The sequence below is a fragment of the Mandrillus leucophaeus genome, unplaced genomic scaffold, assembly GCF_000951045.1.
Source record: "Mandrillus leucophaeus isolate KB7577 unplaced genomic scaffold, Mleu.le_1.0 Scaffold1540, whole genome shotgun sequence".
NCBI classification, from domain to species: Eukaryota; Metazoa; Chordata; class Mammalia; order Primates; family Cercopithecidae; genus Mandrillus; species Mandrillus leucophaeus.
The window spans coordinates 85096-150239 of record NW_012101522.1 but is presented as its reverse complement, the minus strand read 5'-3'; the positions used below and the strand labels follow the sequence as shown (position 1 = coordinate 150239).

Sequence of the window (65144 nt, the reverse complement as noted above, 5' to 3'; positions counted from 1 at the left end):
AAAGAAAGAAAGAAAGAAAGAAAGAAAGAAAGAAAGAAAGAAAGAAAGAAAGAGGAGAGAGAGGGAGGAGAGGGAGGGAAGGAGGGAGGGAAGGAAGGAAGGAATGAAGGAAAGAAGGAAGGAAGGAAAGAAAGAAAGAGAGAAAGAAAGAGAGAGAGAGAAAGAAAGAAAGAAAGAAAGAAAGAAAGAAAGAAAGAAAGAAAGAGGAGAGAGAAGGAAAGAGAGAGAGAGAGAAAGGGAGGGAAGAAACAAATTAGCAATGGAAGAAAATCACCAGTGGTTCTTTTGCTCCTCAACTGTCACCCTCCATCTACTCATGTCTAAGGATTTCTAGCTTCTTTATTTTGCTTTACCAAGAGCCAACCAAAATTTTTAAAAGTTCTGAGATCAAGATTCTATGCAAAAGCCAATTTCACATATGTAACATATGTATGAAGCAAACATATGTTAGCAAAGTACAGTGAGACTCTAGAAAAAACACATACTCTAAAATTATAAAACTAGGGATTTACAGTTGTTCTTTCCATTGCATATCCAGAATCAATGCACAGGAACACAAAATGTTGGTAAAGTATGTTAAAGGCTATCAAAATAGCTAGCAAAAAGACCTAGCCAATATTAAGTGCTCAATAAATGTTAGTTTCTGGGGTTCTTTTTAAATTGTTTGCTTCTTTGTTTTGTTTTTGTCAACGATCTGTAAATTTGTGAATAGTCTTGCACAATTTACCACAGATATAATCCTCCCTATTTATACATATCATCACCTTCTTGCCATTATGCACAGATTAAGTTACTCTCTTCAACAAGCTCCTCATGGCATTTTTTACCTCTGTGTTTCTCATGGTGTAAATTACAGGATTTAACATGGGAGTGAGGATTGCAAAGAATACAGTCACAACTTGTCCACAGAGTGGGTGACCACAGGACGCATGTAGGTGAATATGCAAGGCACAAAAAAGAGTACAACGACAGTAAAGTGGGAACCACAGGTGGAGAGGGCTTTGCGCCGTCCTTCAGAGCTATGGAATTTCAGGGAGCTCAGGATAACTATGTAGGAGATGAGGAGCATGGAAAAGATGAGCAAGCACATGACTCCACTGTTGGCTGCCACCATTATCCCAAGTCTGTAGGTGTCTCTGCAGGCAAGTTTCAACAATGGGAAGAGGTCACACATAAAGTGGTCAATGACATTGGGACCACAGAAGGGCAAGTTAGTCATGAAAAGAATCTGCACAGTGGCATGCAGGATGCCTCCAATCCAGGCTATCACCACCAGAAGGTGGCAGATCCCTTGTCGCATAATGGTTGTGTAGTGCAGGGGCTTGCAGATGGCCACATAGCGGTCATAGGCCATGACAATAAGGAGGATGATCTCTGAGCCTCCCAGCAAGTGCTCCACAAAGAGCTGAGTCAGGCAGCCAGCCAAGGAAATAGTTGTCCTCTGGTAGAGCAGGTCGGTGATCATTTTGGGGGTGGTGACAGAGGTGTAGGAGGCATCTATAAAGGATAAGTAAGTGAGAAAGAAGTACATGGGTGATGAAAGTGTGGGGCTGGAGGAGATGGTGATGACAATGAACAGGTTGGCGAGCACAGTAAATAGGAAAATAAATAAGAATACAATAAAGAGTATTTTCTGCAAGTGTGGATTCTGTGTGAGCCCCAAGAGAGTGAATTCAGTCACATTGTTGGGAGGCTTGAGGTCATCCATTCAGAGAGTAATACTTTCCAGGGGTCTGAATTACCTACAAGAGATAAAGAAAGATTATCTATTAATCATTAAAGGATTACAGTCTGAATTTCACAGTATAGAGATAGGGTAGTTAACTGTGGAGCATGTCTTTGGCTTCCCTCACCCCACTAATTATTTAAATTATTCATTTTCACTTCCTCCATAATGCTTTCAGTCTCTTCAGATCCCTAGTCTTATCACCTGCAAAACATCTATAAGGCAACAGTTCCCGTGTAGTTTGCTGAGAACATACTTGACTACACACATGAGATCTGGATTCTTCCTCTTGTTCCAACTCCATGTGACTTTGCTAAGTTGTTCCAGTGTCCCATGCTTCTGAGCCATCCTCTACATCTGTGAGTTTACAAACTGTAGCTGTGAGATTGATTTTGTAAGCTATAAAGTGCTGCACACAGGTAAGGATTGTTCTCTCTTCCCGTAAATTTACATTTGAACCCACAGCTCTAAGTGGGAGAAAGATGTGGTCAAGAAATATCCATCGTAAGTAGGCAGATTAGGGAAACGTAAGTTGTCAGAGACACACTCTCCCTAGCACCCACCATAACAAATATGCTATTCATGTTACTTTCCTCACTGCACCTACGCGGTGGTTGACAAAGTATCTTCAGTGTCTGGCAACCACCAGGCAATGAATACATGCTTGGTGAATTCCCCTACACCTTCCCTTCCTACATCTCCATGCGTAAGGATGCATGTGTTTCTCCAGCCCATAAACCTAGGAATTTAAGTACTCTTATCCTTCCACTCTGTTCATTCATGCTGTCTACCTCAAGAGAACATAAACTTTTGAAAGGAAGATGCATTCCAGTTTAATAGTTTCTATCATATAATATAGGGTGAGGATGGAAGTATCAATTGCCTGCAGGAAACACTATGTACTAGGTAATTTGACTTTCAAGATAATTACGATGTTCTTTTCTTTTCTTTTTTTTTTGACAGTCTCGCTCTGTTGCCCAGGCTGGAGTGCAGTGGTACAATCTCGGCTCACTGCAACTTTCGCCTCCCCAGTTCAAGCAATTCTCCTGCCTCAGACTCCCGAGTATCTGGGATTACAGGTGCACACCACAACTCCCAGCTAATTTTTTGTATTTTTAGTAGAGACGGGGTTTCATCATCTTGTCAAGACTGGTCTTAAACTCCCGACCTCAGGTGATCCACTCGCCTTGGCCTCCCAAAGTGTTGGGATTATAGGTGTGAGCCACCGTGCCCGGTCATGTTCTTTAATTACTATTTTTTATTCCTCAAAATTATGTTCCACATACAATTTAACACAGTTCCAACTCAGTAAATTTAAAACTTCAATAGACTGGTATGTATATATAAAGAAACTCTTGGAGAAGTTTTTCAGTCCATAATCTGTCAAAGCTAAAGAACCCGTTATTTTCAAAGTTATAAAATAGAAACTCAATGTAGAGAACAGAAATAGACTGCTAGATAAGATAAAGTACTATACAGATATATACACACACATACACAAACACAGACATATAAAATCTACTAGTTACTATAAGTAAGTATCTATGACTTACATATTCACTCATTCAGCAAATACTTATTGGACACTCTACATATTCTTGTACTTTTGCCGGTATAAAATCATAAATATGTTCCTGACAGAGCCCTTTTGTCAGCTCTCCCTTAACAGTTTATTACCACATAACAACAATTCACCTACTCACAAGATGAATAATCCCTTCTACTACTTTATTTCTGCTGTTTACATTCTCATGCCTTTTCCTCCCACTCTTCCCTAATATCCATCGTACATCACTCTTGGTTTGAGAAAACTGCATCATTAATACAATAGGAAAAATTATCCCAGTTTGGAGACATGCACTTCCCAAAAATATGAAAACAAGGCTGAGCATGGTGGCTCACGCCTGTAATTCCAACACTTTGAGAGGCTGAGGTGGGTGGCTTACGAGGTCAGGAGTTCAAGACCAGCCTGGCCAACATGGTGAAACCCCGTGTCTACCAAAAATACAAAAATTAGCTGGGATAGTGGCGGATGCCTGTAATCCCAGCTCCTTGGGAGACTGAGGCAGGAGAATCGCTTGAACCTGGGAGGCAGAGGTTGCAGTGAGTCGAGATCGCTCCATTGCACTCTAGCCTGGGCAAGAGTGTGAGACTCCATCTCAAAAAAAAAAAAGAAAAGAAAAGAAAAAAGAAAACATAAATATAACAAAATGTATTCTGTGAACTATATTTTTCTTTTGAAAAAATAAGTGGATAAAGGGGTTTATTTTTTAATTGTTCAGGACAAAACTCATGTACATATGTGAAAGCAAAGTGCAGCCGCTTCATCTTTTTCTCTTATTCTGAGGTTGACTCCCAAGGAGATCTGAAAGAGTATGGTGTGTGTAAAGTAAGAGAAGACATAATAAACCTGATCTAAAAATAAATATGAATAAATTAAAGTCACCTTGTCTTTTTCCTTGGACTTCACCATATTTTTTCTAAGAATAAATCCTGAAACAAAATATTTTAAAAAGAGAAAAATCATTCAGTACTAATATGTTCAACAAAATTATTAAAAGCTGCAAAAAAATTAGGAACTCAATGGAATGTCTCCCATTAGAGAAGTGGATGAGTAAGATATAGTGAGCCTCTCAGAATAATGTGTAGTTTTTAACAATGTTCTTAAAATTTGTGTAATATCAAATGAAAATTTTTACGTTGTAACATTAAGTGGGGAAAATGTGGACACAAATTTGAATACATAATATGATTCTAATTAATTTAAACATATATCAATAGAAAAAAAAAGACCTTAAAATATTTTTACTTCTAAAGTGGTGGGATTACAGTTGATTCTATCTTTCTTGATACTTTACATGCAGAAGAAGAGACTTAAACCTTAAATTGATGGGGAAGAAGGGTGATTTTTAAGGTCCATTTAATCCTGAGATTCTATATTTATACTATTTCTTAAAAAACAAATCTCACCTATTAACTTGTCTGGCATAGCTCCATGGCCAGAGCCCCAGGCAGCTGTTAGGTCATCAAGAAGTGAAGTTGTAAGATAAAAAATGCCAACTAGCTCAGCTCCAGTAGGTCTTTGTGGATTTATAAATGGCATCTTTGGATAGTACCTTCCTCTTGAGTCTCAGAAGTGCTACCACACATCCTCTTTGCAGGCAAATTCCGCAAAGTTTCTTAGCTGTGGTTAATTAGACCTCACGGGTGTTTCACTATTATTAGCAGACCTTGCCTACAGCCTAATTAGTTCATATTGCTTAACAGAACATGAGAGGAGAATGTTTGCAGCATTAATCTTTAATTGTAACTCCTTGCTTAGGTCTGCATGAATATTAATCACATTGTGTCAAAAAAAAAACAAAAGTTGACCACTTATAAGTTTGGACATTTGATAATGTATCAAATAAACTTAGTAGGGAGTCTGGATATTTAGTATTGTATAAATTAAACATTTGGATGGGTAACTGACTTAAATTTTTCATTACAATATTTCCTTATTAACCTATCTTTCATGGTTATCATAATTTTAATCTGTTTTCAGATGTAAATTAAGTGACAGTAATGACTGCTAATAGCGGCACTTCACATCAGTCATAGCTGACAGTACTTCAAAGTACTTGTTTCTCATGCTAATTCTGGAATCAGATTAACACGACAATGATGAAAATAATTACATTCTTAAATTATATTCAGAGCAGTAAAATTCATTTATTTCAGTCATTTAAATGTAATCTAACAATATACCTATGGCATGGGAAAGATACGGGCATCAGTATTCCTTCTTTACAACTTGGAAAACTAAATCAAGGAATTAGAACCTCATCTGCCAAGGCAAAATTAGAAGCCAAGCCTCCTAAATTCTGGGCCAGGATCCTTATTCTTAAATTATTGTCTTACAACCAATGTGTCATGAAATTTTTATGTTGTTGCCAATTGTGAAGCATGTTAGAATTATCTACTAGTAGAAATATTTACCTAGTGTAGCGCCATGATAATAATATTCATGAGGGTAGGTGGCAAAGAAAGTTTGAATGAGGGTTTGAAACTATCTAAAGAACTATAATAAATATGGATTTTGCTAAGGTGTCATCTGTGAAAATGTCTTGAACTGTCTCAAGTCTGGAGTGAAAGCACACAGCCAGATCAGAGAATTTGCATGTACTTACAAGGTCATCATGCCCAACCTAATAAAATGTTAAACTCTTTTCATCATGGCCCATTAACTGGCCAGCCAGTCTCTAAATAGCTAAGAATAGTGATAGATAAGAGTTCTCTGGAATCCCTACACCTGTCTAGTCAAGCACCCAGGACCCCGGAGTAGCATGGAGTGAAGAAAGGACAGTCTACAGAGTTAGGTCCCAGTCAAAGAGTGTTGAACATAAAGGTAACTTTTCAAAAGAGGAGTTCCTGGAGCTATAAGAAAAAGTCTGTTTCCAGAATACAGGTGCAAAAAGTGAGCGGGAAAAAAACTGAAGAGACAGCAACACAGATTTTTCCAACTAAAACGGTAAGCCGAAATAAGCAAAAAAATTAAATATGGATCAGATCACAATTGGTAAGAAACCAGTTGAGTGTAAATTTAACATTTGACAGATCCAAGTCAGGAGCTAATTAAACAAAAAGAAGGTGTCTGACAGTGTTCTTATGGGCAGTTTAATGCACTTCAATAGACTCAAGAACATATTCTCAAAGTAACAAAGCACTCAAGAGCAGAGCTCATATTTTCTTAGTCCAATCTAAAGTCCCTTTTATCCCAGGAGGACATCTTGTAAGTTGCTTATTAAAAATTGAAAAGTTCGGAGTTGTATTCAGCGGCTGGCCTATAGACACATAATCACTCAAAACCCTTCCAGCTTTCCCTCTTCTAGTTGTAGAAGAAAATACAGCAATATTTGTGATACTAAATATCTTAGTATGGACATAATCACAGAACTTGTAAACACCTTCTAAAAGTTCTAAGTAAACTACTTGTAGAAATAGGGAGAGCTATTTAAGGTCGTGGAATGAGTACAGTGGAACAGTAAGAAATAAACCCATATCTTCTGAAGCTGGTGTTTCCATCATGTTTCCACAATCATGATATACTTGCTAAATATTGTCACATCACGGAGTCTACAGATTTTTTAAATAAAACATATGGTAACCATGAGTTAGGAGGCTGGATTTTTCTGTCAAAAGAGGTAGCTATAAACGTATCTATGAGATATATATTTGTATTTTGGTAACAGGCTACATTTTTTTAAAGATCCAAAAGTTATTCATAACAAAATCTTGTAAGTAAGGTAAGTTGTTTAACTGAGAAATATTTTTGTTGGTCAACCATGAACAACTCCTGTTTTCTTTCCGTATATTTCATGAACCATCTCCTAAAGCAGTTTTCAAAAAGGATTTCATATTCAGGGAGCTAAGCTGAAAGCCAGCTTTTTAATAGCGAAATTGTTTTATGATTATATTTTACTATGTACTGCTGAAAAAAATTATTTATTGACACTAATAATTTTTAATCTAATACATTTTCACTTTTTATGATACATATCAAAAATAGTTTTATATACCATACCATACCATAATAAAATAGTAGTCCCAAGGAATTCTGCCTAATGAAAATATCACAGGATGCAGAGTAAGAATATTTGGGCTCAAAGACAATGTGCATGTTCTATAATTTAGTTATTTAATCTTGCTGATCCTCTATTTCTTCTGTAAAAATAAGAAAATTAGATTTCAATTTTACATGGCTATTGTGACCAAGTAAGGACACTAAAAATTTTGCATAGCTTTAAATGCAATTCAGTTTTTGTTGATTTTTATTTAGTTTCTAGAATTAGATAGTCAACCATGTCCTCTTTGCTCCATTAAGGTGACTACGGTGTGTGGCACCCGAACTATTAACTTCTGACCTAGGGCTAGCTTGTTGGCATCTTCTGTAAGGATTGTGGTAGCTGCCAATGCCCTGAGGCAGTGGGGCCAACCTAAGGCCACCAAGTCCAGTCTTTTGGATAAGTATGCTACCGGCTGATGCCGAGAGGCCAACAACTGAGTTAAGACTCCGACTGCCATTTTGTTTATCCACATACAAAAAGAAGGGCTTTTTTACATCTGGCAACCCTAGTGCCAGGGCCTAGATAAGAGCTTCCTTTATATGCTTGAAGGCATTTTCCTGTTCCTTTTCGCATAGGACGGGGTCTCTTTTCCTACCTTTGTTAACCTCATGTAAGGACCTTGCTATAGGGGAAAAGTTTGGAATCCAGATTCAGCAGAATCCCACTGCTCCTAGAAATTCCCTGACCTGCTTCCTTTAACTTGGGTAAGCAATGCACATACAGCCTCCTAGCGTGCACTTTCAAGCCTACGTTGGCCTTGGGATACCATGAATCCTAGATATCTAACTTCCCAAAAACAGACTTTTGCCTTGTCCTTGGACACTTTATACCCAGCTTCACACAGCAGGTGAAGAAGCCTCTCTGTTCCTCGGAGGCATTCCTCCCTCCTGAGGGCAGTGAATAACAAATCATCAAGGTATTGCAATAGCACACAATTGTCACGAGGTGGCACAAAAGCCTCAAGATCTATAGCCAAAGCATACTCAAAGATGGTAGGAGAATTCGTAAAGCCTTGAGGCAGCCTTGTCCAGATACATTGTGATTGTCTTCCCCACTGGAAGGCAAATATAGGCTGACTTTGGGGAGAAAGCCTCAAACAAAAGAAGGCATTCTTTAAGTCCAGACATGTGAACCAAGTGGCATCAGCAGGACTCTGTCCCAGCGTTGCGTATGGGTTGGGTACTATGGCATGGATAGTGACAGTGGCCTTGTTTACCGCCCGGAGGTCCTGCACTGGCCTGTATTCCCCATTTGGTTTGCACACAAGCAGCGGAGGAGTATTCCATGAGGACTTGCATTTTACTATAATCTCATGCATATAAAGCCGATTTAGGTGCTTTGTTATTCCATCAATTGCCTCTCTGGGTAGTGGGTATTGACGGACTCACACTAGGGCAGCATGAGGGTTAAGATCTGCTACCACCAGGTGTCTGTTTGCAGCAAGTTCAGGGCAGTCGTCCTCCGCCCATACACCCGGTACCTTGAAAAGCATCGCCCACATATTGCGTAGGTCTGGCTCCGGTGGCCATCTGGCACACGGTTCATAGAGCTGCCATTCCTCAACTCTTGGGATAGTCCGGGTCAATACCATCATTTTAGATTTTCCAAACTCCAGAGTCTTATTTTCTTTAGGTGTAAAGGAAATTTATGCCTGAAGTTTCTGGACTCAGTCTCTCCCCAACAAGGGCACTGAACAATTTGGCATATATAGAAACTCATGCTACACTTCTTGTCCCCCAATGACACATCTCCCAGATTTGCAAAAAGGTCCCTTTTCTTTGGCCCCAGGAGCCCCTATGATAGTAGCACAGTTCTTGTAGAGGGGGAATTGAGTGAGTTACCACAGAGAAATCAGCACCAATATTGACCAAAAAATCCATTAATCGGCCTCCTACTTCCATAGAGACCATAGGCTCCCCGGGCCTAAAAAGATGGAGCCCGGTCGGTCTCAGTCCTCAAAATTCTCAGCCCCTACTAAGACGATCAAATCAGGATCTACCTTTGAGGCGCCATGACTAGCAACCAAACGCCACACTCCAGTGTTAGACCATTGACCATTATTTTCATCCTTTTCCTTTTCGGGGCACTCATCTTTCCAGTAGCCCATTTGCCTGGACCTTGCACATTGGTTCCTGTCCAATCGGGACCAGCTTTCCTCTCCCGGTCTTGTCTGCCCTCTTCCTCAGCCTCTGCCTTGGCCACGCCTTCTAGCAAATCCAGGATTACTTTCTGCTAGTGCAGCAGCTATAAATTGAGCCATCTCTTTGTTCCTATTTCTGTTTTTTCTTTCTTCCTTTGGTTGGACTGCCTGAGCCACTAATGCTTTGTATTATCCCTCTAGGCAGGGCTGTAGCCACTTGGGGCAAGTTTTGCCACATTGAGCCAAGAGTCTATATAGGAAAACTCGTCGAGGTATCCTGGTTGTCCTCCAGCTCCAGTGACCACATTAAACACATGGCCAATTATTTCCCTGTCTATTGTGCCTTCGGAGGGCCAACCCATATTGAAAGCAGGCCAATGTATCTCACAGTATGTCCTTAATTTTTGAGTGTTCAGTTTCATCCCATAATCACCTCTAAATCCTTTTTAAAAATTCTTTATCATGCACTCCAGAGGAGTTGGTTTCGAGGCTTTCCCTCCCATTTCCTGCCTTGCAGTGCACTTTCACTCTCATTTTCACTCTTGGATCCACCAGACCGGGTCCTATTACGGGAGTTTCGGACACTTTTTAGCCAGGAACATGCCTTCCCCATCACAGCCTGCTGCAGCTGTGAAGCTGGTCCTAAGGTCAGCCGTATGCAGTCTCTAGGTCTGATTTCCGCCACACTCACCTCAGAGCACACAGCCCCTGCTAAGGGATCTGTGCCTCCCCATGTCACTGTCCACATTGGCCTCTCCTGAGATCATCTCTTTCACACACTTTCATACACCTCCCCTGCCCCAAGACTCCTCCTCAGATGAAACCAGCCTCTCTCATGTCCCAAGTAAGCCTAGTTAGGCTCCCACATTCACACACATACACACACCACTCCTATCCCAGGACATCTCATTGGACTAAATAAGCCTCTCTCGTGTCCCGGGCAGGTTCACACACACCCGCACACTCCCAGTTCCTGTCTCCAGATCGGGCGAACCACTTTCGCTTTGTTAGTGGGTATATGAGGTACATCCAAATTGGCAAGCCACTGCTGCCACCCCCAGCCGCTCTGGGTTGGATTAGTGGTTGTTCCCCGGGAGGTGATCAAGTTCTCCTTCATCCTTATGGAACGGGCTTCCCTGCCTTGGGCCCTTGCTCCTTACCCTGGTTCCTGAAGTGCTGGTATCATCCTGCAACCCCATCCCCAGTTCTGTTGTGCTGCTGGGCAGGCCACTGGGACACAGGGAGAGCTGGTATCCTTCCAGGTGAAGCTCCCCTGTGGTGCACCTTGGATGCCGAGTCTGCCCCAGTCCCGGGGCTCTAGTCCCGCAGGCAAAGGAGACGGTAAATCGGTGTCTCCTATCCCAGGCAAGCCCCTAGAAATGTTGCGGGATTTTTAAGGAATCAGAGAGACCAATGGGGTTCAGGAGGATATTTATTATTTAGGTGGACTGGCCCAGTTGGATTAACATCCAAAGGACTGAGTCCTGAACAAAGAGTTAAGTCACCTTTTAAGCATTTTGTGGGGCAGGGGGAGATCTGTGCAGGGGGAAGCATATTACAGAAGCGAGAAACAAAGGCAGTTATTCAATCGATTGAGCCACGCATTACATCATTTCTTACTTTTCAAGGAAAAACATGTTTTGTGACTTGAGTTTATCTATCTAGTGACCTTGCAGCTGCATATCTAGGGAAACAGGGTCTTCACAATCCCTGGGAAAGGAGGAGAGATAAGACTTACAAGCCACAGAAAAACAGGCAGTTAATTTTTAAAGGACTCCAGCTCTTTCTCTTTCTCAGGGGGAATTGGGTTTTCTTACATACAACTGAGTTTCTGCTTACACGCTCTTTAACTTCTTTTAATTCCTGTTGCAATAAGAAAGGAAATAAATCATTGTATCAAAGAGACATCTACATCCTCATTTTTTATTGCAGCACTATTCCCAATAGTCAAGACATGGAATCAACCTAATTGTCCAACAACAGATGGATGGATAAAGGAAATGTGGTCTATATACAACATGGAATACTATGCAGCCATAAAAAAAACAACGAACTTTTGTCATTCATTACAATATAGATGGAACTGGAGGAAATTAAGTGAAATAAGCCAGGAACAGAAAGTTAAACTCCACATGTTCTCACTCATATGTGGAAGCTAAAAGTTGCTGATCTCATAGGTGTCAAAAGTAGAACAGAGAATACTAGAGGCTGGGAAGGGTAGTGGGAAGGGAGGGATAGCAAGAGATTCACTAAAGGCTACAAAATTACAGATGGATAGGAGGAATAAATTCTAGTGTTCCATGACACTGTCGGGTGACTATAGTTAACAACAGTACATTATAGTTAACAACAGTATATATATTATATATTAATATATATTATATAGTACAACATATGTTATATTATGTAGTTCAAAATAGCTAGAAGGAAAATATTGACTGTTCCCAATACATAGAAATGATAATGTTTGAGATGATGGACATGTTAATTACCCTGATCTAATCACCATACATTATACGTATGGAAACGGTACTTTGTACTCCATGAATATGTACAATTATTATTTGACAGTTAAAAAACAATTTAAAAAAATTAGTTTCCTGAGTTTCAATCTGTTAGAATAATTCAAACCAAAGGTATTGTTCTGTTTGCTTAATTGATCTATATAATTGCTTGAATTAGCCCCATTGTTTTTCAAGTGAGATATGCCTTTTGGGAAATGAAGATGCTGAGAGATTATAACCAAATACATCCTTTGACTCTGTCCTCTAGAGTCTTAATATATACAGTAGTCCTCTCTTATCTGAGGTTTTTGTTTTGGTTTCTTTGATTTGGTTTAGTTTTTTAGTTTAGGTTTTGCTTTTTGATTTTTTGTTGTGTTGAGACAGTGTCTCACTCTGTCTCCTGAGCTGGAGTGCAGTGGCGTGATCTCAGCTCACTGCAGCCACTACCACCCAGGCTCAGGTGATCCTCCCATCTCAACTTCCCAAGTAGCTGAGACTACAGGCATGCACCACCATGCCTGGCTAATTTTTGTATTTTTTGTATAGATGAGATTTCGCCATGTTGCCCAGGCTGATCTTCTGGGCTCAAGCAATATGCCTGCCTTAGCCTCCCAAAGTGCCACAATTACAGGCATGAGCCACTGTGCCCAGCCTTATCTGAGGTTTTGCTTTCCACAGTTTATCTGTGGTCAACAATGGTCCAAAAATATTAAATGAAATATTCCAGAAATTAACATTTCATAAGTTTTAAATTGCAGGCCAATCTGAGTATTATGTTAAGATCATAAGCCACCCTACTCCCTCCTGCCCAGGAAGTGAATCATCCTTTTGTCCAGCATATCCATGCTGTAGATGCCCCCTGCAGATTAGTCCCTTAGTAGCCATCTGAGTTATTAGATTGACAGTTGCAGAATCACAGTGTTTGTGTTCAAGTAACTCTTATTTTACTTAATAATGGCCACAAATAGTGCAAGAGTAGTGATGCTGCCAATTTGGATATGCCAAAGGGAAGCCATAAAGTGCTTCCTTTAAATGAAAAGAAGTTCCCAACTCAATAATAAAAGGAAAAAAAAAACTCTGCTGAAGTTGCTAAGATCTACAGTTAAAAAAAAAAAAAAAAACTTATATTTGTGAAATTGTGATGAAGGAAAACGAAATTTATGCTAGCTTTACTGTCACACATCAAATTACAAAAGTAATGGCCATAGTGTGTGATAATGAGATGGGGATAGTTCCCTTGACCTCCTTCACAGGCAGGAACTGGAGTGGCTCGTTTCACTCAGTTCACCACTGGCCACTTGTGGGAGGGAACATGCGAGTGAGCAAGTGTGGGAACCAGAGGGAACAAACACTGGAACTGGCTGGTCACTCCTCTCTGGCGGGAGCAGGCTCTATGTAGGCCCCACAGCAGCATCCAAGTGTGTTACAATCAATACTCTTTCAGCTCTGCCACCCAGGGATGGCCAAGTGCCAACCAGCTCAGTGGAAGGTCAGGGTGGTAGCCTCTGCCGTCTCAGCACCCAGGTTCCTGTACAGTCCTCAAAGAATCAGGTCACAAGAACTGTTTGAAAGGTGATGCATGAGGAAGACTTTATTGAGTGGTGGGTGGCTTACAGCAGAAAGAGAGGCTGGGAAGGGGACGGGAAGGTGATCTTTCTCTGAAGCCATACTGTCTGAAGTTAGCCACGTCTATTCATAGTCTCTGATACTCAATAGCTTCTCTGCTCTCCATTCAGCCTCTTGTATCTTCCACACTCAGCTGCCTGTGTTGCCCTGCCAGCTGAAGTCTTTTATGTGCACAGGGTAGGGGTGGGGCAATCAAAAAAGGCAATGTTTGGGTAGAAAAACAGGGTCAGCTGTTTTCACTTAGGGCTGCAGTTCCAGGTTTAAAAGTGGGGTTTAGTCAGGAGCCCAGGCCTTCTGTATGTATAAGTGCTTAGTTAAGATGGAAAAGACATTAAGTTTGTAGGTAAAACTCATGAACATTATCATATTCTGATTTATGGCAATCGAGTTCATTACTATCCGTTTCAGGTATCCACTGGGGGTCTTGGAATGTATCCCCTGCTTATAACAGGGGACTACTATAAAGGAAAATCACAAAAATTGAAGATTTATGATACAAGGTTTTTCAACTTCCACTTCCACACAGATTAAGCCTGTCTCTCCATCTTATTCCTAAGATAAACAATTAAATGAAAATGTGGTAAGAATCACTATCTGCATCTATCAAATTTCTTGTCAGCACTAATTTTTCCAAGTAGACCAAGGATATGGTGCTGCTTTGTGCTTACTATTTGGGGAAAAAAGGTTCATTCCAAATACTTCTACTTGGTCCCTTATACCAAAGTAACTTTACTTCAGAGATCAGGTACCCTATATCGGTACTCTATATAGACATTTATGCATCCATCAAGAATTAAGTTTTGAAAATCTCCACCTAGATTTCAGAGGATGTCCAAGCAGAAGTTTGCTGCAGGGGTGGAACCCTCATGGAAACCTCTGCTAGGGCAGTGTGGAAGGGAAATGTGAGGTGGGAGCCCCCACACAGAGTCCCCACTGGGGCAGGGCCAAGTGGAGCTGTGAGAAGAGTGCCACCATCGTCCAGACCCTAGAATGGTAGATCCACCAACAGCTTGCACTATGCACCTGGAAAAGACACAGACACTCAATGCCAGCCGTGAAAGCAGCTTGGAGGGGGCTGTACCCTTCAAAGCCATAGGGGAAGATCTGCTCAAGGCTGTGGTAGCCCACCTCTTGCATCAGTGTGACCTGGATGTGAGACGTGGAGTCAAATGAGGATATTTTGGAACTTTAAGCTTTAATGACTGCCCTATTGGATTTTGGAGTTGCATGTAGCCCCTTTGTTTTGGCCAGTTTCCCCCATTGAAGGGTGTATTTATCCAATGCCTGTACTCCCATTGTATCTAGGAAGTAACCAACTATGCTTTTGATTTTACAGGCTAATAGATGGAAGGGACTTACATTGTTTTAGATGAGACTTTGGACTTGGACATTTGAGTTAATGTTGGAATGAGTTAAGGCTTTAGGGAATGTTGGGAAGGCATGATTGTGTTTTGAAATGTGAGGACATGAGATTTTGGAGGAGCCAGGGGAGGAATGATATGATTTGGCTGTGTTCTTACCCAAATCTCATCTTGAATTGTAATTCCCGTCATCCCCATGTGTTGTAGAAGAAGTTTGGTGGGAGGTAATTGAATCATGGAGACAGTTACACCCATGCTGCTGTTCTCATGACAGTGAGTGAGTTCCACAGGATCTGATTGTTTTATAAAGGGCTTTTCCCCTTTTGGCTCCTGCCACCATGTGAAGAAGGATATGCTTACTTTCCCTTCCACCATGATTGAAAGTTTCCTGAGGCCTCCCCAACCATGTTGAATGGTGAGTCAATTAAATCTCTTTCTTTTATAAATTACCCTGTCTCAGGTATATCTTTATTAGCAGTGTGAAAATGTATTAATACACCAGATATATACCCAAAGGAGAATAATTTGTTCTGCCAATTTAAAAGACACCTGGACTTGTATGTTTATCACAGCTGTATTCACGATAACAAACACTGGAGTCAACCCAGATGCCCATCAATGATGGAGTAGGTAAAGAAAATGTACATACTCACCATGGACTACTAAAGAGCCATAGAAAAGAATGATATCATGTTCTTTGAAGCAACATGAATGCAGGTGGAATCCATTATTCCAAGTGAATTAACGCAGAAACAGAAAATCAAATAATGCATGTCCTCACTTACAAGTGGGAGCTAAACGTTGGGTACACATGGACATAAAGATCAAAATAGTACACACTGGGGTCTCCAAAAGTGGGGAGGAAGAGTGGAGGCAAAGGTTCAAATTGGATACCATGTTCATTATTTGAGTGACAGGTTCAATAGAAGTACATACCTCAGTATTACACAATGTATCTATGTAACTAACTTGCACATGTACCGTCAAAACACGTTAAAAAAAGAAATACCAACCTCAGGGTTTTAAATTTATGGTTCAAGCCAAGGACAGGGTTTAGGGAGCTTACTTACGTATCTTAAAAGAATGTCTTACTTCTTGTATCACAGGACTGACATAGTTGGAAACACATGGGTTAGTGAATTAGAATATAAGTTAGATTCACAGCCTCACTACTTTGCTTATTTGAAACAGAGTGCACAGATTAGGAAAGAGAAAGATCCCTAGTATTGGAATGGGAGCACCGAGGGAGTTTGAATTTCCAAACTCTACTTGAGTTAGTTTTAACAACAGAAGCAGTTCTTCCTCCCTTTATGATAAACCTGGCCTTCCATTGCTTGAAAAAAACTGTTATGTTGGAGATGATTTTGTTCACTTAGTTGGTTGGACTGAAAACTCAATTCAACAGTAGTCTATGTTAAATGAAGTTGAGATTCCAAAAATGTTCACATAAAAAAAAAAAACTTTTTGGATATAGTATTGTGCACAGCTTGCTCATCTATTTTGTAACTATAGCCACTCTGAAGGCCCAAAGGGCACTTCCTTGACTCAGAAATTAAGAAATACATTAGTGAGCAGACTACTAGTATCACTGAAAACTAATTTGGTGCTAAGTTTTTATAGGTGAGCAATGAACATGTGTGACCTTCCATTGAAGGTCCCTGATTTTACTAGGAATGACAGGATCTTGGAGTGTTTATAGGCAAGGATGTAGAATTTAACCACTGAAGATAAGGCATGCATGCCATCATGATAGTCATAGAATGTAATCAGAATTGTTAAACTCAAAGGGACCATTGGTGTTAAAACCTGGTCATGGAATCCCTTATGTTCCAACATATCTGGATGATGATGCTCATTGTTATGGGCTGAATTGCATCCTCCCTCAAATTCATTTGCTGAAGCTTTAAATTCCAATGTGAATGCTTGGGAGATGGGGCTTTAAAAAGGTATTTATATTAAATAGGGTCAGAAGGGTGGGGGGGCCTAATCCATTAGAACTCATATCCTTATAAAAAGAAGAGATTCTCCCCTCCCATGGCCACAGAAAAAAAGCCATGTGAGAACACAGTAAGAAGGTGGCCACCTGCAGACCCAGAAGAGACCCCTAGAGCCCTCACCAGTAACCAATCACGCCAGCACATTTATTTTGAGCTTCCAGATTCCAGGACTATGAGAAAATAAATTTCTGTTGTTTAAGCCACCCAGCCTGGGATATTTTGTTATGATAGCCCCAGTAGACTAATACAATGATGATGATAATGGTGGTGGTAATAATATGAAATCTAGATTTGGTGAATAGATGTTTGAAGTGAATCACCATGATGGAAAGTCATGGCTTCTCATCCAATCTCAGATGTGCACAGTTTTCAAATCCAGAGCTTTTTAAATGAAGGTCCAAAAAGCTTAAATAAGAACCTTATGAAAAAGAAAAAATAAATGAAACAAATAAAAAAGAATCTGTAATATCATCACAAAAATGTGGTGTAAGTATTTATCCCAAGCTTCCTCTGAGGAATCTGAGACTATTTACAAGAGTAATTGTGTTCCTGGAAGATAAAAATATTCAAATCTTTCTAGAGTTGAATGTAAAAATGATTTGAGCTAAAGCTCATTCCTAGGTGGAAAATATGCCACTGTGACCCCCTAGCCAGAAAGCAGACTTGAAGGTGGAAGAATATGGGCCCAAAGCTCTCACACTGTTGAACGGTTCCTGAATTCATAGGCTTCATGTATTCTGCAGGATGCATAAATGTCTATATAGGGTACCTGATCTCTGAAGTAAAGTTACTTTGGTATGAGGGAACAAGTAGAAGTATTTGGAATGAACCTTTTTTTCCCCAAAGAGTAAGCACAAAGCAGCACCATATCCTTGGGCTACTTGGAAAAATTGGTGCTGACAAGAAATTTGATAGATGCAGAAAGTGATTCTTGCATTTCCAGCAAGTTCCCAACAAGTTGTTTATCTCCATCTGAGACTACCTCAGCTTGACTTCATTGTCCACATCACTGTCAGCATTTTGGTCAAAACCATCCAACAAGTCTCTAGGAAGTTCCAAACTTTCCCATATTTTTCTGTTTTCTTCTGAACCCTCCAGACTGATCAACCTCTTGCCTGTTACCCAATTCCAAAGTTGCTTCCATATTTTTGGGTATCTTTACAGTAGCACCCCAATACTCCTGGTACCAATTTACTGTATTAGTCCGTTTTCACACTGCTACTAAAGACATACCTGGGACTGCGTAATTTATAAAGGAAAAAGGTTTAATTGGCTCACAGTTCAGCTTTGCTGGGGAGGCCTCAGGAAACCTCCAATAATGATGGACGGGGAAGCAAACAGGTCCTTCTTCATATGGTGGCAGGAAAGAGAAGTGGCAAGCAAAAGGGGTAAAAGCGCCTTATAAAACCATCAAACCTTGTGAGAACTTACTCACTATCACAAGAACAGCAGCATGGGAACCGCCCCCATGATTGAATTACCTCCCACCATGTCTCTTCCATGACACATGGGGATTCTGGGGATTACAATTCAAGATGAGATTTGGGTAAGAACACAGCCACACTATATCACCCAGTAAAGGGATTGATGCTTCAAATGGTAGTTCTATTTTTAGTTCCTTGAGAAATATCCAAACTGCTTTCCATGGGGGCTAAACTAATTTACATTCCCACCAACAGTGTATATGCATTCCCTTTTTTCTGCAATCTAGTACCTTTTTTCTGCAATCTAGTCAACATGTTTTTTTTTTTTAATGATAGCCATTCTGACTGATGTGTGATGGTATCTTACTGTAGTTTTGGTTGGTTTTGTTTTGCATTTCTCTGCTGATTGATGATGTTGAGCATTTTTCATATGTTTGTTCACTGCTTGTGTGTCTTCTTTTGAGAAGTGTCTGTTTATGTCCTTTGCCCACTTTCCTGGAGTAAGCCACACATGTGCTGTCTTGCATTCTTTAATGACCAACTCATTGCCAGCAATAGACAATTCATTCCTGTTAATGGTACAGTTCATAGTTCTACAATAGACTAAAAAAAAAAAAATCTTAACCAGATCATCTTCATCTTACAATGTAAAAATATTTTCAATATTTTTAACTCAAAGTCTGTGCATGCCACTGCACTTGATGTCAATTACGGAATTAGTGATGAATTGAAGAAGATACTCTAGGGAGGATAAGAAGAGGATTTACTGAAGGTTATTATATGACATACTGAATCTTGGGTAAGCTGAATAAGCAAAGTGAAAGTTGTCTTTCAGGAATAACTCATAAAGATGCACCAAAGAAGTTGCTGTTTCTTCTATGATGAGGAAGCCGCCTACATGACTGGGAAGCTGCATCTACTTTTGCTAGTTCCAGAAACAGACAATACCTACATGGAATAGCACCAAAAAAGTGAATGTTCTTCACTTACTTCTCAATATCTACAAAGCTAGTCATCAAATACTAAGGTCTCTGAGGAATATTTTTAAAAATCAGACATCTTCACATCCACACTTACAGCAAAAACAGAAGTAACAGATTGCAGCCACCATTGCACGTCTGTTCCAGACTTCATACAAATGGACCTTATTGTTAAAACTTAAATCCCATTACTAACCCCATCTATAAAGAGATATCATTTTAGTTTTAAGTCACTAAAATCCAAGAAGTAAAACTAGAAGGAGTTTGGCACAAATATTGAGCATCATATCCTCATAACTATAATGAATAAGAACCTTCTTAACTTGACAAGGGTATCTATATTTTTAAAGTATATGTTATTTGTAATTGTACACTTTAAATCATTTCAGATAATGTTGGGATCAAGATCACTATGCCCCCATCATTATTTTCCATTGTATTGAAGATCCTCATCTGAGAAAAGAAATGGAAATAAAACAGAAGGTTCGATGAACAAGTTAGAAAAATAATCCTACTTGCAAATTCTTTTTTATATAGCAGGTATTACCAGAACAATATCCAGTAAGAAACCACCCAAGATTCAGTAGCCTAAAGCTTATATTTCTAGTTATAGTTGGCTACAATATGGCTAAGCCAGTGAGAGTTCAAAAGAAAGGGAGGAAAAGGCTATTGGAGGATGGAGGAAAGAGCATCCTACAGATGTGATGCTTAAAAGCTTTGCAATGTTGTTGCCCGTGAAAACACAGAAAATAGGAAATATACCTGATGAACTACATGATGTAAGCAGGTTCTACATAGAAGTTTTAAAGTGTTTCTAGCTTCTTCTCGCTGCATCTAGTAGAAATCAGGAGACATGTTGGAGAAGGAATTACTAAATATTAAGGAATCAGAACTTGTATTTAAAAAATAAAAATACTTCTCATTTATAACCTCTACAGATAACAAACTGTGCTGCTACTAAGAAACATATGGATTCCTGGATGCGTCAAATTCAGAGCACCGTAGGGAAAATATGCTGTAAGACAAAAACAAAGTTGTAATTGTCAAACACTTTGTGAAAATCACGGAGATATTTGAGATGATACTTTCTAAACTCTTAATAGATACAAGGCCTTTAATAATATTATGGGGACCAGGTGTAGTGGCTCATGCCTATAAGCCCAACATTTTTGGGAGGCTTAGGTGGGACGATTGCTTGAGCCCTAGAGTTTGAGACCAGCCTATGCAACATAGTGAGACCCCCATCTCTACAAAAAATAAAAATTTACCCAAGCATGGTGGCACTGGCCTATACTCGTGAGGCTGAGGTGGGAGGATTGCTTGAGCCCAACAGGTCAAGGATGCCATGAGCCATGACTACACCACTGCATTCCAGCCTGGAAGACAAACTGAGACCCTGTTTCTCAAAAAACAAGAAAGGAAAAGAAAAAAAAAAAAGAATAGGAACATGCTGACAGATTCTCACTCTAAATAATAAGGCTTGGAAGAACCTTAAAGGTTCTGTTTCACAACATCTGCACAGGGCGTCCATGGAAATGAAAGGCAAATCTCAATGATAATTGTGGTTGTGGCTTTTGTCTGATGGAATAAACTCCCATAACGTTCGTAGAAAAATTAGGAATTATATCAGTTTGGACAAAGTGGGACAGTTTAAAATGAAATGATAAAATAACTTTAGACCTCCAAACTTCTATAGATAAGAAGCAGGCTGAAAAAACTACTAATCTACAAACACAGATTTTTATGGAACACAAGTTTATTATAGATAAACTTGTGTTCCATAAAAGAACAGATAGCTGAGAAGATAGAATTCAAAGCCCAAGAGAAGAAATAAGGGTCATGAAAAGTCACTGCCATAAATAGGCTGAACAATAATCAAAGAACTGAAAAGACATGTAACTAGATGACTTTCCGAATTGCTATGGAACAGTCACTGTTTTTTTTTTCATCTCCTTTCTGAATGTATCTATAGGAGTTATGTCTTACCTGTCACACCATTATACATTAGCAGGGTGGGTACAGAAGGGGCAGATAATCTGTCTCTTTAGTTCAAAGGTCTCCCAATTGAAAATTTCAATGGAAAGAATAATACTCAAGGGACCGCACCACAGGAGGAACACCACCACAGGAGCCTCCTCAGCCACAGCTGGACATGATTTAGATGATGAGGTCCTGTATCTCCAACTGAGCCTGATGCTGTAAGTGAATGGGACTTGGGAAAGGGGCCTGGGGAAAAGGAAGGGGAGTTACAATGTTTATTGGAGGATATGTGCTTTGAAAGCAGGGGCAGACTGCGGCAGATTGTATTTCTACAACTGTATGTCTTGCTGCATATGGTCTTCCAGAGCATTGCCATTTCTCCATCAAGACGTGGAGTCTATCCTGTCTGCTTGCATGTGGGAGAGACTTTACGGTGTCTTGACTAAAGGAATATGGCAGAATCATTCTATGTGACTTTTAAGATTAGATCAAAGAAACACCACCTCTTCCACCTGGCTCACTCTCTTGGGACACATGCTTTTTATAGCTCTGAAATGCCATGTGAAATGCCTCCATTACCCTCAATCCAGCATGCTGGAGAGGCCATATGGGAAAATTATATCCAGAAAGGGGAAGATGCCCAAGAAGCACCAACTATTTTAGCCCTCACTGTTCAAGACTTTCAAGCCTACATACCAGACATGTGACTGAAGAAATGTTTTATATGATTTAAGCACCAGCCAATTTCTGACTGCAACCTCGAAATACCCTGAGCTAGAAGTATCCAGCTGAGCTGCTGCTCGCAAGTTCCTGACCCACAGAACTATCTGATATAATTAAGTGATGGTTAATGTTTTAAACCACTAAATGCTGGGGTGATTCATTATACAGCAATAGTATCTGAAACACTCAGTAAATTACACACTGTAGTATTGGCTCTTGAATAGAGGATTAGACTAATTGAACAAAGTCGAAAAGTAGGAAATAGAACAATTTTTATATTTGCAATTTATATATAAAAGTACTTGTCTTGCCAGGTAGTAGACAATTAAATGATTATTCAATAACTCGATGGGAAAATTATTTTCATGATAAGAAAGCGAAGTGCATTTCCACCTCACACCATACCTGAAAACTCAAACCTTGTGTGGAATGAAGAGAACGGACAAGTTAGTGTGAAAAGCAAAACTTTAAACTTTTAGAGAAAATTATCTTTATACAAAACTCAGAGCAGGAGAGGACTTTGAGAAGTATATACAGAAGACAAGAGGACTTTGTTTCTGAGTTTAGCTTCCTCATCTCTGCATCATGGCTTGGACGGTGAATCCCCGATCCCACTGTGCTCATTCCGGTATACAGATGCCAGATCCCCCAATTCCAATGATTATGAAGTTCTACTTCCTGCTATTAGATTCCTTTCTTACTAAAAAATCTACAGCACTTTTTATTTCCTTCACCAAAGAATAAATACAATTTCATGGCTTATTTTTTGCTCAATATGTGTTGAATAACTGGAAGCATTAATATTGCTCAGTGCATTAAGTAAATCTATTATAAACTGAGGAAAGGCAAAAGAAAAATAACATCAACTTTTTACCTTACTATAGATGCTGTAGGTTGACTTCATCCACGCAACATGTAATGCCAGAGCCTTTAAAAATTATCTTTGTAATACAGTATTAGTTCTCTAAACCTACTCTAGAGCAACTCTAAACAGAGAAGACACCTTTGATGTATGACTTCAGTCAGTGAGAACATGTAGTTCACACAGATTCTGAAAGCCATTTATTGTGTAAAACAGAAGAATCCATTCCAAAAATGTTTAACATTCACTGTGTTTTTTTTTAAGTCCACCTAGAGAGTTTAATGTAGGTAGATTCTGTGGGCTCTACTGTTACATGAGTGACTTAACACATATTTCAACTATTGGAGGAGGCCAGTTGATCTAGATATACAGAACAATTTTCCTGTTCAAAAGTTAATCAAAACATACAAAAACAACTATATGCTATCTGGACATCTTAACTCCATCACAGTATAAAATTAACAAAATTTGTTTCTTTATAACAAAGTAGATTTGGCATCAACTATCAACATATCTATGAAACTTTGAATTCATTAATTTGACATTTATTTTTACTGTTAGATTAATATTCTTTTAACAGTCTGAATTTGCAAGTTTAAAATATCATTCCCTCTGACTAAAGGTAACTAATTTTTTAGGTTACATTTATATGTGCCAGGAAGATATCATAGCCCATAAATAAGAATAGATTTTTGATGTTGTCACCACAAAAAAAAATTAAAAAAACTATATTGGGGAGGTGATAGATATATTCATTAGACTGAATAAATCTTTCTATAATATATACATAGATCAGAACATCACATTGTACTCCATAAATATACCCAATTATTGTCAATTTAAAATAAAAAAATAAATGATTTTTAAAATTAAAAAGATCTTTAAATACAACTAAATATTGTTATCTACCAAAGAATCTTAACACAGTATGATTAAAAAAACAGTATACACTGTTAAATCTATGCAATTACCTTGGTCTGTAATGGGCATAACATATTGTACGTAGATAAATATTAATTTATATGACTGCTTCAGAATAAGTAAGCTAAGTAACTAAAGGGGAATGATTACAGAAATTGTAATCAAATAGGATAGTGAAATTATTCCTTGCTTCTGCGAAAGAATGAATATCATATTTTCATGAGGGATACAGCCCTTTTTCAGCTAAGCTTACTTTTTCACTCCAAAGTTTCCTCATGGCACTTTTCATTTCTGCATTCCTCAGGGTATAGATTAGTGGGTTCAACATGGGAGTTATAAAAGTTAAAACCACAGTCATGGATTTATCAATGGGAAAGGTGGAATTGGGCCTTGCAAACAGGAAGATGCAGGGGACAAAGAATAAAATGACCACAGTGATGTGGGACGCACAGGTGTAGAAAGCTTTGCGTTTCCCTTCCAAACTCTGAGTCTTAAGAGAGTGTAATATGACCCCATAGGAAAGTAGAAGAGTAAAGAAGGCGACAGTACAAATCGCTCCTCCATTAGCTACCACAGAAAGTCCAATGACATAGGTATTGGTGCAAGCAAGTTTCAATAAGGGATACAAATCACACAGGAAGTTGTCAATGACATTGGGGCCACAGAAAGGGAGCTGATAAATAAAGAGAAATTGAACCAATGAGTGAAGAAAGCCTCCAATCCAGGCCACCAACAGCATGAGAACACAGACTCGACGATTCATGATGCTCAAATAATGAAGAGGCTTACAGATGGCCACGTATCGGTCATAGGCCATCACCACCAGAAGAATGACTTCAGCACCAGCAAATAAATGATCCATAAAAAGTTGAGCCATACAGCCCTGAAAGGAAATGGTCTTTCTTTCAGAGAGCAAGTCAACAATCATTTTGGGAGCAATGGCTGTGGAATAGATGGTATCTATAAATGATAAAGAAGCCAGAAAAAAGTACATGGGGGAACCCAGGGACTGGCTGGCCATGATGGTCACCATGATAATCAGGTTGCCCATTATTGTCACAATGTAGATGAGTAAGAATGTGACAAATAAAACTTTTTGGCCCTCAGGGTTCTGTGTGAGTCCCAAGAGGATGAATTCAGTCACATTGTTCTTATTGTTCCTATTTTCCATGTATTCTTCTGAAGGTATTGGACTCAGGTGTCAGAGCCTATAAACAAAAGGGTCAATGATAAATTTGAGATTATTTGTCAGAAGCTCCATGTCAAAAATGTGATGCCTTACTCGACCATGTTTTCCCTGACCAGGACCTCACACAGGTCAGCTCATTAGAAAAGGAGTGTTTAGAATAATTTTTTAAAAAGTATAATTTTAAAAAAAGAATTTAAAAAATACAAATGTATTGCTTTAACCACAATGATGAGGCTTCATGGTTTTAACTGGAAGGTATATGTGAGTGAATATATAGTGGTGCTCATTTGTGATGGTCAGGAGATTTTTCTATCCTTTATGCATCAAAGCAAGCCAAGACATATTTAAAGGTCAGAGGGAGAGTAAAAGCATAGACATAAATAAAATAAGAGATAACTTAGTAAAGGCATATGGAAATAAGTAAAGGCCATAAGCTGAATGAAATATTGGTAAGCATTTTGGTTGAGAGTCCTGAATGAGTTGTGAATAGAAGATTATCAGATCCCCAGAGCTGTCAATCAGGAGGTGGCCTGGAAGCTAACTCAGCATCAGTGTCAGCACTTACTTCTAGGAATCTTTATACATTTGGGCCAAAGAAAAATTTAAAAAATCAGATTTTAAACTTTAGGATAGGTCAGTAGATAAGATTAGCTTTCTTGGAAGTTCCATCTTTGAGGCTTCTGATATTTTGTTGCGTATATACATAATTAAATACCTTCACTGACATTTATAAAACTATTCTGCATTTATAATGGAAAAATAAGTACTCTCAATTTACAGGAGCTACCTGAGCATTCAGGAGATAACCTCCAATAGGACAGTCTCTCCTGTTGACAGTTTGCACTTATAACACTTATTTAAGTACTCAATAGACATTTCACTTATTAAAATGTTCTTTGGAGCATTACTATTATTCTAAACTATTGAAAATTATCACTTTGGATGATTCAAAATTCTGTATTTTATCAGTATTATATTTTATGAAAACATATATATCTGATTCAAACATTTGTAAGATTCTTCAAATTTCTTAACATATTCAATAAGAATGAGTAAATCATTAAGAAATACTCAGAAAATGTGAATCCATGATAGGTATTCCACAGTAACAATTTTTACAAAATATAAAAACTTGTATTCTGAAAAATCTAGCTACTAGGTAAATTTATGCACCTACACATACACCTTAATAGAAAGGGTAATTTCGTGTCCATGGAAAAAGAGGTTATAAATTTCTTAGGTACAAGATCTATAGAAACTTAGGGAAAATGCCAACATCAATTTCTGCCTGAGTTAATTACGTGAATATGTCCCTATTTTTAGAGTTTTAAAATCGTAGTGAGTAAAACTGGACACATCCTGTATTGTACCCAGTTGATCCCCTAATCTACAAAAAGGTACCTCAGAATAAATTAATTTTAATGATACATGTCAAAGAGCTATGAAGAAAGACAGATGGCGAATTTTCACATGGTAATGTCAATGTTATTTGGGGCATATGCACAAAAGAATAGAAATCACAGACTGAAAAAAATATTTGGACACTGATGTTCATAGCAGAATTATTTACAATAGCCAAAAATGGAAACGACTTAAATGCCCATCAATTAATGAATGAATAAACAAACTGTAGTATACACATACAAGGGGATATCATTCAACCTTAAAAAAAAAGCAATGGAACTGTGATAATGCTATAACATGGGTGAACCTTGAAGACATACTAAGCCAGACACAAAACGACAAATACATTATGATCTCACTTTTACAAGACACCTAGAATCGTCATATTTATAGACACGGAATGTACAACAGTGGATACCAGGAGCTAAGGGGAGGGGGTAAGAAAAAATTATTGTTTCATGGGTATGGAGTTTCAGTTTAGGATGATGAAGAGGTTTTGGAGATGGGCAGTGATGATAGTTGCACAACAATGTGTTATGTACATTTTACCACAATAAAAAATAACAACACAAATAAAACATCAGCACAGAATCAGGACATTTAAAAATACTATATACAAGGTAAAAAAATATAAAGAACTATAGTAATCCTTACTATTATTATCAATGTATTAAGATATAAGATAAATAATGGTTGCATTCTCTAAATTACATAAAGCAATCTAAATGAAGCCATTATAAATAATAAATATAGTTATGTTATATTGTTTTGTTGCGCTATGCATTTTCTGTATTTCAGTATGTCATTAAACAATTCTAATCAAAACTTTAGGGAAAAGTATTGCCATTGTATTTATTCTAATATTATTCTATAAAATGAAGAAAATGTGTAAGTTGTCTTATTCTTGGAGGATCTGGCATAAAACGCTTGAGATTAAGTGATAAAACCTACTCCTTATGAAAGACGTATAACTCATTCAAATAAAATCTATTTTATCCCTATCATAATAGCAGTGAAAAATTTTTTGTAAATTTGTTACCTTGGTTTTCTATTTCCTCCTTGGTCACTTGTTCCAAATCCAGGCTTCTACAGTTTTTTCTTTGGTCCTAGAAGATGACTGCCTAGTTTGATGAAAATAAGTCAGGATTGAGACCCTATGAATCCAGGTGTGACTGCAAAGAAAAGAAGAGGGCAAACGGTCACTAAAGTTGCAAATGCTTTGTCACACAGGGATGTATCTCCTTTTGCCTGAACAAAGCATGATCATCTTCTCCAAATTTCGTAAACATTTTCATTCGGACTATGGGATTATCCAGAGTTGGTTTCAGGAATAAACAGTTGATATGACTGATGAATCACCAAATTGAAAAGATGTCACTGAGAAATGTACATATCAAAGTTAAAGAAATTTAAAAGCTCCTTATTATGTTTACTGACCTCATTGATTGAACGAACCTTTTATAACTTCCATAGTCAATAGTGCACAAAGATAATCTAGAAACTTGGCTCGGTTTTGAATATTTTAAAAGCACTCATATGTTCATATGACTGCTTTAGTATGGTTCATGTCTAGTAAGGTAACGGCTTTTATTTTATATTTGGACAGTAACATTAATATCTGAGGAGAAACCTTCCCCCAGGTAAGAGAAGATATGACTTAACAATAAACAACAAAATATTTCACTGAGTTGTTCAAACTGTTTGTCCCCACGGCTGCTCATTCAGTATTAATTCACTAAGGAATCATGCCCCAGAGAAAAGAGCCCTTCCACATGATCTTTCCAGGGTATTCTATATTTTTAGAAGTTTCTCCCGGACAATCACTTTTAAGTGTGAAAAAAGTAGCATTGTAGCATCAAAGAGCAAGCCCCTTATTAAAACACAAAGACATAAAGTTGCATGAGCAAGATTAACTTGCTTCTGATTAATGAGTATACAGTTGAAATTCTCAACTCTAAGAAAGCACCAGAGTAAAATGGAAAGCTTAAGGTTTTGTGTGTGGCAAATATACTTAATGAGAATAGCAAAGATCATTGATAATCAACTTACTAAAAGTTTCCATCCAACTCAGATGAGATAACATCCACATATCAAACCCAACTCAGAAATTTTGCCCAGAGAGGGGAAAATTTATGCACCTCTTAAAAAGAAATATAGAAACAAGTAATTAGGACCTATAATTTTAAAATTATTATGAAGATAAGAAAGAAGAAAATTAAATATGGAAATATTTGACACTTGATATTCAGATGTCTTTTTTATTTTATTTTATTTTATTATTATTATACTTTAAGTTCTAGGGTACATGTGCATAACGTGCAGGTTTGTTACATATGTATACTTGTGCTATGTTGCTGTGCTGCACCCATCAACTCGTCAGCACCCATCAACTCGTCATTTACATCAGGTATAACTCCCAATGCAATCCCTCCCCCCTCCCCCCTCCCCATGATAGGCCCCGGTGTGTGATGTTCCCCTTCCTGAGTCCAAGTGATCTCATTGTTCAGTTCCCACCTATGAGTGAGAACATGCGGTGTTTGGTTTTCTGTTCTTGTGATAGTTTGCTAAGAATGATGGTTTCCAGCTGCATCCATGTCCCTACAAAGGACACAAACTCATCCTTTTTTATGGCTGCATAGTATTCCATGGTGTATATGTGCCACATTTTCTTAATCCAATCTGTCACTGATGGACATTTGGGTTGATTCCAGGTCTTTGCTATTGTGAATAGTGCTGCAATAAACATACGTGTGCATGTGTCTTTATAGCAGCATGATTTATAATCCTTTGGGTATATACCCAGTAATGGGATGGCTGGATCATATGGTACATGTAGTTCTAGATCCTTGAGGAATCGCCATACTGTTTTCCATAATGGTTGAATTAGTTTACAGTCCCACCAACAGTGTAAAAGTGTTCCTATTTCTCCACATCCTCTGCAGCACCTGTTGTTTCCTGACTTTTTAATGATTGCCATTCTAACTGGTGTGAGATGGAATCTCATTGTGGTTTTGATTTGCATTTCCCTGATGGCCAGTGATGATGAGCATTTTTTCATGTGTCTGTTGGCTGTATGAATGTCTTCTTTTGAGAAGTGTCTGTTCATATCCTTTGCCCACTTTTTGATGGGGTTGTTTGTTTTTTTCTTGTAAATTTGTTTGAGTTCTTTATAGGTTCTGGATATTAGCCCTTTGTCAGATGAGTAGATTGCAAACATTTTCTCCCATTCTGTAGGTTGCCTGTTCACTCTGATGGTAGTTTCTTTTGCTGTGCAGAAGCTCTTTAGTTTAATGAGATCCCATTTGTCAATTTTGGCTTTTGCTGCCGTTGCTTTTGGTGTTTTAGACATGAAGTCTTTGCCCATGCCTATGTCCTGAATGGTACTACCTAGGTTTTCCTCTAGGGTTTTCATGGTATTAGGTCTAACATTTAAGTCTCTAATCCATCTTGAATTAATTTTCGTATAAGGAGTAAGGAAAGGATCCAGTTTCAGCTTTCTACTTATGGCTAGCCAATTTTCCCAGCACCATTTATTAAATAGGGAATCCTTTCCCCATTTCTTGTTTCTCTCAGGTTTGTCAAAGATCAGATGGCTGTAGATGTGTGGTATTATTTCTGAGGACTCTGTTCTGTTCCATTGGTCTATATCTCTGTTTTGGTACCAGTACCATGCTGTTTTGGTTACTGTAGCCTTGTAGTATAGTTTGAAGTCAGGTAGCGTTATGCCTCCAGCTTTGTTCTTTTGACTTAGGATTGTCTTGGAGATGCAGGCTCTTTTTTGGTTCCGTATGAACTTTAAAGCAGTTTTTTCCAATTCTGTGAAGAAACTCGTTGGTAGCTTGATGGGGATGGCATTGAATCTATACATAACCTTGGGCAGTATGGCCATTTTCATGATATTGATTCTTCCTATCCATGAGCATGGTATGTTCTTCCATTTGTTTGTGTCCTCTTTTATTTCACTGAGCAGTGGTTTGTAGTTCTCCTTGAAGAGGTCCTTTACATCCCTTGTAAGTTGGATTCCTAGGTATTTGATTCTCTTTGAAGCAATTGTGAATGGAAGTTCATTCCTGATTTGGCTCTCTGTTTGTCTGTTACTGGTGTATACGAATACTTGTGATTTTTGCACATTAATTTTGTATCCTGAGACTTTGCTGAAGTTGCTTATCAGCTTAAGGAGATTTTGGGCTGAGACAATGGGATTTTCTAAATATACAATCATGTCATCTGCAAAGAGGGACAATTTGACTTCTTCTTTTCCTAACTGAATACCCTTGATTTCTTTCTCTTGCCTGATTGATAACAATGGCAGCTCCTGAAATCAAAATCTCTCTATACATCCTCCAAAAAAATTCAATGCATACAGCACAGCAAGTACATAATATCACACATAACTAGGACATTCAGCATAACTGACACTGAGAATACTATGAATCCCAAATTACCTCTAAATAGAGAAATAAACATCAAATCCCAGCAGAGAGATCTCTGCAGCTCCAAACAGAAAGAAAGGTAAGGGAACCCTGAAAAGACTGTAGAGAACAGGAGAGGGAACTAGGAAGCCTAAGGGAGACGGAGCACAGCCAGAATCACCCACAAAAGTGTAAGTCACACCCATTTCAAAATCATTAATGAAAGAGATTTGATGTCTGATGAAGCAGGATGTTGAGCAGAGGGAAAAAATGAAAATACGCAGGACCTACGATGGTATTCTCCTATTCTCCAAAAGGCATCACTTCTGGAAGAGATGAGGATAAGTAGCAAGGAAATGTACTCTTGGGAGACTTCATGGTAAAGAAAAGTAAAGAAGTAAAAAGAGGAAATTAAAGTCCTGAGGAAACAAAGAAGTATGACAAAATCTACAGGTATTTTAATTTTTCCTTCCTCACTTAAATTTCACTATGCTGAAAAAAATATAAAAAAGTCACCTATGAACTAGAAATCTTTGAAGACACCCCAAAACCTTAACTCTTACTCTATCTATACAGAGGCCTGGTAAGAAGAAACCACAAAAAGAGAACCTTAACATTTCAATTCATTACCCCCTCTGAGAGAACCAAGAGCAAAGAACATTTACAAAAATGTGTAGGTTGGGTTTCCAAAAAAAAAATCATTTCTGCTAGATTTGTACGCAGGATTTGTTGGTGAGTGCTGTAGGGAATAACACCTGCAACAAAACAGTGGACAGAGAGAGACATTAACATGAACGTAATTGCATCAAAGGCCAGTATTATAGGAAACTTTAAGGTAGGGGTGGCCTCAAAGATGTCCTAATCAAGGTAAACAGGTTGAACCTTAGTACCCTTAATTCAATTTGTAATTTGATGCAGGCAAAGATAAGTTAGCATGTAGCATGCCTGACATGTATGGATAAGTTTAATCTCAAAATAAGGAAATTATCAGACTCAGATTGAAAGATATTCTGCAAAGCAAGTGGGAGATGTTCCTCAAAATGTTAATGTAAGAAAAAGTTAAAGAAGTACTAAAAAGCTGTCCAGGTTAAAATAAAGTGAAATATCAACTAAATTTAATGTATGACCCCAGATTTGATGCTGAACTCCCCAGAAAATTTCTGTAGAAAACAGTGGGCCCAGAGTGGAGTCACACACCTGTAGTCCCAGCTACTCTGGAGGTTAAGGCAGGAAGATTGTGCATTCAAGCTCAGCCTTGGCAAAATAGTGATACCCTGTCTCCGAAGGAAAAAAAAAAGTAAAAAGAAAACATTATTGTGGAGATCTTCCACCTCTCTGGTTAGCTGTATTCCTAGGTACTTTATTCTGTTTGTGGCAATTATGAATGAGATTGCATTCTTGATTTGGTTCTTGGCTTGATTGTTGCTGGCGTACAGGAATGCGAGTGATTTTTGTACATTGATTTTGTATCCTGAGACTTTGCTGAAGTTGTTTATCAGATCAAGGCGCTTTTGGGCCAAGACTATGGGGCTTTCTAAATACAGAATTACGTTGTCTGCAAACATAGTTTAAGTTCCTCTCTTCCTATTTTCTTTTACTTAATCTAACTATATTTAAGTTTTTACACCAGTTTTTTTTACAGCAATTCTCATCTCCAAATTTCTTAGTGTGTATATTAACAGATTCAACATGGGTGTGTGTTAACTGTATAAAACACAGTCATGAATTTATCAATAGGAAAGTTCAAAACAGGTCTAACATATATGAAAATACAGGGAACAAAAAAGAGGACAACCACGGCAATGTGGGAGACGCAGGTAGACAGGGCTTTACGCCTCCCTTCCTGACTGTAAGTTTTAAGGGAGTTTAGGATGACTCCATAGGAGATTAGTAGAAGGGTGAAGATGACCATACAGGTTGCTCCACCACTGAAAACCACAGTGAGGCCTAGAAAGTAGTTATCAGTGCACGTCAGCTCCAGTCATGTCTAAATGTCACAGACAAAGTGGTCAATGACACTGGGGCCACAGAATGGGAGACTATACACAACTGCAATTTGAAACACGGAACGTACAAAACCTCCAGTCACAGCCACCACCAAGAGAAGGATGCAAACCTGTCGACTCATGATGGTCAAATAGTGCAGTGGCTTACAGATGGCCACATAGCGATCACAGGCCATCACCACCTGAAGGAAGATCTCAGTACCACCAAACAAGTGGTCTATAAATAACTGGCCTATGCAAGCTGGGAAGGAAATAGTCTTTTTATCACAGAGTAAGTCTACAATCAATACGGGAGAAATGGTGGTGGAATACACAGCATCTATGAATGACAGGCAGGCAAGGAAGAAATACACTGGGGAGCCCAAGGAGGGGCTGGCAATAATAGTCACAATAAGCAGGTTTCCCACCATAGTCACAGTGTATACGAGTAAAAACATTACAAATAATGCATTTGCACATCAGGATCCTGAGTTGGGCCAAGGAGGACAAATCCTGTAACATTGTTACTCAGTTCTATTTAGTATTCTTTAAAACTTGTGTCCCAGTTGAGAACTCAGGAGAACAGGACATGTAATGAAGTAGTGAAGAGGAATATGATTACATCCATGATGTCACAGAGCACATCTTCATTGTTGTATCCTCAATAGTGATTTACACAGACGATAAATATTTTGTAAGTCTCTACTGAGTTCCTCATCTCCTCAAAGATTTTATTTTGAGCCTACAGGCAGAGTTTCTGCTTCTAACTTTTAGTGAATATTCTGTATAGAAGAAGAGTGAAAGGCCCAACAGCCATTCATACATTTTATAACTCCTGATTTAAAACATATTTCTTAGCACAGAAGTCAGCTATGGCATACAGGCAACAGACTATTGGTCTCAGGAAAGTTACTTTCTCATGATGGTAATAAACTCTAAATAAATTAACGAAGACTCAGTGCTTTGAGTTTGTAGTTGTTGTGGTGTCTTTACTGCATGTTCTGTGTAGCTTCAAAAATAACATCTTCTGAGATATCTCACTCAGTACTATGGCATTCCACAGTTACACGTTCGGTCCTTCATGCCTCGAAAGATGTTCAGTCTTTATAAATATCTCATTAAATGTCAAGAGTCTGGACATTAACCTGTATAAATAGTAAAGTCCTATTTATCACATTATTCACTGTAGCAATTACTTGGTCTGACCCTCTGTTTGCCTTATAAGAAGCTGTACATCTCTGCATCTTATCCTTACCTATTCTACAATTTTTTTATCATATAAACATACAGTATCCTGATTTTCAGCAAATAATTTTGAACTCAAGAAAACTATTTGATGGCTATCACCAACTGCCACATTAGCTGTGAGTATTTTTTTTCCAGATTCTTCAGGTGAACTAGATAATGACACAGAAGAAAATAGACAGTGTAGAAAGAGTTACAGAACAGTGGTAAATGGTTTTATTTATAACACTATTTAGATACTGAGAGTACTCAAAAATAGAACCTTAGTGTCCAGATTCAAAAAAAAAAAAGCATACTCAAAGAGAAATTCTAAGTTCACTGGAAGATGACATCAATTTGATTCATTTTCTGAATGCATTTACATGTCTGTCTCAGTTTGCTCACTGGAAAACAATGTGATTAAATTAAATGAACTGAGAATCCTTTCTAGTCAACCATCTACAAAACTATTAGTGCACCTGTCCCTTATTCTATTCTGCTTTTGTTCATTTTTCATATATTTATAATTAAATGGCAATTTCCAAGCTCATGACTGTTGCATGAATAATGGCGGTCAGTGGTAAATGTTTCATGAGTAGTGTGAGTAACTTATGACTACAGATTTCCCACTCAATATGTGCCTATTTCAGACCCAAGAAATCCTTGGAGAGAAAGCGTAGCATGTGGTGAATAATATGGACAGAGGAGCCACACTGCCTCAGTTGTAACTCCAACTTTACCACTTACCATGTGACTTTGAGTCACTTACTGAACTTCTCTAAGTCTCACTTACATTTAAAAACTCTAGCATATCCATAAGACCACTTCTTTCCTAAGTAAAAGCATGTCTCTATATCTCCCCAATTTCATTGCAGGAAATTGAGACCTTTCGCTCATTTTTACAAGCAATGGTAGATATTACAAAAAACATTACACTTAGAAGACCAGATACCAAGTGAAGACATACTCTACCTTGGGCAGAAAGTTAACTTTTTTGATATCTCCTGGGTTGTTCTATCAGAAAAACAATTCTTCCATTTATGTGTGTAGACACAATCTATGAATTTTACATCAACAATATTTTAGAAAGAGACAGTAAGGTCATTAAAGACTAGTTAATTAGAATATTTGGAACAAATTCAAATGAAGTAACCTCTCTGTACATTTTTTTCTTACAAAATTGCTAGAGATAAAAGAACTGATTATTGCTAGCAAGAGTAACTAAATGACAAGTAATGTGAAATGCCTGCATTATGAAAAAAATAATTTTAAAGTAAATTGAATAATAAATTATGCATTTCATGTTATGAAATATTTAGGTAAGGCAAGTAATATTTCAGCCAGAATAAAAGACAACCAGCCCCAGGTTCTCTTCTCTAAAAGTGTTCCCAGTAAGGAGGGCCTTACCCTTCCTATTAGAAAGTCCATGTCCAAGAAGCCCTGAGGCTCAGAGGCAGAGAGCCTAAGAAGGGAAGTTGACTTTCTGATTCTTGCAAAAATAGGTAATCATAGTGCTGCAGTTTTAGGTTAGAGTACTGGCTTTTGATCAAGACCTGCATCTATGTCAGATATAACAATAATGATCTGTAGCCCACTGATATGGTTTGGCTGTGTCCCCACCCAAATATCAACTTGAATTGTATCTTCCTCATTTTTCTCTTGCCACTGCCATGTAAGAAGTGCCTTTCACCTCCCACCATGATTCTGAGGCCTCCCTAGCCCTGTGGAACTGTAAGTCTAATTAAACCTCTTTTTCTTCCCAGTCTTGGGTATGTCATTACCAGCAGTGTGAAAACAGATTAATACATTCATTAACTCAATTTTTAAATTTTATTCCCATATCAATTCAATAACTGTTTCTACAATAAAGAAATTTGTATTTGCCAACAAGGGAGTAGTATTCAAGGACTTCCATTGTTATTTCCATGACTTGGCTTACCACTGGGTCCATTGAATCCTTACATCTCATTATACATTTAGTTAAATATTGGATCTCTATGTCATAAAAGTCTTAGATAAAGAGTCCCATAAATACCTATCTGAACCAGCTAAAATATTTATTACATAAATACTTTATGTAGACACTTATCACATAAGAGGGTACACTAAAAGTTAGTCATTTTCAACTTACCTAATACATGGATTAAATTATTCCACCCCAAACGTAATCTGTGTTACTGCTAAAATTCAAAGAGCATGTCTATAAGTGCTATGCTGTGTTACTGGCAAGTGCTAAAACTGCACAAACATGTTTAATTCTGAAGAACTATCAGATATGGTCAAAAATACCATGGTTTAAATTATGATTCCAAGATGAAGAACTAATGTAAAAATAGGACCTACATCTCAATATCAGTGTGGAAGTAAATCCTTCCTCAGCCAAGTTTTATATGAGATGGTAACCCCAACCAGCACCTTGATTACAGTTTTGTGAGAGACCTTGAAGCATGGGAACCTTCTAAACTAGCCTTAGTTTCCTGACCTACAAAAATTGACAATGAGTACATATTGTTTGAATCACTAAGTTTTGAAATAATTTGCCATGAATAAATAAATAACTTATAAATATACCTAGAATATGCTTCAAATATTGGGAAGCATGCTAATAAATATTTAGTGAATCTATGAATCAAAGAAAAAAGTATAATGGAAATAAGTAAATATTTAGAAATCAGCAATAAGAAAAACATATCCAAATGTGTAAGGTGTAATCAGAACAGTACTTAAAGAAACATATATAGCTACGAATTCTTACATTTTAAATAAATGTTCAAAAGCAGCCATCTGAACCTTCACCTTAAGAAGCTAGAATAAGAAGAGTATATAAAAGACAAGGTAAGTAAATGAAAGGACATAAATATCAAAACCAATAAAATAGAAAACATAAAATAGAGTAAATGAAACTAGCCAAAAGTTGGAATTTTATAATGAAATTGATAAATTGTCAGCAGGAGTGATCAAAAGAAAAGAAAGAGAAAATGAAATTACCAACATCAGAAATCATAAAACAAATAATGACCCATAGATCCTTTAGACTTAAAAGGTTAGAAAAGGATTGTTATGAAATACATCATTTCAATTAATTTGACAGATTAGATGAATTAGGTAAAATGTAGGGAAAGGGCAACCTTCTAAAAATGACACGCACAAAAAACTGAAACACCTCATATCTCTTTCCAAGTAATGTGCTTTCATTACGTGTACCTAACGTGATAGTGCTTCAGAAAACCCTAAAGAATAACTTTGTAGGAATAAGAAGTAAATTTAGCAAGTTTATAGGACTCAAGTGTCAAATAAAAAATTCCATTTCCTTTACATATACTTGCAACAATGACAATTGGAATTTTTTTTAAATTAAAAATCTGTGATGAAATCTGAAAACATAAATGCTGAGGAATAGATAAGGAAGATCTCTACAGGAATATAAACTACAAAACTCTTCAAAACTAAACATTCGAAATACCTAACAGATATACTGTATTCAGGAATTAGAAAATCCAACATTGCTAAGATGTTGTCAGTACAGGATGATTTATGGATCCAACTTAAAATGAATACAACTCCAATATGCTCTTTTTGAGATGTAGACAATTGTTCTGCACGCTGCTCTGCAAAGTGACTTTGCCACTTCCACATCAAAGATTATCTTCTATATCTGTAAAATCTCAAATTTGGGTGGTCATGTGATCCCTGTGACAAATAGAATATGATGCAAGTGACATTGTGTCAGTTCTGGACATAGCCCTTAACTGGCTGGACCCAACTACTTTCTACCAATGGGATATCTGACCACCATGTAAAAAGCTGGACTATTCTCTGGAGTGATCTTGTGTTCCTTTATCTAAAGAGAAAGGAAGAGGGATCCAGCGCATCTCTTACTGTGATCCCTTCCAATAGGCTACAAATATGAATTGAGTTATCCTGCATTTACATAAATCTTAGTTATCAGTTGAATAAGACAGTGACTTCAGTCCTTGCCAAACAAAACAGAAGAAATACCCAGCCAACTACTGTCTGAATTCCTGATTCACAAAATTTTGAGATAAAATAAAATGATGGTTGTATGAAATCACAAAATGTGGAGTCCTGCACCATACACGAGGAAAGAACCAGAATAAAAAGTGGCAAGTCAAGGTGTAGTGCTTCCATAACAACAATTGAAAGTGTATGGCACTGGCTTTAGTATACGAAAATAGGGGCCTCCAGGATATTATAAGTAAAGGCTGAAAACACAGATGTAACTGTTCTGCAGGCTATAAAAAAGTCACTATCCAGTGCTGAAAAAATTTAGTAATTCTGTCACCTATAATAAGGCAGAAAATAAAAAATGTACTTAATAGGTGGATTTGGCTAAAATTTCCAAATAGAATATTGAAAGTTACAGCTGTTTCTTATAGCACTACTGTACCTTATAAGTCATAGATTTTTAAAATATATATGTATTACTTAAAAGATTAACTGTTACATTTTCAGACAGAATTTACAAGAAACATAAAAGAGCCAGAACTTGATGGTTTCAGAGATAAAAATCGTTTCCCTTTCCAGTCTCTGCAAAGAGCTAAGCACTCTAAAAGTAAGAAAGGTCATCAAAATAAAAGTCATTTCAAAGTTGTGGATGTTAAGACACGTTGAAAAGACTTCAGAAAAATTTAATGGTGTGTCTCAAAAGTACTTTAAACTGTACGAACATGATTCTAAGATTCTTAAGAGTATTTTCTGATGGCAAATAGAGTTTCAGCTCAAACCTGAGAAGGGCCAGTTTCAAAGACATTTGTGAATATGGTGCTTGTATATTCCCCAGGCCTTTAAATAAATTACTCAGAGGGAATCACCGTAGCCTTCCCTTTTGAACAGGAGCATCTATTTTAATTACCTGTGCCTCCCTTTCTCCATTCTGACTCAATCGATATATCCTGACTCAATAGATGTATAATAGAGAAAAACCATAATTTAAAATGTGCACAATAGGACCTGAACCCTAGCAGCTCCATCCACTCTCAGTCTGGATATAGAGGTGAGATCTTGAACTTTAAACAGATGCCATGATGGGATGACTTCTTAATTGAGCTGGGAGCATCTCAGTCCTGCCTTCCCACTTTGGGATCCTTGAATTATCCTTAGAAGTCTGAACATTTCACTGGGAAGACCTTGTCTACATACCTCCTTATCTATAAGAGAATGGACACTCTTATTCTAAATATTGTTAACTTTTACACAAGAGTTTTTCTATAGCATTTCTCATCTCTGAATTTTTCAACGTGTATATAAAAGGGTTCAAAATGGGTGCAATAACTGTAAAAAATATAGTCATGAATTTATCAATAGAAAAGTTTGAAACAGGTCTCACATATATGAAAATACAGGGAACAAAAAACAGGACAACCACGGTAATGTGGGAGCTGCAGGTAGACAGGGCTTTACCCCTCCCTTCCTGACTGTAGGTTTTAAGGGAGTTTAGGATGACCCCATAGGAGATTAGTAGAAGGGTGAAGATGACCATACACATTGCTCCACCATTGAAAACAACAGCGAGGCCTATAAAGTAGGTGTCAGTGCACGCCAGTTCCAATAACGGGTAAACGTCACAGTAAAAGTGGTCAATGACATTGGGGCCACAGAAGGGGAGAGTGTACACAACAACAGTTTGAAACACAGAATGCACAAAACCTCCAGTCACAGCCAACACCAAGACAAGGATGCAAACCTGTCGATTCATGATGGTCAAATAGTGCAGTGGCTTACAGATGGCCACATAGCGATCATAGGCCATCACCACCAGAAGGAAGATCTCAGCACCACCACACAAGTGGCCTATAAATAGCTGGCCCACGCAAGCTGAGAAGGAAATAGTCTTTATATCACAGAGTAAGTCTACAATCAATACGGGAGAAATGGTGGTGGAATACACAGCATCTATAAATGACAGGCAGGCAAGGAAGAAGTACATTGGGGAGCCCAAGGAAGGGCTGGCAGTAATAGTCACCACAATGAGCAGGTTCCCCACCATGGTCACAATATATGTGAGTAAAAACATGACGAATAATGCATTTTGCACATCAGGATCCTGAGAGAAGCCCAGGAGGACAAATTCTGTAATACTGTTATTCTGTCTCATTTACTCTTTTTCAGAAGGTGTATCAGAGGTTAGAGCTCAGGAGAACAGGACCTGTAATGGAATAATGAACAGGAATATGATCACATCCATTGTGTCACAGAGCACATCTTCACTGTTGTATCCTGAATAGTGATTAAAACACAATAAACATTGAGTAAGTCTCTACTGAATTTCTCATTCAAAGAGCCCATCTTCCCTTGATGACTCTATTTCTCCTCAAAGATTTTATTTTCAGCCACAGGTAAAGGATTCTACCTCTATGTTTTAGGGAATATTCCATACAGAAGGAGTGTTAAAGCTCCAATAGCCATTCATATATTACATAACTTCTTATTTAAAGCATTTTTCTTGGCATAGAAGTCAGCTGTGATGAATAGGCAATGGGTTCTTGGTCTCGAAAACCTTACTCTTTGGTAGCGGTAATAAACTCTATATAAAATAAATTGATTGGTAGCTGTAATAAACTCTATATAAATAAATTGACATAGCTTTAGCCCTTGGTGTTTGTATTTCTGGTATCTTTATAGTATGATCTGGGTCGCACCAAGAATAACATTTTCTGAAATATCTCACTCAGTACTCTGGCCTTCCACTATTAGACTCCATTCCTTCATGCCTCGAAGGATGTTCAGTATTCATTAGTCTTTCATTACATGCCAAAAGACAGGACTCTGAACTGTATAAATAACGATTATATTTTTATTACATTGTTCCCTTTAGCAATTACTTAGTCTGACTTTCTGTCCACCTTATAAGGAGCTGTGATTCTCTCCATTTTATCCTTGCTTATATTCCAATTTTTACCATATTTACATACAATATTCAAATTTTCAGCAGTTAATTTGAACTCAAGTGAACTAACTCATGGCTATCACCAACTACCAAATATGCCATGAGTTTTTTTCTTCTGAATTCTTGAGATTAACTAGGTAGAGAGAGAGGAGAAAATAGACACTGTAGAAAAAGGTACAGAACAGCGGGATGCAGTTTTATTCATAACACTACTTAGATACCAAGAGTAGGCAAAAAGAAGAATCTTAGTTACCAGATTCCAAAATGAAGCATGTTCTAGTAGAAATTCCATGTTCAGTGTAAAAAGGCATGGATTTGGGTCATTTTCTGAACGCATTTACAAGTCTTATCTCAGTTTGCTCACTGGAAAACAATAGGATTACATTTGAGAAATTCAGACTCCTTTCTAGTCAACTATCTGCAGAACTATGAGTGTACCTCTCCTTTATGGTATTCTGCTAACATTTTTTTCATTTTTTATAAATTTATAATTAAATAAAAATTTCCAAGCTCATGACCCTTACTGAAAAATGGTAGTCAGTGGGAAATGGGATTTCATGATTACAGTAAATAGTGACTATAAGTCTATCACCGAGTATGTACCTATAAGATCTGAGACATTCTTAGAGAGAAAATGTAGCATATGGTGAATAATGTGGACACTGGAGCCACACTGCTTCAGCTACAACTGCAACTTCACTATTTTTTTTTCCAAATAGAGATTTTGGGTCATTTACTAAAGCTCTCTGTTCCTTACTTTCATCATTTTATAAGGGGGACCCCAATAGTCCTTACCTCTTACAGTTGTTGTTTTATTAAAACTAAGTAAAGTTCCTAAAATACTGGCAGGCACCTGGGAAGGGCTCAAAAATGATAGCTTCACTGTGAACATAAAATCAAAACAGATCATGCAGATCTTTGTCAACTTGAAAAGATGTATAGAGATAGTTCAGGAAAAAAAAAAAAAGGATAAGATACCTATAATTCAGGAAAGCCTTTTGGGTGCACAGAATAAAATTGCATGCCTTAGAAGATAATGATTTAATAACATGCATAGTAATTTTACCTGTGATGAAATATATCTTGATGAGAAGCACAGAATTATAGTGAAAAAGTTAAACCCACCATCGGGGAGAGTTCAGGAAATGAAAAGGCGGCTAAAATCAGAAATCAGAGAAATTTTAGTTACTAAATGAGTATTCACAAGCTATAAGAAGATTAACGAGATAATTAAGTGAGGCTAGTATTCTTTAAAATCTGCTTCAGAAAGATTCCTTTTAGTGACGAAATACTGGAAGTGTACCTCCTGTGGCTTGCTGGGGTGACTCAGGAGGCTTTTGGGGGTAGCCATAACAAACACAGACAGGATCCTAGTTAAAAAAAAAAAAAAAGAAAACAAAATTTAAAAGAAAAAAAAAAACATTGTTCTTCAAAGTCTCTAGATCTGACAGTTAAAGACAAACTTATATTACAGAGAACAATGAGACAAGTACAGATACAAACCCAAACTTTCTGAGTACTCACCGCTGAGCAAAACGGCAAGATTACTAAACCTCAAATGTAGACAGGATTATTCCATTTACATAGATCTGGCAGTGGCAGAGGACATGTACAGAGAGAGTTTGAGCTGCCTCTAGAATCCAGCTGTGATGAAAAATCCACGTCTCATTCACATTACCAGTTCCAGCTGATTCCAGAGTTCCGTCACTCTTGAAGCTATAGACTGATAGAGAGACACCCGCTGAAGAACGCAAGGGAATAATGTAGTCTATAGAGAATTCTGTTATTTATTCACACATTATTTGCTGCAAGGTTTAGTGCCTTTTCCTCCTTTAATCATCAAAACTATTTCAATAGATAGTTGAAATTCAACAGGATAATTCTTTTGGCAATTTGTTTACTTGTAAAAAATAGGTATATAAACTGTCTTCTATAATTTAAGTATTTAAAATATAATACCTTGAAACTGAAAGATAGCATTACTAGACTTTCAATGTAAACTGCTAAGTTAACATTTTTCTAGAAAAAAACGATTTAACCATTTCCTAAAGACACAACATTTTCAAATGATAAAATGTCATAAAAACATAAAAATCTCCATATTATTATATTTCACAGTCACAGTTTTATAAATCTATTTAAATAACAGTAGACCATATACTTTCCTGAGCCTATATACCTACTAGTATGTTTGCTGAGATTATTTTTAGATACATAAACAAAAACCTATAATATGCTCCAGAATTTAAGAGTCATTGGTTCCTTAACACTCTAATACATCTGACATGATCTGCAATTTTAAACTCTCTAATCAAATATACCTGAAAGTAATTGTACACCTTTACTAATGTATCATATAAAATATAATATCCCATAGACAAATATTATGATTATAAAACAATTGGTTTATATACATGTATATGAAACCTGTTTTTCTTCTTATATGGCAAATAGAAAAGGAAAACAAATTAGGCTATATATTAAAACCAAATATATATTGCATATTCTGAGAATTTTTTATGTTTGCTAACTTAACTTTTCCAATTAGAATTTCTTCAGCAAAATCGTGTGGTATTTAAGACATTAGCTACATTCAACATATCACATGAATTTTCAATAAATATCTTTTGTCAGTGGTTTCAAATACTCACATCGTGGTCCAGAAAACCAATGCTTCTTTCACTAAACGTTAATGTAGATGCCTCAGATATGTATGTGTGATCATAAAACACACTGATAAAACAGCTGATCCATGGACACAGAAATACTTCCTAGAGGCTACAGTTTCCACAGCCCCACACAGGCTTCTCATTATTACTCAATAGAGAAGTATGGCACTATCCAAAGCAGATGACCAAAATATAAAGAAGCTTAAACATATTGTAGAAAGGTTATTAAATATTCTTACCCGCTGGAAAATTTCTTCATAGGAAAACAAAACACTATCTTTGTATGACTATATAAAAATTGACATAATGAGAGGAAATTAACCTGGACAAGACCCTTATTTGTGAGACAAGTAAACAAAAATGTACCGATAACGTCTGGCCTCAAGTGAACCACCTGCCTTGGCCTCCCAATATGCTGGGATTACAGGCATGAGGCGCCACGCTTGGCCTTATTATTATTTTCTTGAATGCAATATGTTCTTAAAATTTTTGTCTTTATGTTGCTGTTATTCTGCTGTCGCTTTTCTGTTTACCCTTTTAAAACAAACTATTCTTTTTAAAATTCATTTTTCATGAAATTTTTAACATCTAATAAATTCATAACTTTATTCTTTCAGTAATTTTAGAGAATTTTCAGTTATCTCTCTTCAAATATTTTGCCTACCTGAATTTTTTCTTTTTCTGGAGTTTTAATTAAATTAAAAGTGTCTCCGAGTTTTGTGTTGTGTTTTTATATCTCTTTTATACTATTTTCTTCATTTGCTTTTTCTTCTCTCTGCTTTGTTCTGCGTATTTTCTTCTAATATTTCTCACAATTTGCAAATTCTCTAATTTTTCATCTAATTTGGCATTAAATCCAATCACTGAGTTTTTAATTTATTATATATTTTAGTTTTTCAATTTTTTGGTTAATTTTGTTATCTATCTTGTGTTTTAGTATTTGTACATACTAAGCTTAATTTTCCCAATTAGAATTTATCCAACAAAATCGTATGGTATTTAAGACATTAGCTACCTTTCAACTTATCAAATAAATTTTTAATGAATATCTCGTCAACAGTTTCAAATACTCATATTTTGGTCCAGAAAAGCAATGCTTCTTTCATTGATGGTTACTGTAGATACCTCATGCATCTATGTGTGATCATAAAACACATGAATATAGATGGCTGATCAATGGATTTTGAATTAGCTCCTAGTGGCTACCGTTTCCATAGTTCCACACAGGCTTCTCATTATCTCAGTCTTCAAAGAAGTATGGCACTGCCCAAAGCAGATGACCAAAATATAAAGATGTTTAAACATAATGTTAATTTTTATTCTACAAAGGTAGTTGAATGTTCTCACCTGCTGAAAATTTTCTTCATAAAAAACAAAGATCCTAAGTTTGCATGACTATATAAAAATTGACATACTAGAAATTAACCAAGATGAGCCCATTATTTATTGGCACAAGTATCAACACTAAAATTTGTTACTTGAAAGTTTTCTCAATTATGGTGAAGAAACCAGAAGTACTTTACTATGATTGAGGATTTAGAATAACGTTCAGGGGTCCAGCTACTAAACTTTGTACCTATCAGGAAAAACGGTGAGATTTAACTTCATGGAAAAACCAATGACAGTACTTTCCCACAGGCAGAAGCCAAACTCTTCACTCTTTCAGTCATTCAACTAACATATGCCTAAGACCACTTCTCTCCTAAGTGAAAGCATGTCTCTATATCTCCCCAATATCATCCCAGGATATTTAGACCTTTCCCACATTTTTACAAGCAATGGTGGATATGATAAGAAAACATTACACCTAGAGGACTAGATACCAACCAAAGACATACTCTATCTTGGGCAAATAATAATCACTTTCTAAATATCTTCTGGGCTATTCTATCAGGAAAATAATTCATCCATTTATGTTTGTAGGCAGAGTCTATGACTTTTACATCAACAATATTTTAAATAAACAAGACAGTAAGGTCATTATAGATTTGTTAATTAGAATATTTGAAACAAATTCAAATGAACTAATCTCTCTGAAAATTTTTATTCTTAGAAAATCCCTAGAGGAAAAACACTTGGCTCTTGCTAAGCAAAAGTAGCTAAGTGCCAAATAATGTCAAAAGCCTGTAATATGAGAAGAAAAACTCAAAAGTAAATTAAATAATAAAATATGATTTCACATTATGAAATACTTAGGTGAGGCAAGTAATATTTCAGCCAGAATGAAAGGAGAACCAGTCCCAGGTTTTCTTCTCTAAAAATATTCCTGGTAGGGAGGGCCTTACCCTTCCTGTTACAAAGTCCATACCAAAGAAGCCCTGAGGCTGAGAGGCAGAGAGCCTAAGAATGGAAGTTGACATTCTGATTCTTGGAAAGACAGGCAATCATAGTGCTGCAGTTTTAGAGTACAGGCTTTTGATCAAGGCCTGAAACTGTGTCAGACAAAATCATAATGATCTGCACTCCATTCATTCAATTTTTAAATTTTATTCCAATATCAATTTAATAACTGATTCTACAATAAAGAAATTTTTATTTGCCAACAAGGGAGCAGTGCTTAAGGGCTTCCATTTTATTTCCATGACTTGGCTTACCATTGGCTCCATGGAACACCTTCATCTCATCATAAGTTAATTAAATATTGGATTTTTCTGCTATAAGATCCTTAGATAAAGAGTCCCATAAACACCTATCTGAACCAGCTCAAGTCTTTATCACATAATGGGCTCCACTGAAAATTGGTCATTTTCAACTTACCTAACATATTTTCAATTCATCCACCCTCAATGTAATATATATTATTGCTAACACTTGAAGAGCATGTCTAAAGGCACTGTGATCTCTTACTAGTAAGTGGTAAAACATGCACAAACCTATGTTTATTTCTAGAGAACGATCAGATATGATCAAAGATACTGTGGTTCAAATTATGACTCCAAGACGAAGAATTAATATATGAAAATAATACCTAATTCTCTATGTCCCTTCCAGTTATGTGAATTCTCTATGAATTCAAATAACTACTAATACCAACACCCAGTGTGGAAGTGGATCCTTCCTCAGCCAAGCCTTCGTATGAGATAGTAGCCCTAAAAGCACCTTGATTACAGCTCTGTGAGAGACTCTGAAGCATGAAAACCTGCCAAACCATTCTTAGTTTCCTGACCTACAGAAATTGAGAAGGAGTACATACTGTTTGAATCACTAAGTTTTGAAATAATTTGCTATTAATAAATACATAACTCATAAATATATCTAGAATAGACTTCAAATACTGGGAAACATGCCAATAAATATTTAGTAAACTTATGAATCAAGCAAAAGGTATAATGGAAATTTGCAATTATTTAGAACTAAGCAATAACAGAAACATATCAAAATGTGTGAGGTGTAATCAAAACACTACTTAAAGAAAAATGGATAGCTATAAATGCTTACATTTAAAATAAATGTTTAAAAGCAGCCATCTTATCCTTCACCTTACGAAACTAGAAGAAGAAGAGTAAATACAAGCCAAGGTAAGAAAACAAAAGAATATAAGTACAAAATCAAAAACCAATAAAATGGAAAACATAAAATAGAGAAAAATAGCCAAAAATTGGTACTTTAATAATGAAATTAATAAACTGCTGGCAAGAGAGAACAAAGGGAAATTCAAATAACCAACATCAGAAATAATAAAACAAATAATCATCCCATAGATCCTTTAGACTTTAAAAGGTTAGAAAAGCGTTGTTATGAAATACATTATTTCAATTAACTGGACAGCTTAGATGAATTAGGTAGAATGTAGGGAAAGGACTACCTTCTAAAAATGACACAAAGGGAACTGAAACACTCCAATATCTTTCCAAGTAATGAGCTATCCTTACTTGTAGAAAACATGATAGTGTTTCAGAAAACCCTAAAGAATCTACAGACGTAACTTTGTAGGAATGAGAAATAATTTAGCAAATTTATAGGACTCAAGTGTCAAATAAAAAATTCAATTCCTTTATATAAACTATCAACTTTTTTAAAAATTAAAAACCTGTGATGAAATCTGAAAACACAAACACTTAGGAATAGATAAGGAAGATCCCTACATTAATAAAAACTACAAAACTCTTCAAAAATAAACTTTAAAAATACCTAACAGATATATTGTGTTCAGCAGCTAGAACACACAATATTGTTAATGTTAGTACAAGTTGATTCATAGATCCAACTTAAAATGAATAAAACTCCAATATGCTCTTTTGAGATATAGACAATTGTTCTACATGCTGCTCTGCAAAGTGACTTTGCCAGTTCCCAACCAAGGGGTATCTTCTATTTCTGTAAAACCTCAAATCTGGTGTGGTCATGTGACCACTCGGTTGAATAGAATATGATGCAAGTGACATTGTGCCAGTTCTGGACATAGCACTTAACCTGCCAGACCCATCTACTTTCTACCGCTAGGATCTCTGAGCAACATGTGAAAAGCCTTACTATTCTATGGAGTGATCTTGATGTCCTTCATCTAAAAGGACAGGAAGAGGGACCCAGAACATCTCTTAAGGGTTATCCCTTCCAATATACTATAAATGTGAATTAAGTTATCCTGCATTTTACAGAATACTTAGTTATCAGGTGAATAAGAGAGTGACTCCAGTCCTTGCCACACAAAACAGAAGAAATACCCTGCCAACAACTGCCTGAATTCCTGGCTCACAAAATTTTGAGATAAAAGAATATGGTGGTTATTATAACTCATAATAACTGTGGGGCTCTGAACCTTACATGAAGACAGGACCTCAAAGTGTGGTATTTCCACAACAACAATTTAAAGTGTATGACACTGGTTTTAGTGCCCCAAAATAGCAGCCACCAGGATATTATAAGTGAATGCTTAAAAGACAGAAGTAACTATTCTAGAAGCTGTGACAAAAGTGAGTTGCCATCCAGGACTGAAAAAATTTAGTAATTCTGTCACCTATAGGAAGGTAGAAAATGAAAAATGTACTTAAGTGAATAGGTGGATTTCGCTAAAATTTCCAAGGAGAATATTGAAAATTGCAGCAGTGTGTTACATAAAAAGGCACAGATTTTTAAAAAACACATTGCTTAAAAGATTAACTGTTACATTTTCAGACAGAAATTACAAGAAACATAAAAGAACCAGAAATTACTAGCTTCACACATAAAACTCATTCCCCTTTCCAGTCTCTGCAAAGAGCTAAGTACTCTAAAAGTAGAAAGGTCATTAAAATAAATGTCATTTCAAAGGTGTGGAAGTTAAGACACTTGGAAAGACCACGGGAAAATTTAACGGTATGTCTCATGAATACATTAAACTAGACAAACATAATTCTAAGATTCCTAAGAGTATTATCTGACTGCATGTAGAGTTTCAGCTGAAGTCTGAGCAAGGCCCGTTTCACAGATATTTGTGAATATAGTGCTTGTATATTCCACAAAGACTTTAAATAAATTACACTGAAGGAAGCACCATAGCCTTCCCTTCTCAACAGCAGCCTCCATTTTATTACCTATTCCTACATTTCTCCATTGTGTGCTGAGTATGTGGAAGAAATACCGGGTCTCAAAGATTTGTAAATAGGAAAATTATCATTTGAATCGTGCACAATAGGACCCACAAACAAGCAGCTCCATCCACACTCAGCCTGGATATAGACGTTGAGATATTGAACTTCAAACAAATGCCACGATGGGATGATTTCCTAATTGAGCTGTGAGCATCTAAATCCTGTCTTTCCACTTTGCGATGCTTGACATGCCCTTAGAAATCTGAAAACTTGACTGGGAAGACCTTGACTACATACCTCCTTATCTACACGAGGAGGGACACTCTTATTCTAAATATAGTTAACTTTTTACCCAAGAGTTTTTCTATAGCATTTCTCATCTCTGAATTTCTCAGCGTGTATATTAAAGGATTCAACATGGGTGTGATAACTGTATAAAAAACAGTCATGAGTTTATCAATAGGAAAGGTTGAAACAGGTCTAACATACATGAAAATACAGGGAACAAAAAAGAGGACAACCACGGTGATGTGGGAGCTGCAGGTAGACAGGGCTTTACGCCTCCCTTCCTGACTGTAAGTTTTAAGAGAGTTTAGGATGATTCCATAGGATATTAATAGAATGATGAAGATGGCCATACACATTGCTCCACCATTGACAACAACAGTGAGGCCTATAAAGTAGGTGTCAGTGCACGCCAGTTCCAATAATGGGTACATATCACAGACAAAGTGGTCAATGACATTGGGGCTACAGAAAGGGAGACTGTACACAACAACAATTTGAAACACAGAATGCACAAAACCTCCAGCCACAGCCGCCATCAACAGAAGGATGCAAACCTGTCGATTCATGATGGTCAAATAGTGCAGTGGCTTACAGATGGCCACATAGCAATCATAGGCCATCACCACCAGAAGGAAGATCTCAGCACCACCAAACAAGTGGCCTATAAATAGCTGGCCCATGCAAGCTGGGAAGGAAATAGTCTTTTTGTCACAGAATAAGTCCACAATCAACTTAGGAGAAATGGTAGTGGAATATACAGCATCTATAAGTGACAGGCAGGCAAGGAGGAAGTACATTGGGGAGCCCAAGGAAGGGCTGGAAATAATAGTCACCACAATGAGTAGGTTCCCCACCATTGTCATGAAGTATGTGAGTAAAAATGTGACAAATAATGCCTTTTGCACACCAGGATCCTGAGAAAAGCCAAGTAGGACAAATTCTGTAATAGTGTTATTCTGTCTCATTTACTCTTCTTCCAGGCTTATATCAGAGGTGAGAGCTCAGGAGAACAGGACCTGTAATGAAACAGTGAACAGGAATATGATCACATCCTTTGTGTCACAGAGCACATCTTCGTTGTTGTATCCTCAATAGTGATTTACACACAATAAACATTTGGTAAGTCTCTGTTGAGTTCCTCACACAAAGAGCCCATCTTCCCTTAAGGATTCTATTTCTCGGCCGGGTGCGGTGGCTCAAACCTGTAATCCCAGCACTTTGGGAGGCTGAGACGGGTGGATCACGAGGTCAGGAGATCGAGACCATCCTGGCTAACACGGTGAAACCCCGTCTCTACTAAAAATACAAAAAACTAGCCGGGGGTGGTGGCGGGCGCCTGTAGTCCCAGCTACTCGGAGGCTGAGGCAGGAGAATGGCGTGAACCCGGGAGGCGGAGCTTGCAGTGAACTGAGATCCAGCCACTGCACTCCAGCCAGGGGGACACAGCGAGACTCCATCTCAAAAAAAAAAAAAAAAAAAAGATTCTATTTCTCCTCAAATATTTTAATTTAAGCCAAAAGTTCAACGCTTCTACCTCTTAGAGTTAGTGAATAGTCTACGCAGAAGAATAGTTAAAGTCCCAACAGCCATTCATACATTTCATAACTTCTTATTTAAAACTTTTTTCTTGGCACAGAAGTCAGCTGTGATGAATAGGCAATGGGTTCTTGGTCTCAAGAAACTTACTCTCTGATGGTAGTAATAAACACTAAATAAATAAGTTGAAATAGATTGAAGTCCTTTGTGTTTGTACTTGTGGTATTTATGATATGATCTATGTAGCACCAAGAATAACATCTTATAAAATATGTCACTCAGTGCTCTCGCCTTCTACTGTTAGACCTTCATTCTCTCATGCCTCAAAGGATGTTCAGTCTTAATTAGTCTTTCATTAAATGTCAAACGATAGGACTCTAAACTGTATAAATGCTATGATATTATTTATCACATGTTAACTTCAGCAATTATTTGGTCTGACTCTCTGTTTACCTGATAAATAAGGAGCCATGTTTCTCTCCATTTTATCCTTACCTATACACCAATTTTACAACACTTACAGACAATATTCAAATTATCACCAATTAATTTTGAACTCAAGTGAACTAATTCATGACTATCATCAACTACCAAATAAGCAGTGAGTATTATTTTCTGAATTATTGGGATGAGCTAGGTGGTGAAAGAGGAGAAAGTAGACACTGTAGAAAGACATACAGAACAGTGGGACATGGTTTTATTCATAATACTATTTAGATACGAAGAGTACTCAGATTCCAAAAAGAAGCATACTCTAAGAGAAATTCCAAGTTCAGAGTAAGAAGGCTTGGATTTGAGTCATTTTCTGAATGCATTTAGAAGTCTGTCTCAGTTTACTCACTGGAAAACAATGGGATTAAAGTTGAGAAATTCAGAATCCTTTCTAGTTAACTATCTACAAAACGATTAGTGCACCTCTTTTTATGGTATTCTGCTGACTTTTTTAATTTCTTTTATAAATTTATAAATAAATAAAAATTTCCAAGTTCATGTCTGTTACATGAAAAATGGTAGTCTGTGGGACATGGGGTTTCATAAGTACAGTAAGCAAATAATGACTATAAGTTTCTCACTCAGTATGTACCTATCTAAGATCTAAGAATTTTTGGAGAGAAAGTGCGGCATGTGGTGAATAATGTGGACACTGGAGCCACACTGCTTCAGCTACAACCTCAGCTTCACCATTTTTAATAAGCTTTTGGGCCATTTACTAAAGTTCTCTATCCCTTACTTGTATCCTCTTTAGAACTGCAAAATACCCCTTACCTCTTAGAGTTGTTGTTAATTAAAACAAAGTAAAGAACACTGGCTGGCACCTCTTACGGGCTCAACAAATAACAGCTATTATTAGTGTTCTTGAATGATTCACTGTGAACATAGAATCAGAACAAAATATGCAGATCTCTGTCAACTGGAAAAGATTTATAGACACAGTCCAGGAAAAAAAAGAAAAGGATACCTATAATCCGGAAAGCCTTTTCTGGGCAAACAATAAAATTGTATGTCTTAGAAAATAGTGATTGAATTATATGAGTAGTAATTTTACCTGTGATGGAATGTATCTTGACGAGAAGCAAGCAGAATTATAGTAAAATGTTGGACCCACCATCAGGGAGAGCTCAGGAAATGAAAAGAAGGCTAAAATTATAAAACAGAGAAATGTAGTTAGCTAACATCCACAGCAACAAGAAAAGTAATGGGATAATACAAGTCAGGTTAGTAATCTTTTGAAATCCTCTTCATAAAGATTCCATTTATTGAAGAAATACTGAAAGTGTACTCTCCTATGGGTCCCTGGGATGACTCAGGAGGTTTTCTGGGGTAGCCAAAGCAAACACCGATCAGATCCTAGTAAAAAAAGAAAAGAAAATTCAAAAGAAAAAGAACCACGTTGTTACTCTAAGTCTCTAGATCTGACGGCGAAGGACAAACCAATTAAAGAGAAAAATGGGACAGGTTGAGATACAAACCAAGACTTTCTGATTATTCACTGCTGAGGAAAACTGAAGAATTACTAAACCTCAAACATAGACGGGATGATTCCATTTACATAGATCTGGCAGTGGAAAGGATGTGAGCAGAGAAAGTTTGAGTTGTCTCTAGAAGCCAGCTGTGATGAACATTCCACATGTTTCCTTCTTGTTACCACAAGCTGATCACAGAGTTCTGTCATTGTTGAAGCTGTAAATCAAGAGATGCATCTGCTAAGAAGACAAGGGAATAATGTAATCTATAGCCAATTCTATTATTTTTTCACACCTTACTTGCTGTAAGGTTCAGTGCTTTTTTCCACTTCCATCATCACAACTAGATTTCAACAGGATAATTCTTTTGGCAATTTAATGTTTACTTGTAAAAAATGGGATGTGTAAACTTGTAAACTATCTCTACAGTTTAAGTAATTAAAAATGGAATACTTTAGAAACTGAAAGATACCATTATTAGGGTTTCAATGTAAACTGCTCAGTTAACATTTTTCTAGAAAAAAAAATTGATTTAACATAGTTTCTTAAGAACATGACATTTTCAAAAGATAAAATGCGATAACAAAAAACCTCTATAATATTATATTTCATAGTCACAGTTTTACAAATCTATTTAATTGACAGTAGATTAGGTAGTTTCCTCAGCATATATATCTACTAGTCTGTTTGCTGGGATATTTTTAGATTTATAAGTAAAAACCCATATTATGCTTCCAGAACATAACAGGCATTGGTTCCTTCATACTCTAACACACTTGACATGATCCAGAATTTTAAACTCTGTGATCAAAAATATCTGAAAGTAATTGTACACCTTTAATAATATATCATTAAAATATATGTTAAAATATAACATTCCATAAACTAAGATTATGATTAAAAATCTACTGCTTTATCATACATGTAATATGGGACATGTTTTTCTTCTTATTTAGCAAATAGAAAAGGAAAACAAATTAGGCTATATATTAAAACCAAATATACATTGCATATAATGGAAAATTTTCATGTTGCTAGCTTAACTTTCCCAATTAGATTCCTTTAACAAAATAATATGGTATTTAAGACATTAGCCACATTTCAACATATCAAATGAATTTTCAATCAATATATTTTGTCAATAGATTCAAATAGTCACATCATGGTCCAAAAAAGCAATGCTTCTTTCACTGAGCATTGATGTCAATACCTCATGTATGTATGTGTGATCATAAAACACATGAAATGAATAGCTGATCCATGGATATAGAATTAGTTCCTAGTGGCTATAGTTTCCACAGTTCCACACAGGCTTCTCATTATCTCAGTTATTAGAGAAGTATGGCACTATCCGAGGCAGATGACCAAAATATAAAGATGCTTAAACATAATATACAAAGGTATTTAAATATTCTCACCTGCTGGAAAATTTCTTCATAGAAAAAGATACTATCGTTGCATGACTATGTAAAAATTGACCTAATTGGTGGAAATTAACCTAGACAAGACCCTTATCTTGTGACACAAGTGAATAAAAATGTACTAACACTAAAATTTTTTATGTGAAATATTCCTCAATTATGGTGAAGCAACCAGAAGGACTTTACTGTAATTGAAGATTTATAATAACATTCACGTGCCCAGCTATTAAGCTTTGTACCTAACAAGGAAAATGCTGAAATTTAACTTCATGGAAAAACCAGTGACAGAGCATTCTCACAGGCAAAAACCAAACTCTTCAGTTTTTTAGTCATCCAAATTTCATTCAAATAGCGTACCCCTAAGTCCATTTCTTTCCTAATTAAAAACATGTCTTTGTATCTCCCCCTACCTCATCCAAGTAAATTGAGAAGTTTCACAAATTTTTACAAGAAATGGAGGATATGACAAGAAAACATCACACCTAGAGAGCTAGATTCCAACTGAAGACATACTCTACCTTGGGCAGAAATTTAACTCTTCAGATATTTCTTGGGTTATTTCATCAGGAAAAAAATATTTTCATTATGTGTGTACACACAATCTATGATTTTTACATCATCACCACTTAAAATAAAAAAGTCATTATAGCTTAGTTAATTTGAATATTTGGAATAAATTCAAATGAAGTAACTCCCTAAATACCTTGTTTTCCCCTTAGAAAATCCCTAGAGGGAAAAGACTTGGGTCTCACCAAGGAAGAGCAGGTAAATGCCAAGTAATGTGAAAAGCCTATAATGTGAAAAGAAAAATGCTAAAATAAACTGAACAATAAGTTACGAGTTTCACATTATGAAATACTGACGTAAGGCAAGTAATATTGAAACCAGAATGAAGCAGGAACCAGCCCCAGGTTCTCTTCCTTAAGCATATTCCCAACAAGGAGGGCCTTACCCATCCTGTTAGAAAGACCATGCGCAGAAGCCCTGAGGCTTAGAGACAGAGAGCCTAAGGACAGAAGTTGACATTCTCATTCTTGAAAATGTAGGTAATCATAGTTGTACAGTTTTAGAGTACAGGCTTTTGATCAGGGCCTGAATCTATGTCAGATATAACCATAGTGATCTGTAGTACATTAATTCAATCCTTTAATTTTATTCCAACATCAGTAACTGTTTATACAATAAAGAAATTTGTATTTGCCAAGAAGAGAGCAGTGCTTAAGGTCTGCCTTTGTTATTTCCATGACTTGGCTTACCATTCGCTCCACTGAACACTTTGATCTCATCATAAGTTTAGTTAAATATTGGCTCTTCGGTGTCATAAGAGCCCTAGATAAAGAGTCCCGTAAATACTTATCTGAACCAGCTAAGGTCTTTATCACTTGACAGGCTCCACTAAAAGTTGTTCATTTTCAACTTACCTAATAAATGGATTAAATTCATCCACCCCAAATGTAATATGTATCACTTCTAAACTTTGAAAAACATGTCTATAAGCACTGTGCCCTCTTACTAGTAATGGTGAAAGATGCATGAACATATCTTTAATTCTGAAGAACTATCAGATATGAACAAAGATAATGTAGATTAAATTATGACTCCAAGATGCATAACTAATATGAAAATAAGCCATAATTCTCTAAGTCCCTTCTATCTGAATTTGAATAACTACTAATGCTTTCCACTTTTTGGAATGACACAATGGTGTTTGTTAGATCAGATGATGCCTACAACAGTCTAGAATCTGAATTTATTTGCTCCAGTAATAAAAAGTACATAAAAATTAACTAATGTATAAATTGCCAAAAATATGCCATAGTCCATAGTAATTCTCTGCAACCCATACCTATTACCAAGCTAGAAAGGTAAATATACTTACAATATACATTTATTTTTTTAAAGGAAAATGCATGTATATTAGTCCCTTCTCAAATTGCTATAAGGAAATACCCAAGACTGGGTACTTTATAAAGAAAAGAGGTGTAATTGACTCACAGTTCCGCATGATTGGGAAGGCCTCAGGAAACTTACAATCATGCCTCTTCACAGTATGGGATGTGATGAGGTTTCTTTTCAAATAATCTGATCAATCTTGTATTCTTTAATTCATAGTACCCCTCAATTTTTCTCCTTTTTTTCTCCTTTTCCCTTCTTGCCTTTGTTAAATGCCCAGGCACGCCACAGTGCCAAGCATTATCAGGACCAGCTCACATTCCTTTCCTTATTTGGAAAGAGGACTCACTTTCTGGCTCATTACAGACACCCCTTCCCCTTTCCCTCCACTTTCTTTCATGTGCCCACCCTATGTAAGAAAAATCAAATGTTTAGCCAACTGGGATCAGTTTAGATTGTATGACCCGACCCCGACCAATGGGGAAAGGGTACACAGGCAGGACTTGTGTCAGGAATAAAAGCTCTCGTGCTCCTTTGTTCAGGTGTGCTCCCATGGCAACTGGCCAAGGAGGCACCCCTCTGCGCAGAAGTAAAATTGCTTTGCTAAGAATCCTTTGTCCGAGTGTTCAATTTCCTTAGGATTTTGAACGTTATTCCTAACTGTTCTGACGTCCATCTTTGGAACTTGAATATTCTCCTTCGGGAAGGGGGCCTTCCATCACCCCATCCATGGGGGACATGTCCTACTGTCTAGTTACGGTGGCCCTAGGGTGAGGGACATCAAGGCCCACCCATTGTAATGAATAAATCTGGATTCTCAGCAAAGCGGGTAGGAGAAGCTTGCAAGACCTCGATGATAAGAGGACCAGGTAATTCTTGTGCACGGAGTAAGGTAGGAGATTTCGTGAAGGCACAAAGTATTTCCTGGGTGGTCGGGATAAGTTGGAGGCTGAGAGTGTATAAATGGGAGTAAGTATTGTGGCTGTGGAATGAGTGAGTCTTCTCTGCAGTCTCGTGCTGCCATCTATTGACTAGAGGTGGCAGCAAACAGAGTAGACAAAAGAGGAAGGGGGAAGGTAGAAATCCCAGAAAAGGTGGGATTGGGGCCCTTTTCCCCAAAGCCTCACTAAGCCTTAGGAAGGGGGAGGGTAGAAATGTCTAACAGGAGGGGTTGCCCCACCCCCTTAATAATCCCTAAGGTAGGGAATGTTTCAAGTAAGACAGGAAAATTTAAAAGTCTAGAGAGTAATGAAATTCCTTCTGATAGCCCCTTGGGGCTTATGCTAATGTATTGGAAAGATAATGAAAGAACCAAATATAAACGAAAATAACAGATGATAAAATATTGTTGTTTCATTTGGGTTTGAGAACCCATCCTTAAACCCTCACTTTTCTGGCCAAAATTTGGGTCTAATGAGGAGCGGATTTGTCAGCTCTTAATAGAACATGTTAATGATAGGAGCCCTGTCTCCCAGGAAGAGATCCATTACGCCCTCTGCTGGCGTCAGGGGCCAGTTCTCCTTTACCCTTTAGACTCCGGAGGGAGAAAGTCAGAAGCCAATCCTTCTAAAAGGGAAGAAGTTCCCATGCCCCGACAACCCACAACTAACACGTGGGATCCTCTAAATCATCATCTTTCCTTCAGCGGCCCTAATCCCCCTCGCTCCGCTTCCCTTCTCAGGTCCCTCCCCTGTTTGCATCACTCTTCCGGCTGCCCCTAATCCCACCCTTCCGGTTCCTGTCTCAGGTGCCCCAGCTTGTGCCGTCACTCCGGCTGCAGTTTCAGGTTGATCCCCAGCCACTTCAGGTCATGCTCCAGCCTGTGCCCGTCACTCCGGCTGCAGTTTCAGGTTATTTCCCAGCTGTTTCAGGCAGAGGCCCAGCCCGCTCTATTCCCCCAGCTGCTGCTGTGGATCCCTCCTCTGCTTGTGATACTTCTGCACATATTGACCCCCCTCCTTATACTCCCAATTCTGCAGAATTCTGAGCCTGCCCCCTCCCAACCTATTAAGTATCCCTCTTTAAAGGGGCTTCAACAAAATAGAACAATGTAAAGAAGATATTCAAAACTTTCCATTTTCCTCCACACCCAGAGAGCCAGATCCAACTTTCTTTCCTTTAGGAGAGGTACCACAAGGCCGGAGGAAGCTATTGGCTTTGTAAGTGCTCCCTTGACTAGTTCAGAGGTCCATAATTTGATAAAGGAGCTTCAGCCATTACTGGATGACCCTTATGGAGTAGCGGATCAAATTGATCAATGTTTAGGGTCTCATATATACACTTGGGCCAAGTTGATGTCCATCTTGGGCATCCTCTTTTCAGGGAAGGAATGAAGTATGATTTGGAAGGCTGCTATGGTGGTTTGGGAACGTGAGCACCCTCCCGGCCAAAATGTTCCTCTTGTGGACCATAAATTTCCCACCCACGACCCTCAGTGGGACAATAACAATGCAAATCACCGGGAAAACATGCAGGAACTAAGAGAGATGATAATAAAAGGAATTTGAGATGCAGTACCCCAAACTTGAAATCTTTCTAAAGCATTTGATATTAAACAGGACAAAAGATGAGGGACCCACTGGGTTCTTAGATAGATTGAGGGAGCAAATGAGACAATATGCAGGAGTTGATCTGGGAAATCCCCTTGGACAGGGAATGTTAAAACTTCACTTTGTTACTAAAAGTTTGTCAGACATTCCAAGAAAATTACAAAAAATAGAAAATTGGAAGGACCATCCCCTGAGTGAACTACTTAGGGAGGCTCAAAAGGCATATGTCAGAAGAGACAAGGAAAAACAAAAACAAGACAAAACTTATGTTATCTACCTTCCAGCAGATGGCTCCAAATCCATATATCTCCAAGCAGGGCTTCCAAGGAACCAGAGATTATGAGGGGCCTAGACCCCTCCAAGCCTCCATTTAGAGGGCGGAGGTCCTCAAATAATAAGCCCCCAAGGGGTATAGGTGGGCCAAGGGCAGAGAATGCTCAGACTGAGAAGGGAGAAGGACAAGATAGATGTTATCGATGTAGAAAAACAGGCCACTTCAAGAGCGAGTGTCCTGAACTAGAGAGAGAGAAAGAGAGAAACACACTCATGACTTTTGAGGAACAATAGGGGAGTCAGGGGCTCTGCCTCTTTTATTTTGAGTCCCACCAGGAGCCCTTGATACATTTGGAGGTGGGACCTAAACGTGAATTTATCACCTTTCTAGTCGATTCAGGGACTTCATGCTCCTCTGTTTGTTTCCTTCAACCTGGTCTCATCTGCTCTTCAGAAGAACTTTTAGTGTCAAGGGTAAAAGGAGAAGGATTTAAGGCAAAAGTTTTAGAAAGCACAGAAGTCAGATATTAAGATTGATTTACACATATTCAATTTTTATTAATTCCTGAAACAGGAACTAATTTATTAGGAAGGGACTTAATGTTAAGGCTAGGCATAGGCCTTCCAGTGGGCCCTAAAGGATTCATCACTTCACTATATTTACTCACTGCTGTGGATGAGAAATATATTCATCCCAATGTCTTGTCAAAGGAAGGAAATAGAGGGAAACTCCAAATCCTTCCAATACATATTAAACTAAAAACCTCTGGGGATATAGTCGAAAGCACTATCCCATTCCTTTAGAGATCAGAGTAGGGCTAAAGCCTGTAATTGAGGGTCTTGTTAAAGATGGGCTTCTTGAACCCTATATGTCTCCTTACAATACCCAGTCGTGCCTGTCAAGAAATCAGATGGGTTGTATCAATTGGTGCAAGACCTTAGAGCTATTAATCAAATAGTCCAGACCACTCACCCGTTGTTCCTAACCATTACACCATTCTTAGCAAAATTCCATATGATCATCAATGGTGTACAGTGATAGATTTGAAAGATGCCTTCTGGGCATGCCCCTTGACTGAGGATAGCCACGATATATTTGCCTTTGAGTGGGAAGACCCCTATTCAGGGCGGAGACAACAATATCAATGGACAGTCTTGCCCCAGGGGTTTGCAGACTCCCCCAACCTCTTTGGTCAGATCCTAGAACAAGTACTAGAGAAAGATACAGTCCCTAAACAAATATGTCTGCTTCAGTACGTGGATGATCTCCTTATATCTGGTAGAGACATAAAAGAAGTAGGTGACTTCTCTACACGCATTCTCAGTAACTTGCAATGTGAGGGGTTGCAGGTCTCGAAAGGGAAACTTCAGTATGTATAACCTGAAGTTAAATACTTAGGCCACCTAATCAGTGAAGGTAAATGAAAAATAGGACCTGAAAGAGTGGAGGGAATTATTTCCCTACCCATGCCTCAAACTAAACAAGAACTCAGGAGATTTTTAGGACTAATTGGATTTTGTCGTTTATGGATTGACTCATATGCATTAAAAAGTAAACTTCTATATGAGAAACTTGCCCAGTGGAAGCCTGATAATCTCTTGTGGACTTCCCAGGAAATCTAGCAGATTGAGGAATTGAAAGAGATGCTCATAACAGCCCCTGTTCTAGCTCTACCCTCCCTAGAAAAGCCATTTCACCTTTTCATTAATGTAAATAAGGGGGTAGCCCTAGGAGTGCTCATCCAAGTACATGGAGGCCACCGACAACCTATGGTTTTCTTGTCAAAGATCTTAGACCCAGTCACTCGTGGGTGGCCCCATTGTATTCAACCCATCACAGCTACCGCGGTATTAGTTGAATAAAGTAGGAAGTTAATCTTTGGAGGAAAGTTAACAGTAAGCACGCCTCACCACGTTAGAGCTATATTAAATCAAAAAGCAGGGAGATGGATCACTGACTCAAGAATTTTAAAATATGAAGCTATCTTACTGGAAAAAGATGATTTAATATTAACTACTAAAAATTCATAATCCAGCAGGCTTTTTAACAGGGGATCCAAACTTAAAATGAGAGCAAGTATATTTAGATCTAATTGGCTACCATAAAAAAGTTCGACCAGACTTAGGAGAAACTCCCTTTAAGACAGGGCGGCACTTATTCATAGATGGGTCCTCCTGGGTGATTGAAGCAAAAAGATATAATGGGTATTCAGTGATTGATGGAGAGACACTTGAAGAAGTAGAATCAGGAAGGCTGCGTAATGATTGGTCTGCCCAAACGTGTGAACTCTTTGCACTCAGCCAAGCTTTGGGACATTTACAAAACAAAGAAGGAACTATCTATACTGACTCTAAGTATGCCTTTGGGATGGCACACACATTTGGGAAAATTTGGATGGAAAGGGGTCTTATCAATAGTATAAGCCAAGATTAATTCATGGAGAGCTCATTGCTCATGTCCTCAACAATCTCCAACTGCCAGAAGAGATAGCTATTGTGCATGTCCCAGGGTACCAAAGGCACTTGTCTTTCACAAGTCTGGGAAATAATCTTGCAGATCAGATAGCAAAACAAATTGCTGTTTCTTCTGAAACACCTGTTTTTCATTTAACTCCATGCCTTCCTTCTCCTACTGCAATCCCCATTTTCTCTTCCATTGAAAAGGAGAGGTTAATAAAAATAGGAGCTAAAGAAAATGCGGAAGGGAAATGGATATTATCAGATCAAAGGGAAATGTTATCGAAACCTCTTATGAGGGAGGTCTTGTCTCAGTTACATCAGGGAACCCACTGGGGACCCCAAGCAATGTGCAATGCAGTTCTCCGGGTTTATGGGTGTATAGGAATTTACACCCCAACTGAACAAGTTATAGATAGTTGCTTGATATGTAAAAAAACTAATAAGCAGGTTCTAAGGAAATCGCCCCTTGAAGGAAGAAATCCAGGACTGAGACCATTTTCAAAGTGTTCAGATGGATTACACTAAAGTGCCTCCAATTGGTCATTTAAAATACTTATTAGTAATAATAGACCACTTTACCCACTGGATAGAGGCAATCTCACTCTCAAGTGCAACTGCTAGTAATGTAGTTAAAGCATTAATTGAAAACATCGTACCCAGATTTGGACTAATAGAAAATATTGACTCAGATAACGGAACCCATTTCACTGTGCGTGTCATTAAGAAGTTAGCCCAAGTACTAGATATAAATTGGGAATACCATACCCATTGGCATCCATCTTCCTCAGGAAGGGTAGAGCGGATGAACCAGACTCTAAAAAACCACTTAACTAAATTAGCTTTAGAAACTCAATTGCCATGGACTAAATGTCTTCCTATTGCTATGTTAAGAATCCAGACTGCTCCTCGGAGAGATATTGGTCTCTCCCCTTATGAAATGTTCTATGGATTGCCCTACTTACACTCCACTGCTGACATCCCTACCTTTGAAACAAAAGACCAGTTCCTCAAAAATTGTATACTTGGTCTATCCTCTACCTTCTCTTCCCTTAAGACTAAAGGCCTCCTAGAACAGGTGCTGCTCCTGGAGTTTCCAGAACATCAGCATTAACCTGAAGACCACGTCCTTATCAAAGGGTGGAAGGAAGGGAAGCTCAAACCAGCCTGGGAAGGACCCTATCCAGTGCTCCTAACTACTGAGACTGCAGTCTGGACAGTGGAAAGAGGATGGACTCATACACCCAAGTCAAGAAGATGCCGCCACCTCCAGAATCATGGACTGTCACTCCAGGGCCCACCCCCACCAAACTAACTATAAAAAGAGCTGAATAATCACTTGTTTATTCTCTTTTTTCTTTTCAACAGAAGTTCATCTTGTCATCAATGTAACTCAGGCTAGTCATCCTTTAACCCGTCAGTTCGATGCCTGTTCAGTCATTCCATGTGGAGACGTTCAAGCTCAAAGGAAGCTATCTCATGTTGATAAGTATCTGTGTCCATACCGCAAAGAATCAAGCAGGTATAAGTATGGAGACTTAAATAGTCCCTGTGGTGACTGGGCAGATGTTTGGTGGACTACTAAGTACAAAGAGTGGACAGCCAAGCCCCCTGCTTCAAATAAGTTATGGGGACCGAAACAAAAATTCCAACTAGTCCATTGTACCACCCCACCAAATTGTAAGCCATTACACTGTAACCCCTTGTTGCTAATTATAAATAATCCCCGGACAATGGCCCAAGAGCCCTCTATATTCGAATGGTACAGGTTAGGAACAGACATTGAAGGAAAGGACCCTATAGGAACCTTCTCCCTGAAATTAGTTAAAACACTGGTTACCAATAATAAACGAGTTCAGACCCAAAGTCCGGCAGACAGGTGGAACCCAACACTCTCCCTAAGTATAGTGAGCCCAACATCCTCCTCCCATTTCCAAAATGACCCAACCCAGGTAACAGTTGTGGAGGTAGAAAACTTAAGGAAAACTATAGCTCTAGAGACAGGATATCAAGATGCAAATGCCTGGTTGGAGTGGATTAAATATTCCATCCACACTTTAAACAAAAGTGAATGTTACACTTGTGCGCATGGTAGACCAGAGGCCCAGATTGCGCCCTTTCCACTTGGATGGTCTTCCAGTTGACCAGGCATGAGCTGTATGGTAGCTCTCCTCCAAAACCCCTCAGCCTGGGGTAACAAATCATGCCAAGCTCTTTCTCTGCTGTTCCCTGAAGTTAAACACCCTGTGGGTCAGCCTCCAAGGGCCATTCAGCGTCCATCTCCCAATGCCAATTTTACTTCGTGTCTCTCATGACAGGGAGATAACTTGGTGTTCCTGGGAGCCTTAACGGGACGCAGTGAGCTTAAGCCCTTCCAAGAGCTTACCCATCAGTCTGCCCTTAGCCATTCTCGAGCAGATGTGTGGTGGTATTGTGGTAGACCAATACTGGACACTCTGCCAAGTAAGTGGAGCAGAATTTGTGTCCTAATTCAATTGGCCATCCCTTTCACCCTGGCATTTCATCAACCAGAAAGGATAGGAATCAAATATCATCAAACAAGAGAGGAAACCCATGGGTCCTTCGATTCTCATGTTTATATAGATGCCAATGGGATCCCAAGAGGAGTGCCAAATGAATTTAAGGCCCAAAACCAAATAGCTGCAGATTTGAATCTATGTTCTTCTGGTGGTTAACTGTAAATAAAAATGTGGATTAGGGTTAGGCGCCCAAGATGGCTGAATAGGAACAGCTCCAGCCTCCAGCTCCCAGGGTGAGTGACACAGAAGACAGGTGATTTCTGCATTTTCAACTGAGGTACCAGGTTCATCTCACTGGGGAGTGCCAGACAATCAGTGCTGGTCAGCTGGTATAGCCCGACCAGCGAGAGCTGAAGCCGGGCGAGGCATCACCTCACCTGGGAAGCACAAGGGGGAAGAGAATTCCTTTTCCTAGCCAAGGGAAACTGAGACAGACAACTCCTGGAAAATCAGGTAACTCCCACCCTAATACTGTGCTTTACCAAGGGTCTTAGCAAATGGCACACCAGGAGATTATATCCCACACCTGGCCCAGAGGGTCCCACACCCACAGAGCCTCCCTCATTGCCAGCACAGCAGTCTGAGATCTAAATGCAAGGCAGCAGCGAGACTGGGGGAGGGGCACCCCCCATTGCTGAGGCTTAAGTGGGTAAACAAAGCCACTGGGAAACTCGAATTGGATGGAGCCCACTATGGCTCAAGGAGGCCTGTCTGCCTCTGTAGACTCCTCCTCTGGGAACAGGGCATAGCTAAACAAAAAGCAGCAGAAACCTCCGCAGAGGTAATGCCCCTGTCTGATAGCTTTGAAGAGAGCAGTGGATCTCCCAACACGGAGGTTGAGATCTGAGAATGGGCAGACTGCCTGCTTAAGCAGGCCCCTGACCCCTGAGTAGCCTAACTGGGAGACATCCCCCACTAGGTGCAGACCGACACCTCACACCTCACATGGTGGGGTACACCCCTGAGACGAAGCTTCCAGAGCAAGAATCAGACAGCAACACTCGCTGTTCAGCAATATTCTATCTTCTGCAGCCTCCACTGCTGATACCCAGGCAAACAGGGTCTGGAGTGGA

At 38.0% G+C, this 65144-nt stretch overlaps 4 protein-coding genes and 1 pseudogene across 5 annotated transcripts; all 5 read right to left on the bottom strand.

Moving 5' to 3' along the window:
- Window positions 1-892: 892 nt before the first annotated feature.
- LOC105536113 (olfactory receptor 140-like) lies at window positions 893-1708 on the bottom strand. The gene has a single exon (XM_011975384.1). The coding sequence runs from the start codon at window positions 1706-1708 to the stop codon at window positions 893-895; it is 816 nt and encodes a 271-aa protein (XP_011830774.1).
- A 22359-nt stretch (window positions 1709-24067) lies between these two features.
- LOC105536112 (olfactory receptor 4A15) lies at window positions 24068-25021 on the bottom strand. The gene has a single exon (XM_011975383.1). It carries the CDS (start codon window positions 25019-25021, stop codon window positions 24068-24070), a length of 954 nt encoding a protein of 317 aa, XP_011830773.1.
- Window positions 25022-32439: 7418 nt separating this feature from the next.
- Window positions 32440-33657, bottom strand: LOC105536111 (annotated as a pseudogene).
- Window positions 33658-39122: 5465 nt separating this feature from the next.
- LOC105536100 (putative olfactory receptor 4A8) lies at window positions 39123-40179 on the bottom strand. Its single transcript, XM_011975373.1, is given in 2 exon segments — window positions 39123-39169; window positions 39279-40179. Coding segments are annotated over 2 exon segments (948 nt in total).
- Window positions 40180-49345: 9166 nt separating this feature from the next.
- LOC105536099 (olfactory receptor 4A5-like) lies at window positions 49346-50450 on the bottom strand. Of its 2 annotated transcripts, XM_011975372.1 has the most exons (2): window positions 49503-50403; window positions 49346-49392 (listed from the first exon to the last, which is right to left on the bottom strand). In XM_011975372.1, the coding sequence occupies exons 1-2, from the start codon at window positions 50401-50403 to the stop codon at window positions 49346-49348; spliced, it is 948 nt and encodes a 315-aa protein (XP_011830762.1). The 2 variants fall into 2 exon arrangements, with proteins under 2 accessions (XP_011830762.1, XP_011830761.1); XM_011975371.1 differs by having other exon boundaries at window positions 49392-50450.
- Window positions 50451-65144: the final 14694 nt, after the last annotated feature.

Coding starts and splice junctions, on each gene's coding strand:
- LOC105536099 (XM_011975371.1), bottom strand. CDS start 50,403: ATGAGACAGAATAACACTATTACAGAATTTGTCCTACTTGGCTTTTCT.
- LOC105536113 (XM_011975384.1), bottom strand. CDS start 1,708: ATGGATGACCTCAAGCCTCCCAACAATGTGACTGAATTCACTCTCTTG.
- LOC105536112 (XM_011975383.1), bottom strand. CDS start 25,021: ATGGAAAATAGGAACAATAAGAACAATGTGACTGAATTCATCCTCTTG.